This window comes from Canis lupus, chromosome 31, assembly GCF_011100685.1.
Source record: "Canis lupus familiaris isolate Mischka breed German Shepherd chromosome 31, alternate assembly UU_Cfam_GSD_1.0, whole genome shotgun sequence".
Taxonomy (NCBI): Eukaryota; Metazoa; Chordata; class Mammalia; order Carnivora; family Canidae; genus Canis; species Canis lupus.
In genome coordinates this window covers 5115415-5187503 of record NC_049252.1, presented here as the reverse complement: position 1 = coordinate 5187503, position 72089 = coordinate 5115415, and the positions used below count along the sequence as shown (strand labels likewise).

The following is a 72089-nucleotide window of genomic DNA, read 5'->3' as shown; positions in this document are numbered from 1 at the left end:
CTGGCAGGATATATTCAGGGTCCTAAATGAGAAGAACATGCAACCAAGAATACTTTATCCCGCAAGGCTCTCATTCAGAATGGAAGGAGAGATAAAGAGCTTCCAAGACAGGCAGGAACTGAAAGAATATGTGACCACCAAACCAGCTCTGCAAGAAATTTTAAGGGGGACTCTTAAAATCCCCTTTTAAGAAGAAGTTCAGTGGAACAATCCACAAAAACAAGGATTGAATAGATACCATGATGACACTAAACTCATATCTCTCAATAGTAACTCTGAACGTGAACGGGCTTAATGACCCCATCAAAAGGCGCAGGGTTTCAGACTGGATAAAAAAGCAGGACCCATCTATTTGCTGTCTACAAGAGACTCATTTTAGACATAAGGACACCTGCAACCTGAAAATAAAAGGTTGGAGAACCATTTACCATTCAAATGGTCCTCAAAAGAAAGCAGGGGTAGCCATCCTAATATCAGACAAACTAAAATTTACCCAAAAGACTGTAGTGAGAGATGAAGAAGGACACTCTATCATACTTAAAGGATCTATCCAACAAGAGGACTTAACAATCTTCAATATATATGCCCCGAATGTGGGAGCTGCCAAATATTTAAATCAATATATAACCAAAGTGAAGAAATACTTAGATAATAATACACTTATACTTGGTGACTTCAATCTAGCTCTTTCTACCTTAATAGGTCTTCTAAGCACAACATCTCCAAAGAAACGAGAGCTTTAAATGATACACTGGACCAGATGGATTTCACAGATATCTACAGAACTTTACATTCAAACTCAACTGAATACACATTCTTCTCAAGTGCACATGGAACTTTCTCCAGAATTGACCACATACTGGGTCACAAATCGGGTCTGAACTGATACCAAAAGATTGGGATCATCCCCTGCATACTCTCAGACCATAATGCCTTGAAATTAGAACTAAATCACAACAAGAAGTTTGGAAGGACCTCAAACACATGGAGGTTAAGGACCATCCTGCTAAAAGATGAAAGGGTCAACCAGGAAATTAGATAAGAATTAAAAAGATTCATGGAAACTAATGAGAATGAAGATACAACCGTTCAAAATCTTTGGGATGCAGCAAAAGCAGTCCTAAGGGGGAAATACAAGGCAATACAAGCATCCATTCAAAAACTGGAAAGAACTCAAATACAAAAGCTAACCTTACACATAAAGGAGCTAGAGAAAAAACAGCAGATAGATCCTACACCCAGCAGAAGAAGAGAGTTAATAAAGATTCAAGCAGAACTCAACGAAATCGAGACCAGAAGAACTGTGGAACAGATCAATAGAACCAGGAGTTGGTTCTTTGAAAGAATTAATAAGATAGATAAACCATTAGCCAGCCTTATTAAAAAGAAGAGAGAGAAGACTCAAATTAATAAAATCATGAATGAGAAAGGAGAGATCACTACCAACACCAAGGAAATACAAACGATTTTAAAAACATATTATGAACAGCTATACGCCAATAAATTAGGCAATCTAGAAGAAATGGACGCATTCCTGGAAAGCCACAAACTACCAAAACTGGAACAGGAAGAAATAGAAAACCTGAACAGGCCAATAACCAGGGAGGAACTTGAAGCAGTCATCAAAAACCTCTCAAGACACAAGAGTCCAGGACCAGATGGCTTCCCAGGGGAATTCTATCAAACGTTTAAAGAAGAAACCATACCTATTCTACTAAAGCTGTTTGGAAAGATAGAAAGAGATGGAGTACTTCCAAATTCGTTCTACGAGGCCAGCATCACCTTAATTCCAAAACCAGACAAAGACCCCACCATAAAGGATAATTACACCAATATCCCTGATGAACATGGATGCAAAAATTCTCAACAAGATACTAGCCAATCGGATCCAACAATACATTAAGAAAATTATTCACCATGACCAAGTAGGATTTATCCCCGGGACACAAGGCTGGTTCAACACTCGTAAAACAATCAATGTGATTCATCATATCAGCAAGAGAAAAACCAAGAACCATATGATCCTCTCATTAGATGCAGAGAAAGCATTTGACAAAATACAGCATCCATTCCTGATCAAAACTCTTCAGAGTGTAGGGATAGAGGGAACATTCCTCGACATCTTAAAAGCCATCTATGAAAAGCCCACAGCAAATGTCATTCTCAATGGGGAAGCACTGGGAGCCTTTCCCCTAAGATCAGGAACAAGACAGGGATGTCCACTCTCACCACTGCTATTCAACATAGTACTGGAAGTCCTGCCTCAGCAATCAGACAACAAAAAGACATTAAAGGCATTTAAACTGACAGAGGAAGGCAAACTCTCCCTCTTTGCCGATGATATGATAATGTACATAGAAAGCCCAAAAGACTTCACCCAAGATTGCTAGAACTCATACAGCAATTCGGTAGTGTGGCAGGATACAAAATCAATGCCCAGAAATCAGTGGCATTTCTATACACTAACAATGAGACTGAAGAAAGAGAAATCAAGGAGTCAATCCCATTTACAATTGCACCCAAAAGCATAAGAAACCTAGGAATAAACCTAACCAAAGGATCTATACCCTCAAAACTATAGAACACTTCTGAAAGAAATTGAGGAAGACACAAAGAAATGGAAAAATATTCCATGCTCATGGATTGGCAGAATTAATATTGTGAAAATGTCAATGTTACCCAGGGCAATATACACGTTTAATGCAATCCCTATCAAAATACCATGGACTTTCTTCAGAGAGTTAGAAGAAATTATTTTAAGATTTGTGTGGAATCAGGAAAGATCCCAAATAGGCAGGGGAATTTTAAAAAAGAAAACCATATCTGGGGGCATCACAATGCCAGATTTCAGGTTGTACTACAAAGCTGTGGTCATCAAGACAGTGTGGTACTGGCACAAAAACAGACACATAGATCAATGGAACAGAATAGAGAACCCAGAAGTGGACCCTGAACTTTATGGGCAACTAATATTCGATAAAGGAGGAAAGACTATCCACTGGAAAAAAGACAGTCTCTTCAATCAATGGTGTTGGGAAAATTGGACATCCACATGCAGAAGAATGAAACTAGACCACTCTCTTGCACCATACACAAAGATAAACTCAAAATGGATGAAAGATCTAAATGTGAGACAAGATTCCATCAAAATCCTAGAGAAGAACACAGGCAACACCCTTTTTGATCTCAGCCACAGTAACTTCTTGCAAGATACATCCACGAATCCACGAAGGCAAAAGAAACAAAAGCAAAAATGAAGTATTGGGACTTCATCAAGATAAGAAGCTTTTGCACAGCAAAGGATACAGTCAACAAAACTAAAAGACAACCTACAGAATGGGAGAAGATATTTGCAAATCACGTTATCAGATAAAGGGCTAGTTTCCAAGATCTATAAAGAACTTCTTAAACTCAACACCGAAGAAACATACAATCCAATCATGAAATGGGCAAAGACATGAAGAGAAATCTCACAGAGGAAGACATAGACATGGCCAACATGCACATGAGAAAATGCTCTGCATCACTTGCCATCAGAGAAATACAAATCCAAACCACAATGAGATACCACCTCACACCAGTGAGAATGGGGAAAATTAACAAGGCAGGAAACCACAAATGTTGGAGAGGATGCGGAGAAAGGGGAACCCTCTTGCACTGTTGGTGGGAAGGTGACCTGGTGCAGCCACTCTGGAAAACTGTGTGGAGGTTCCTCAAAGAGTTAAAAATAGACCTGCCCTATGACCCAGCAATTGCACTGTTGGGGGTTTACCCCAAAGATACAGATGCAATGAAACGCAGGGACACCTGCACCCCGATGTTTCTAGCAGCAATGTCCACGATAGCCAAACTGTGGAAGGAGCCTCGGTGTCCAACGAAAGATGAATGGATAAAGAAGATGTGGTGTATGTATACAATGGAATATTACTCAGCCATTAGAAACGACAAATACCCACCATTTGCTTCAATTTGGATGGAACTGGAGGGTATTATGCTGAGTGAAGTAAGTCAATCGGAGAAGGACAAACATTGTATGTTCTCATTCATTTGGAGAATATAAATAATAGTGAAAGGGAATATTATGGAAGGGAGAAGAAATGTGTGGGGAATATCAGAAAGGGAGACAGAACATAAAGACTCTTAACTCTGGGAAATGAACTAGGGGTGGTGGAAGGGGAGGAGGGCGGGGGGTAGGGGTTAATGGGTGATGGGCACTGAGGGGGGCACTTGACGGGATGAGCACTGGGTGTTATTCTGTATGTTGGTAAATTGAACACCAATAAAAAATAAATTTATTATAAAAAAATAAAAAATATATATAGCTATATATAAATTAAATGCATTAAATATAAGACAACAAGTCAGTATTCATGTTCAAATTTGTGTTTCTCATAATTTCTAATTTTTATCATTATAATTTATATGGTAATTAATGAATATAATGAATATTGTAACATAGGCATATCTTTATGCTGGAAACCTCTTTTTCCATTGCCTAATGTAGATTTTTCAGAGATTAACTTTCTTTCTTTCTTTCTTTCTTTCTTTCTTTCTTTCTTTCTTTCTTTCTTTCTTTCTTTCTTTCTTTTTTAATTTATTTATTCATGAGAGACACACAGAATGAGGCAGAAACAGGATCTTTGCAGGGAGCCGGATGCAGGACTCGATCCCAGATGCTGGGATCAGTCCTTGAGCCAAATGCAGGTGCTCAACCGCTGAGGCAACCAGGCATCCCAGAGGTTAACTTTCAATATGAAATATTTGAAATCATTTTAGGTGTTATACTTTCTACTACTGAGGATCACCAGAGTCCATGTAATTCTTTAACATTGACACAATACTAAGAATGTCTTTTATTGTTTATTACTGTAATGATATTGTTTGAGGTGATATTTGTAAACAAATCTATATGCATTCTATTCACAAGTAGGAAATGCATTGTAAAGTTATATTGGAAAACAATTAGTTTAAAGTATTTAGGGCTCATGATGGTAGAGAGCAGAATAACCAATCTGATTGTACAGAAATCACTTGGTAAATGGTACATTCACCAACCAGAAGTAAAGAAAGATTAAAGTTAATACAATCAATGTTTTAATTCACATAGATAATAATTACCACTATTATTGTATTAACTTTAATCTTTCTTTACTTCTGGTTGGTGAATTAATTATAATTATATGCTTATAATAATATAATAATAATTTGCTCCTGCAGCAAACCAAGGGAAAAGTAGCTGATTGCCACAAATGACCCCAATATGGCAGTAATGGTTAGATGGCTACTGTTCAAATTACCCTCAGCCAAAATTTATCAGAATAAGTCCGTCTCCTTGGGCAGACTTGTATATAGCTTAACTTACAAAAAACTATGTATAAAAATTAAAATCTGTTAAAATAATACATAAGAAGAAAAAACTGTTAAAAGACCAAAAATCTAATTAGTTCTTTATCAACAAACCAAATGAGAGGTTATATTAAAAACAAAGTTGAGGGATCCCTGGGTGGCGCAGCGGTTTAGCGCCTGCCTTTGGCCCAGGGCATGATCCTGGAGACCCGGGATCGAATCCCACGTTGGGCTCCTGGTGCATGGAGCCTGCTTCTCCCTCTGCCTGTGTCTCTGCCTCTCTCTCTCTCTCTGTGTGACTATCATAAATAAATAAAAATTAAAAAAAAAAAGATTTAAAAAAAGAAAAAAAAAAGTTGAGCAAAGAAATTGGATTATGGGAGTTGGTTTGTTCTTTATAGGCTTTGATGTACAGCAGTAGTTAAAACTACACCATTGTTCCTAAATATAAAATATAAAATATTAGGAAATATGAGGTGTAATTGTCAGGAGACAATTACCATTTTATTATGCCCAGTACCCATAAGGAGAGAGCATACCACACTATGTAGCACCAAGACAGGGTGTCTCAGACATATTGTGTTGTCCAGAATAAAAACATGTCCAACTTGTGCATGTTGAGTTTATCAAGTTTAAAGATGACATAAACATGGTTAATACAAATTGTACAGTTGGCATGAATTCATTACTCTTTGTTCGACATAGCAGACCCTGGTGAGGCACTGCTGAATGTCCCTATGACTCATTTTTTTTTTCTGTTTCTGTTTCTATTCCACCCCTTTGAAAAAGAAAGCTTTCTTTAAAAATGTTACCATGTTTAAAGTAGACTTAGTATCTTTTATTTGTTTTAAGGTCATCTCTGATTAATTACATTAATTTTCCAGTTTAGCTATCAAAAGATAACTCCGTAGCTTAAATAATTTGCCTAGAGTAAGTGGTAGTGATTCAAGGCCAGATACAATCAATCCCAAAGATTATGGTTTGCATTTCCTATACAAGTTTTCTTTTCTTGATTGCTTTCTTCTGGAAGTGAATCTTTTTTTATTCTGTTTTAATCAACTTGTCACATGTTCATAAATTCCACGCATGAGCAATATTGAATCTTTTTTATTCTTATTAAGAATTCCAATGATCCCCCCCTCTTGAGATTTATTTTAAATTATCAAAAAACCCAAAATCCTACGGTATACTAAATCCATAAAGGGGCATAATCATCTGGAGATGTGACACGTGAGGAGCATTAGTGTTTAGCTAGCTCACCATAGTGGCGTTTTTGTTTGTTTGTTCAATTTTTACTTTGTTTTGTTATATTTATTCTAAATTTTCTGGGTTTTGTTTGTTTTGTTTTGTTTTGTTTTGTTTTTTACTGCTACCACAGCATCACTATTGAGACTCAGGGCGCTGCATTATCATGAGTAATTCTCTAGAACAACCCTAGATCAGGCTATCCAACACCTGCAATGGATTCATAAACTAACTCAACTAACTACCTAAGATTTGCTCAGAGAACATGTATTCAAATATCTGGGTTCTGATGTGATTCATCCTTAGACACACACTCCTAGATCAAGCCTTCTCCCATAAAAACCATATTCTGGGCTTTTATTTTTTTTCTTGGAACACATTTCTTCTTCCTGTAAAGAAATTTTATGTTGGGTCATTCACTGGTATCTAGTAGTTCTTCTAAGCTACCCTGAACTGCCTGCCTAATTTTAGATCTCACTAGAAAATGGAATATTTGGCAGCTTGTTCTAAAGTTAGAGATATAATTACCATACAACCCCCCAAATTCCACTTAGTTATTTAACATAAAAATGAAAACTATAACTATAAAAAGTCGTACAAAAGAGCTTATAGCAGCTTTATTCATAAAGGTAAAAAAATAAAACTAATACAACTGTGCATTAACAAGTTAAATGAATTAAATAATGGAATCTAGTGGTAATTAACAATGAAAAAGAAACAAATTTACCAGAATATGTGACACCTTGAATTCATCTCAAGCATATTTTGCTGAGCAATAGAGACTACATTATAAAATTAAATTTATGTGAAATTCCAGAGCAGGTAAAAATAATACATAGTGAATAATAACAGGTCAATTTTTGCCTGGGCCTAAAAGAAGACATTAAAATTGCCTGAAAATAAGCATAGGACAATATTTTGGGGTGATAAAATGTTCTATTTTGACATTGGTAGTAGTTACATGGGAATATTAGCTAATTTGGGTGTTAAATGAATCGAAATTTTAATATATATGTTAAACTCCTTAATAGATTTTATAAACTGTTTATATTACTGGAAAATAATATTTAAAGGAGCTCTTCCTTGATAATTGAATATATAAAATAAACCTCAATTTCTATAGTCATATTGACCACTACTGAAATATCAGAGTTAAGTTTACATAAAATGGATTAAGTTGTGCAGTTCAAACACTTTTTAACAACCCCAATAGGCATGCCTGTGTGGCTCAGGGGTTGAGCTGTCTGCCTTTGACTCAGGTAGTGATACTGGGATCCAGGATTGAGTCTCACATTGGGCTCCCTTCAGGGAGCCTGCTTCTCCCTTTGCCTGTGTCTCTGCCTCTCTGTCTCTGTCTCTCATGAATGAATAGATAAAATCTTTAAAAAAATCCCCAGTACATTTGTATTCATTTTTCAACTACATTGCTAAAACAAATTAAATTTCAAAATTAACTAACTTTCACAGTTAAAGACTAAATCTAAACTATTTTATTTTCTAATTGATTGTCTTTACTATGGACATTTCTCAGCATTAGGTTTTTAGTTGAAAATGATGCTCTATGAATTCCAATTTATTTATCCAGAATTCATTTCTAAATATATGGTAATTAGGAGCTAAACTCTCAACAATTTAATTTTAAAAATAATTATAAAAAAACTCTTTCTCTTTCCTGCTCTATTTTTCAGCAAGATATATTCATAGCTCTTGGAAAATACTGTACTATGGATTAGCTTTTAGTGTATTTGGCAGAAGTAATTTAAAGATATCTAAGAATTTTCAAGGAACACATTCCTAAAGAAGTTTTTTAAAGATATATTTTTTAAAGATATATTTTCATTTTCTTCTCTAAATTTTGCTACAAAATAAAAATCTGATCCCAGTTTTATAGTTTCTTGATAGTAAAACCAAAATAATGATAATGGACATAAGCTTGAAACACTAAACTTGGGAAATAAAACATTTCACATAAAGTATATTCAAATTGTATTTATGCAGTTTACCATTAATATATTTTTGCATTCTAATTAAAACAAGGTTCAAATAGCAGTGGTGTTTTTCAAATAAATAATGCCTGTAAGATATAGTGGTGCTGTGTAACTGGCAGTTATATCTTGAAGACAAAGCAGTAAGTGGTACTCAATCGGAAGATCATCAGGCCAATAATTAAATCTCACAGCTAATTTAGGTTAATTGGGGTAAAAAATAAATTTGAAGTATGCAATATGTTAAAAGTAGGATTGTGTCTTTATTTCAAATAACAAGTGCAACAAATGGCTAACAGCTTCTTGACACAGTAGTCCACCAAATACCCAAATTTAGTGAACACTAATTATTTATGTAAAATAACACAAATGAACATCACTGAGAACTAGAAACTGTCTCTTTCCTAGTTTCTAGTTTCCTGTTTCTTCCTCTATATCACATACTTTGACTTTTTAAGCACACCTTACTTTTAACTACAATCTGTTTCTATATTTTCACAGATCTTTAATGTGTGGAATCCAAATCAATTAGAGATTTAACCTGGCCTTATGATTTCAGTTCAATGCAAATTTTAATGAAATCACTCCTCTCATCACATTATACAAATTTATCCAGAGTCTGATAGCTGAATGAAAATATATCCAAATAAATATTCAAGAAGATTAAATAATTCCTAATTTATAATTAGACTTGTGATTTTGAAGAAATAGTTTTGGCTATAAGGTTAAGTGTCCATTCAAACCAGTAAATATTTTCCTTCAGTTTTGGTAATTTAGAAATATATCTATGTCTGTGTAAGTCTATATCCATTCATGTAATCTATCCCAGATTATTATCTACTAGCTAGGATGTTTATTTATTATTTTTCTTAAGATTTTATTTATTTATTCATAAGAGACACAGAGGGGCAGAGGGAGAAGCAGGCTCCATGCAGGGAGCCCGACGTGGGACTCGATCCCGGGTCTCCAGGATCAGTCCCTGGGCTGAAGGCAGCGCTAAACCTCTGAGCCACCTGGTCTGCCCTTAGGATGATGTTTAAATTTCAGTATTTAGAGGGCAAATATGCTTGTAAGACGAATATAAATTATTAAAAAGGAGTTTATTGAGTCAAGCTAATATTTTTTAAAGATTTATATATTTATTTTAGACCGTGAGATGCAGGGAGGGCCAGCGGCAGAGGGAGAGAGAACATCTCAAGCCGACTCCTTGCTGATTGCGGGACCTGACGCCAGGCTTGATTCCACAATCCTGATCATGACCCGAGACAAAATCAAGAATTGGATGCTTAACCGATTGAACCACCCATGAATATATTATTTAAAAAGTATTCTGGGGGCACCTGGGTGGCTCAGTGGTTGAGCATCTACCATTTGCTCAGCATGATCCGGGGGTGCTGGGACTGAGTCCCACATCCGGCTCCCCTCAGAAATCCTGCTTCTCCCTCTGCCTATGTCTGTCTATGCCTCTCTCTCTCTCTCTCTCTCTATGTCTCTCATGAATGAATAAATAAAATCTTTTTTAAAAAGTATTCTGTATGAAGTATAATTCTTACTCATGTTACATCACCAATTTTAAGGTTAATGGACAATGGTGATACTTTTTTTTCTCTATTGAAAAATGAAAATAGGCAACATTAGGTCTGAAAAATTCCCTCCCTTCCCACACACACTACATTTCTTTCCTGTGGATCACTTCTAATTTTTCTGAATGTATTGATATTACGCTTATTCTGAGTGTTTTATATGTAGAAATGTGTGAGATGATATTCAGCTTGCCTCCTGAAGACAGGTATATTGCTAACACCTGTGAAGTCTTTCAGAGGGAGGAATATCTATAAAAACCTTTCTGTCTGAATCTGCAGTCTGCAGAATACCATCTCTCAGGACAATGATCATACTATATATCAGGAGAAACATATGGCTGGGTTCTTAGCAGCAGATATTTCTTCTAGATATTAGTTTACCTGTAGAATTTTTCCTCAGTGATAGGGAGCTAGTTATCCAATTATTTAGCTTTTGGACAAGGCATATTAAAAGACTAATATATCAGCCAGGGTTCAATCAGTAATTTAAATGAAGAACACTTAATATAAAGAATGATTAAGTCATGATAGAATAATTCTGAAGATGGAAAGGAATTCTCAAAAGTATACTAAGTCAAAAAAAAAAAAAAAAAAAAGCATCCTAAGTCTGAGGGAAGGGTTCCTAAAGAAGGAACTTGGAAGGGCTTTCAGACTTCATGCAGAAAGTTGTGATTGTAGCCCTCTGGATGATGCTGCTGTTTACTGGGGAACCGGTTCATAGTTACTCAACAGGCAAAGAACACCCCAGGGCTCAGGTGAGCCAAGGCTGTGGGTAGTATGCAGAAGGAGGGAAGTTGCCATGGCGTATTCCAGGCTCAGGACACAGGGTATTTGCATTAGGCAGACCCCAAGAAATAAAGCTCCAGGGCACAGACCTCTGAGATAGATGGACCTACACAGTGTGTTCAGGTGGTGCTGCAGGTACTATGGGAACTCAGAATTTGAAAGACCTTACTCTGCAGGAGCCTAGCACACTTCTATGTGAAGGTTTGGCTGTGGATGGTCCAGGACACTGTGTAGGACAAAGGTCAAGAGGAGGTCCTACTAAACGGCCAGTCCCTGTAGTGCCCCTGAAGTGCACACATGTGAGGCTGAGGGGTGCTGGAAGGAGCAGGAACCTGGTCTCCAATCTCTCTCAGTCTCTTCTTTTCCTTCCTCCTTTCTCCTCCTCCTCCTCCTCCTCCTCCTCCTCCTCCTCCTCCTCCTCCTCCTCCTCTTCCTCCTCCTCCTCCTCCTCCTCCTCCTCCTTCTCTTCTTCCTCCTCCTCCTCCCCTCTCTTCCTCTGTTAGCTATATATATATTTTTTTTCTCCCTTATCTTCCTCCATATCTTGTCTTCCTCTGATATCAACAGATATCATAACCGCTCAGCTCTCTTTCCAGGGCTAGACTAGAGCCTCCTGGATTTGTTTCTAGACTTTGATCCCACAGATAAGATTTCATTAGGCATCATGGACTTTACTGTTCTGAGACTGAGATGAAAGGAGGAAGCAAACTTCAGCGATAGGGGCTGTGTAGGACCTAGGTGCAGGTGTTTCTCTGCCCTACAAAAGTTAGGAAGTCCAATTGTGGCATGGAGGCAGAAATTCACCAGATTCCATGGAAAGCTGGGGCAATGAAATTGTCAGTAGTAACTTAGGTAAATGAAATATCAGACTTATCTACTTAATTTTCATGATATTAAATAAACCCAGGCATTCTGATATGGCCCCAGGAGAATGAAGATGGTCTCAATAATAACCAAGATAAAATATTTCAGAAACTTAGCAGAAAAATGGGTTTTTGAGTCAGAACTATTCTAACTGAGAAGAAATGAAGTTATAATCTTTGCATATATAAATTCTCTGGACTGATTCTTATACATTCTTTGTCTTTATAGACATCTGTACTCTGTGGTACATAAGATAGGAATTCCTAACACTTGTGAAGATACATATATTTATCCATGTATTTCCTGAGTTCCTTTTCTCGGGACATTATATATAAATGAGGAATAAAAATCCAAATAATATAAGGTTCTTAAGGTGATTACAATATAGAAAGGAATATATTGTCAGAAAAATTTAATATATATATGTGTGTATATACATTATATATGTTACACACATGCACACAAAACTCAGTGTCTCTGGGTCAAAGACAGAGTTTATTTTTCACAACAAAATTAGAGCAACATCTCGCTCAATCCCATGTCCCAATTCCCATAGGGGGATGCCATGAGGGTCTGTTGTTTTCTGTATGTACAGTGAGGTGCATCACATGAGGGATATCCAAGATTTTTGGAAACTGTCAGTTTTTGTAGGGCTACTGGTACATATATATTTATTGTCCTTTCTGCTGAGACAGTGAGAAGGCAAATCACCTTTGGGAGAGATGGGACCCCTCTATAGGCTTATTATCCTAGGATTTAAGTAAATGTCTTTGGAAAAGAAAATTTTTAGTGCCATGAGATATCTCTGAGTAGGTGCATCTCCACATCTCCCTGGAGGGATAACATTATCTCCAGCTTCCAAGGCAGTTTGCTATTTAAATGTATTATTTCCTCAGATGGCCTAAACCATTCAGAAATATGAGGAACCCATGGAAAACTGTGTCCAAACAGAAAATCAACAGGTAAACCTTTTTAGTAATGCAATCACAAAGATATTTACAAAGTTGGAGCTCTTAAGCCTCACGTGTGGATGACTGATGGGAAGGTGCAAAAATTACAGATTTAGTCAGAGGTATAGAGGTATAGTTATTCACAGTATTGAAAAACAACCAGGGATCACATGATAAGAGGTAAGGTGGGCACTGTTGATGTACACCAAATTCTGTAGGCCCTTGTAGGCACTCACAAGATTTTGGAATTATTATTTAGAAAGAGGGCAATAATTAAATGATTTTTTAAATAATGCTATCTTGACCAGGTAAGTTATAAAAAGAGTACCTTACATATAATGAATAATTAATTATCTGTTGATTTGATCAAAAATGAGTATGAGAAAGCCAATTAAATCTAATTAGGAGTCTATTAGCATATTCTTGGTCAAGGTAGCAATTGCTTTGCCTGATGACACTGGAGATGGATTGTTTATCTCAATTGTTAATGATGTTAATTTCCCCATACATATGTTAACATTCCTGGAAAATGTATTTTTTCTCTTATAGTGTGAGATATATGTACTACCAAAACCTCAACTGTAGATAATGGATGTATTGTGGGGGAGGGGAGAGTCAAGGCAGAGGCCATAAAGCACTGGTGAGAAAAGCCAAGTGGGGTTTAAATAATGATCCCATGCAACTGAGTGGTTTCACTCTGTACCCAGGAAACCATTTATATCTAGCATGGCTGATGTGCTGGATAAGATAAACCATCGTCATTTAGTGATCAAGGAGTTAGGAAATGGGTGGGAAAGTTCTGGTTCTGTTAGATTTGTTTAGTTTGAAGCAGGGAGTCCATGAACTTCTGCAGAAACAATCAAGTCCTTCAGAAAGAATGGTTAAGGGACGCCAGGGTGGTTCAATGGTTGAGAGTCTGCCTTTGGCTCAAGGGGTGATTCTGAGGTCTGCGGATTGAACCCTGCATCAGGCTCCCTGCATGGAGCCTACTTCTCCCTCTGCCTGTGTCTCTGCCTCTCTGTGTCTCTCATGAATAAATAAATAGTCTTAAAAAAAAAGAATGGTTAAAAGGATGATATAGGGTTTGATATAGCCATACCAAGTGCTAGGACTTAATATAGGGTTGTTGTGGGGCTTTTCTCTTCAGGTTTTTTTTTTTTTTTTTTTTGGGGGGGGGTGCATTGATAGAGTAAGAATACACTCTTGGAACCAGAGGGAAAAACTAGCCATAGGGTAAAGCTACTATGTCATAGATTTCCCCAAAATACTGCAAAATTAGGTATTATTGAAAAATTATTTATGTTCTCAAAGGAGGTTTTTATGTTCAGAATATTATTTAAGTTTACATTGGTTTTGAAACTAATATTCAATTTATTAAAGCTACAAACCCCAAAACTAGCTCTTAAGCTTTTAAGCTGTATATGAATGTTGTATTGCTAAGTCTAGTAAAATTTCACTACTTATAATAATGGGCCTTTAAGAGTGTTTGGTCACATTTACAAACTCAGTTAATTAAACACCTTCAACATTCTAAACTATATTTATAAATTTAATATATTCAATTTCTTTTTAAGTATTCCAATTGTCTAATTAACAAATAAAACCTTCCTGAGTACTTAAATAACTTCTATAAATTTAACATAGTAAGTTAAACCATAAGTTCCCTTAAATGTGTACTGAATATTAAATTAGTAAATCTATGTTAACTTTTTCAATTATGCTTATTAAAATTGAAATTATAAGAATCAGTTTGAATGCTAAAATGTCAAAAATTTTACAATAAACTGTAAATGCTCAAGTAGCAAATGTACATAGTTTCTGAGCTTAATACAAAAATACTAACACTACAGATTTGTTTTAATTCATTTCCATACTAAATTCTAAATCTCACAGGAGTTACTAATAATAATGACTCATTAATAAAAATTATCTTAAAAAATGTTGACCTCCTCATGCAAAATTGGGGGGCTCTCTGAGATTATTTCTTAGAGATTCAATCTGGCCCATAATTTACAATTATGAACATCAATACATTTTTATTCATTTCCCTAACTACCATGCTGAGCCACTTATAGTCATCATATCATAGACTAATAAACATAAAGAAATGGGTGGTCCCATCACCATATTTGAGTCATCATGACCTAATATTCAAATCAAATAAGGGTCTATAAATGCAACCCTACTGCCTCTAATGCCTAGTTGATATAAATAATCTATTTATGCTTCTTACATTATTTTGTCATTTTACCCATGAATGTCAAAATGGTATCCAGTTGAACTCTGTATGTGTCCCAAAGCTTTGTAGTTATAACTCCTTGGGTTATTCTGAGAGAAAACCTACTCGGAGCCTTTGCTACACACTAATCATCTATGATCTGGGCAACATCTTGAAATCCAAAGCCTCTCAGTTACTGGGGATGCTACATATTAACACTTCTGTAGTACTGCTGTAGAGACTTAGATGATTACAAATGTAGGCTGAAGATGTCTAAACTTTCAGTGCCTCATCCTGACCAAAAAGGAAACTGGCAACATCTGTCACTCAGAAATGTGTTACTAAATGTTAAAATAGTCTAGACTTTGATTTCCAGAAATCAAAAGGAAAAAAAAAAAAAAAAAGCTTTGAGATAAACATTAAACGTTTTTGGTCAGGAGAGAGAGTAGTGGTCAAAGTTTTTTTTTTTTTTTTTTTTTTTTACTTATTTATTATAGTCACAGAGAGAGAGAGAGAGAGGCAGAGACATAGGCAGAGGGAGAAGCAGGCTCCATGCACCAGGAGCCCGATGTGGGATTCGATCCCGGGTCTCCAGGATCGCGCCCTGGGCCAAAGGCAGGCGCTAAACCGCTGAGCCACCCAGGGATCCCAGTGGTCAAAGTTCTGTAATCAGGTTCCCTAGGTTCAAATCCTACCACTGATGCTTACTAGTTCTGTAATGAAGGATAGTTCTATAATAAACTAGATGATCTGGGGCACCCTATTACCTCATTCTGTTTCAATTTTTGCACCTTGAAAATGGACTATCATAGTGTCTCCTGTATAGAATATAATAAGGATTAATTTAAATGACAACACATTAGAATCAACAGAATTGGTTTTAAAAGCAATCACAGCCTCCAGCCTCATTCCACAACTAGATTAGAATCTTTAAAGATAAGGGGTCTAGATAATGCTAATTAAGAAATGAGAATAGTAACTGGTAAGAGCTTATAATATTTGATTATTATGTGTAGAACCCTAGACCAAATTTATCCCTGAACTTCAGTTTTATTGTCAATGGTACATGCAAGTGGAAATAACTACAACTAACAGTTATTTCTTTCAGATTTTACCAAATAGGTCTTGGAGAACTTAAAGTTATACTCTAAATTTGTCTGCAATCCTCTCCCGCCACCACCCCCCCACCCAGTCCCCTGCCCACTCCCTGGATTATTCCCTACATTTTGTATGTGGCCTTTATAACTAAATATGACAGAATAAGCATTCATATGCTGCCTCCCATGGGGATATTTAAAATCTTTGAGTATCTCTAGAGTGGACACAGAAACTTCCCATGAGTATTTGGATTACTACACATAAAAATCAGAATAAGAGTACTACATATGCCATTCACTAGGTGTGTTATGGGTACAAGAAGATGTCCTAGAACACTCAGCATAGAGTTATCACCTGTGATAATAGTGGATTCTGTTTATCCTTGTTCTTGCTCTTTGATTTCTAATGTCATCATTTCCATTTGTTTTGGAATATTCATTGCAATTTTCATGACACTGTTCTCCTTGCAGAGGTTCTGAACTAGCCAATTCTGATACCTCTAGATTAAGGAATTTAGGAGGGAACTCTGCCTCCCAGTGCCAAGATAGTGCCCCAAACACCTCAATGTCCATGTTGCTGGTGTCTCCTTCAAATTCCTTTCCCTTTCTCCATATGAGGGAGAGACTTCTCCCTGAACTGTTAAAGGATTCTCTGATAATCAAATCATTCCCTATTGTACCTGTGTGGGTCCCCCCATCTCCTGTCAGTTCCTCAGTGGGTAAGTCCCACTGACTTTTATACATCTTAAAACCAGGTTCCTATAATCAGTTCACAACTTTTGGTATCTTATTAGACATATACTGTGTGGTAAATTGTTGTAATAATCCATGTCTTTGGATAGTTCTCACCCATATTTATTCTTGGCCTGCCCATTTGCTTAGTTTATGATCAACAGAAGAGTAGCAACCTTGATGGAAGCAAAGAATTATCATCAGGGCCTTAGCTTTGAAGTTTTCTTTTGCTCTGGAACACGAATAAACCCAGGTTAATTTGTGGAAGGTTAAGAGCCTGCATCCCAGTAAAACAAGTCATCCCAGCCAACTATCAGACATGGAGTGAGGCCATTGATCCTCAGTTGCCAACAGACACATGAATGAGATCAGCAGAATTGTCTAGCTGGCCCCAGAAAAAACTGCAAATTCACAGAATCACAATCAAAATTCATGATTGGAATTTTGAAACCACTAGTTTTTGATGGTATAGCTATTGATAGGTTCAAGTATGTTACAATACTTTTATCACCTTCTGATGTAGGTATTTAATTGTAGGTAATTTAATTTAAATCCCTAATTTAGTTGTGTGTAAGGTGAGACACTCTCCGTCTGCTCTCTTGTTTCCCACCCCCAAATTACATCAAGGTCAGCTGATATTCCCTTTTGGTCATTAATAATTAGGAAGTAAAACCATGGTATCCTTAGCAACATCTTATGCCTAGCCAGTAAGCCCACATTACAGCTCCACTGCCTTTTGGATTAAGAGCCCAACCATGGTTCATGAATATTAAATCTCTCAGGTTTGAGCTCTGTCCTTGGGCCCTTAAACTGTTGTTTGACTCTACCATATAATGCATGGTTGGCATTTTTTTCTGTAAAGGAATAGATAGTAAATATTTTAGGATTTGGAGATTCATGCAATCTCTGTCACAGCTATTCACCCTGGGCATTGTAGCAAAAATTCATCCATAGACAATACATAATAAACAAGCATGGCTAGGTTCCACTATATTTTTTCAAAGACTTTTATTTGACAAAGAGAGAGAGAGAGAGAACAGCAGAGGGAGTGGCAGGCAGAGGGAGAGGGAGAAGCAGACTTCCTACTGAGCAGGGAGTCCAAGGCAGTGCTCTATCCCAGGATCCTAGGATCATAACCTGAGCCAAAGGCAGATGCTTAACTGACTGAGCCAACCAGGTACCCCCTATGTTCCCTATGTTTTTATTTCAAAAATGGGTAATGGAGCAGAATTACTCCACAAGACATAATCTGCCAAACTCTGATTTAAATCATGAATATTCCCATATCTTTCTAATAGCCTTTGTTCATTGTAACATGATTGTTATTCTGAAAGAGAAATGCATTTGAGAGTATTTATGGGGAAGTCAGGAATAGGATTGGGGGTCTTAGGCCTCTAACAGTATTTTAGTCAGCCCTAGCACAGATGGCTTCCAGTAGTACTTGTTTGATATTCTTCCAAACCTTCTCTAACAATTCTGTACTATCCGTAATAAAGATCCCCTGTCTTATGCCCAAAGTAGAAGTATCATCCTTCCCTAGGTTACTCAGAAATGGATTGTTTCCTTAGTGTTTCCACCCTGCTGGAAGTGCCAGGAACCATCAGGCCCAGACAAACTTCCTTCCTTGTGTTTGGCTTCATGCAGGCTCTCAAAGATGGGCCCTACAAATGCTCTAAAGCCCACTTGCATTTATCTGATAATTTAACTCCCATAACTAATGTCTCTAGCATGTTCAATCCTATGCATCTAGTGGTAATGCCCAGCATAGGCTCCATTGTTTGACCTGTACTTACGTCAGACCATGAAGGTTGCAGAGTAAATGGGGCTGAAAATTGCACTGCCTGAGCTCTCCCATCTATTCCATATATATCTTATTGGACTTCCTTTCTTTTATAAAAGCAATCTAACTCTCTTTAGTAATTCCACAAAATGCATATAGTTATATACAACACTCTCTTTTGTCACAAGTGTGAAGGCTATCAGGAAAGCATAGTTCCAGGCTTCTGATGAAAGATTCTTCTCGAACTTTATACTCTCTCAATATCTCCAGCATTATCTATCTTCTAATAGGTGAATTCTACATTATGATTTATGCTGTTGACTAATTCTGTTATACTTTTCTGCTAAGCCTACATGGTATAGTAGAGCAATGGCTCTATTTCTGGCTCATTTTCATTCAAGCCTACTCATTAACCTTATGGGATGAAATTATATTCTCTCTCTACTTATGTGTTCTTATGACCTACATCATCTTGAAGACATACAGTCATTTACCATAAATTCCACTTCTAATTTGTTGCTAAAAATGAATAAACTTGATGAGTGCATGTTACAGAGCATGTACTTTTTTCCATTAAGTAGAATTTCAGTATATAGGGACTTTGGAAATTTGTTCTAGAACAGAAGGATAAGGGAATATCTGTTCTAGTGCTCCTATCTTTCCTTATGTTTTGCCTCCCTTTGAGTTGGAAGCTCCATTTTTCTATGATTCTTTATGTTTCTGTCAAGGAATTCTGGAAACTCAGTTATCCAGTCTCCCCTTTGAAGATGGGTCTTAGAAAGACAGCTTTCCAGTTTGTATAATCCCCTAAGGCATAGTACATAAATTTTCTTAAGTACTTCAGAACAGGAGGTTGCTAAGATAACATTAGTATTGATAAACATTTTGCCTAACAGAAAGATATCTTCTTATCAGATTTTATGCCATGCCCTTTAAGCAGTTCTTCCTAGAAAAGAAAATAAAGGTGAAATGAGAACTCAGTTTTCTAAAATGTGCTCTTATAATTACAAATTTACTTATTTTCTATTTTCTAACTTCTCTCTTCTCTGAGTATCAAAATCAGCAGGAATTTCCAGAGCTTAATAAAATATCTATTGATTGGAGATCCTTTTCTTATGTGTGTAAAAAGTTCAAATAGACTATGCTTTAACGAAATGTTAAACTCTTGACCTAATTGCTTTTGATATTTCTAAAATAAATGTTGAACTGCCTGAGATTCTTTGAGTTATCAGTCTGAATCAGACCTTGTAATATAGCCGCCACTGCTGACTATGTTTGCACCAAATGAACTGAGCTGTCGTATCTACAGTTGAATAAGATGTCAAGAAAATTCATCGAATTATTTTTATCAATTTCATAGCTATTTCTTTCCTTACCCTATGATCCATATCTCCAAAGTATATATTGCCCAGGAATACTTTAGTAAAGAGTATGTGTCCAAATGTTAAAATGTATTTGCCTCTCAGTTAAAATATCCTCAAAATAAGTAGAGGAAAACAAGACAAAAAAAAAAAAAGTTTTGTTTTATTGCAACAATATTAAGTGAAATTTAATGATAGAATACATTTGTAAAGATTTATCTCACCAGATATGTTTTTCCTCCTTTCGCTCTGTCTAAACAATATATAATGCTATTTAGGTATGAGGAAAGATATGTTTGTTTTTTTCTATTAGATATTTAAACTACTCTGTCTTTATATTGTTCATGAGAGAAAGAAATTTGTATGATGACAGGTAAAAATGCACTCACAATTAATTTGATCTATAAAATCCCAATGATGTTATGCATTAAAGTTTGTAATCTTATAGCACATATTCAACATTAAATCTAACATATGTTATTTGCTTTTAGCAATAACCACAACTTGGATACTATTATCTGGGATTTAATGGGTTGCCCTCCAAAATAAAAAATCTTACTAATATAGCATAAGCTATTTAAAATAAATAACTGAGCACCTACTATGTGCTTGAACATTCACTTATCAGTTACTTGAAAACATTCTTATACGGAGATTATACAAATGTGTTTTTATGAAAAGTGAGTGGGAATGCTAAATTTTCTGTGCAACAGACATAATAAATACTCTCCATTGGGGTCTTTTATATAATATACTGAATTGTAAAACGTGGATGTCAGAGTCTAAAATATAATTATTCTAAAAATATGAAGCTACTTTCTTTTTAATCCCTGGCATTTGGTTCCTGCTGATGTTCTATCTGGTATTCCAATCATTATATCTTAATGGTCTGCATCTGATTTGCTAAATTTAAGAAAAAAATCTATTTGTAAATGAAAATAGCAGGTGTTATTTAGATTATATATGAGTACAGCCTTTATTCAGATGTTTATGTTTCCACTTATTTTATATGTAATGAGAAAATCTCTTATCATATTAAAAACTTCCATCATTTCACTTTAATCTCTTATTTCTGGAACATCTTTTCTTACTCTGCTTTAACTGTTCTTCTTCTTTCTCCTTATCATTGACCCATTCATTCATTCATTCATTCATTTGTTGGTTTATTTTTATTTTTTAGGCTAACAATCCTACATAATCATGGAAAGTTTTTAATTAAAAACTATTATTTCTTTCCAATTTTTATTTAAATTCTACTTAGCTAGACACAGTACAATATTGGTTTTAGGAGTAGAATTTTGTCATTCATCACTTACATATAACATCTAGTGCTCAACACAAAAAGTGTTTTCAATATCCATAACCCATTTAGGCCACCCCCTGATGACTTCCCTCTATCAACCCTCAGTTAGATCTCTATGGTTAAAAGTCTCTCATGGCTTGCTCTCCTGCCTTTTTTTTTTTCCTCCACCTCTTCTTTATCTATTCATCAGTCAATGGATGTTAGGACTCTGTCCATAAGTTGGCTATTGTTAATCATGCTGCTGTAAACATCAGGATGCATGTGCCCCTTCAAATCAGTATTTTTGGATACTTTGTGTAAAGACCTAGTAGTGCAATTGCCATGTCATAGGGTAGCTCTATTCTCAACTTTTTGAATAACCTCCATACTGTTTTCCAGAGTGGCTGTACCACTTTGCATTCCCACCAACAGAGTAAGGGGGTCCCCTTTATCCAAATCCTTGCCAACATCTGTTGTTTCCTGTGCTATTGATTAGCTATTCTGACAGATGTGAGATGGTATCTCATGGTGGTTCTGATTTATATTACTTTGATGATGAGTATTTATATCTTCTGCCCGTATCTTAAGTAGATTATTTGGTTTTCTGAGGGTTGAGTTTGAGAAGTTCTTTATAGGGTTTGGATACTAACCTTTTATCAGATATGTCATGTGCAAATATCTTCTTGCATTCTGTAGGTTGCAACCTACAGAATGCCTTTTAGTTTTGCTGATTGTTTCCTGCACAGCAAAGGAAACAATTTCCTTTCCTTTTATCTTGCTGAAATCCCAAGAGAACATTTTTGGTTTTGTTTTCCTGGCCTCAGGAGACATGTCTACTAAAAAGTTCTTACAGCTGAGGTCAAAGAAGTTGCTGCCTGTGTTCTCCTCTAGAATTTTTATGGTTTCTTGTCTCACACTTAGGTCGTTCACCCTTTTGGTTTTTTGTTTGTTAGTTTTTTAGTATTTTATTTATTTATTCATGAGAGACACAGAGAGACAGAGAGACAGGCAGAGACACAGGCAGAGGGAGAAGCAGGTTCCATGCAGGGAGCCCAATGTGGGACTCAATCCCGGGTTTCCAGAATCAGGCCCTGGGCTGAAGGTGGCGCTAAACCTCTGAGCCCCACGGCTGCCCTCGTTCACTCTTTTGAATTCATTTTTGTGTATGGTAAGAAAGTGGTCCAGTTTCATTCTCTATTTTGCTGTCCAGTTTTCCCGACACCACTTGTTGAAGAGACTATCTTTTTTCCATTGGATATTGTTTCCTGCTTTGTTAAAGATTAGTTGGCCATATAGTTGTGGGTCAATTTATGGGTTTTCTATTCTGTTCCATTGATCTATGTATCTGCATTTATATCTGTAGCATACTGTCTCACAGACTTCAGTTTTGTAATATAGCTGGAGTCCAGAATTCTGATACCTCTAGCTCTGCTTCTCTTTTTCAAGATTATTCTGACTATTTGGGGTCTTCTGTGGTTCCATACAGATTTTAGGATTGTTTGTTTTCACTCTGTGAAAAATGCTGGTCGTATTTTGATGAGGATTGTGTTAAATGTATAGATTGCTTTGGGTAGTAGAGACATTTGAATATCTGTTCTTCCCATCCATGAGCATGGAATGTTTTTCCATTTCTTTGTGTCATCTTCAATTTCTTTCATCAGTGTTTTATAGTTTCCAGAGTACAGATCTTTTACCTCATTTGTTAGATTTATTCGCAGGTACCTTAAAGGGTTTTGGTGTAATTGCAAATGGGATTGATTCCTTGATTTCTCTTTCTGCTGCTTCATTATTGGTGTATAGAAATGTAACAGACTTCTGTATGTTGATTTTATATCCTGTGACTTTGCTGAATTTGTGTGTCAGTGTTAGCAATTTTTTCGTGGAATCTTTCAGGTTTTCCACTGGAGTATCATGCTGTCTGTGAAGAAAGAAAGTTTGACTTCTTGCTGATTGGGGTGCCTTTTATCTCTTTTTGTTGTCTAATTGCTGAAGCTAGGATTTCCAGTATAATGTCAAATAACAGTGGTGACAGCAGACATCCTTGTGTTGTTCCTGAGGAAGAGTTCCTGAGGAAAAGCTCTGTTTTTCCTTATTGAGGATGATATTTGCTGTAGGTCTTTCATATGTGGCCTTTATGATGTTGATTTATGTTCCCTCTCTCCCTGATTTGTTGAGGGTTTTTTTTTTTTTTCATAAATGAATGCTTTGTCAAATGCTTTTTCTGCATCTATTGAAAGAAGCATATGGTTCCTAGCCTTTCTTTTATTAATGTGGTGTATCATGTTGACTAATTTGTGAATATTCAATCACCCTTCAGCCCAGGAATAAATCCCACTTGATCATGGTGAATGATCCTTTTAATATACTGTTGGATTTGATTTGCTAGTATCTTGTTGAGAATTTTTACATCCATGTCCATCTGGGATATTGGCCTGTAATTCTCTTTTTTAGTGGGGTCTTTGTCTGGTTTTGGAATCAAGATAATTCTGGCCTCATAGAATGACTTTGGAAGTTTTCCTTCCATTTCTATTTTTTGGAACAGCTTCAGAAAAATAAGTATTAACTCTCCTTTGTTTGGTAGAATACCCCTGGGATGCCATCTGGTCCTGGAATTATTTTGTGGGAGATTTTTGATTACTGATTCAATTTCTTTGCTGGTTATCAGTCCCCTTAAGTTTTCTCTTTCTTCCTGTTTCAGCTTTGGTAGTTTATAAGTTTCTAGGAATTTATCCATTTTTTCCAGATTGCCTAAATCATTGTCATTTAATTTTTCATAATATTCTCTTATAATTTTTTTATTTCTAAAAAATTATTTTTACTTCTCTGGTAGTATTTTTGATGTTTCCTTTCTGATTCATGGTTTTATTTTGTTTTTTCTCTTTTGTTTTTGAGAAGTCTGGCTAAGGCTTTATCATTTTTATTAATTCTTTCAAAAAACCAGCTCATGGTTTTATTGATCTGTTCTACTGTTTTGTTTTGTGGGGTTTGTTTTTTTCTGTATCATTATTTCTGCTCTAATCTTTATTATTTTCCTTCTTCTACTGGCTTTAGGCTTTATTTACTATTCCTTGTTTAGCCCTTTTATTTGTAAGATTAGGTTGTGTATTTGAGACTTTTCTTGCTCCTGAGGAAGGCCTGTATGCCTATGCACTTTCCTCTTATGACTGCCTTTGCTGTATCCCAAAGATTTTGGTCTGTTTTGTTTTCATTTTCATATGCTTCCTTGTGTTTTTGTTTTTCTTCCTTTAATCCTGGTTTACCCATTCATTCCTTAGTACTTTAATAGGATGTTCTTTTATCTGTGTGTATTTGTCTAAAAAAAAAAAAAGCATATTCTGCTGCTTTAGGATGAAATGTTCTAAATATGTCTCTTAACTGCATCTAGTCCAGTGTGTTACTCAAAATCATTGTTTCCTTGGTAACTTTCAGCTTGGATGATCTGTCCATTGCTGTAAGTGTGGTGTTAAGGTCCCCTACTATTATTGCATTGCTATCAGTGAGTTTCTTCATGTTCATTATTAATCAGTTTACATATTTGGCTCCTCCCAAGTTGGGAGCATAAATATTTACAATTGTTAGATCTCCTTTTTGGATAGACTCTTTTATTTTGATATGGTGCCCTTCTTCATCTCTTATTTCAGTCTTTGGCTTAAAATCTAGTATGGCTACTCCAGGTTTCTTTTGATGTCCATTAGTACGATAGATGGTTTTCCATCCCCTCACTTTCAATCTGGAAGTGCTTTAGGTTTAAAATGAGTCTCTTATAAGCAGTTTATATATGAGTCTTTTTCTTTTAATCTATTCTGACACTCTGTATCTTTTGACTGGAGTATTTAGTTCATTTGCTTTCTTAGTGATTGCTAGATATGAATTTAGTTCTATCGTATTACCTGTAAAGTTGATGGTTCTGGAGATTTTCTCAATTCCTTTCTAGTCTTTATTGCTTTTTGCCTTTCTTTCCCAATCAAAGAATCCACTTTAATATTTAGTGCTGGTTATTAAACCAGTTACAAACTTTAGTTTTTATTTGTCTGGGAAACTTTTTATCTCTCCTCCTATTCTGAATGACAGCCTTGCTGAATAACATATTCTTAGCTGCATATTTTTTCTCATTCTGCACATTGAATATATCATGCCATGCTTTTCTGGCCTGCCAGGTTTCTGTGGAGAGATCTGCTGCCAACCTGATTTGTCCATCCTTGTAGGTTAGGGATTACTTTTCTCTTACTACTTTCAAGATTATTTCCTTATCTGTGTTTTACAAATTTTACTATGACATGTCCTGGTGTTGGCTGGCTATGATTTTGATGGGAGTTATCTGTGCCTCCTGGATTTGGATGTCTGCTTCCTTCCCCAGATTAGGGAAGTTTTCAGCTATAATTTCCTCAAATATGCCATCTATCTGTTTCCCTCTCTTCTTCTGAAACTCCTATGATATGAATGTTGTTTTGCTTTATGGAACATTTGAGTTCCCTAAGTCTACCTTCATGATGTGATAGTTCCTTTCCCTCTTCAGCATTATTATTTTTCATAATTTTATGTTCTATATCATTTATTCATTCTGCTTCTTCTTCCACTCTTTCGTCATTACATCCAGTCAGTTTTGCATCTTGAGTATAGCCCTTTTATTTCAGCCTGATTAGTTTTTAGGTCTTCTATGTCTGTGCTACGGGTCTCTCTAGTCTCTTCTATGCTTTTCTCAAGCCCTGCTAAGTATCCTTAGGATTGTTGTTTTGAATTCTTGTTTGGGTATATTACTTATAACTATCTTGCTTAACTCCCTGGCTTTGATTTCTTCTTGTTCTTCTGTCAGATTCCTGCCTTCATCCTGTGTTCAAGCTGTCTGCAGGTCCAGGTGTGCAGTGCTTCTGTGTTTCATTATAGGCACATGGCTGGGTTTCAAAACTCCAAGTTTTAGGGACATAACACGGTGCAAACCCATGCAGATCTCTTGAAGGAGGGTCTCACCATGCCGTAGCTGGTACTGCTTTGTCCCAGAAAAATAATTGCATGTCCACACTGGGACTTGGATTTTATGGTAAAGCACAGCAAAAGACGACATCCAAGTTAGCTGCCCTTAGCAGGTGTCTCTCCTCATAAGCTAACGAATGGGGTAGCTTAACATTGCCTGCTAGCTCTTTTGTCCCTTGAGAGGCAGTGTCACCTCTCCCAAATGCACTCTAAGAAGGGGAACTGTTTCTCCCAGTAGGACCCAGGGATCCTCAGAGCATGCTGTCCACTCCCAGGCCTCCACCCTCCTTCTCCATAGGAGCACCACTACACTTACCAGCCTTGACCCTGGCAATGGCAAGGAGATCTAGAACTTCAGACTTTGAGTCATCTGTTGCTTATAATAATCAGCCCTTATTTTCCCAGTCAATTGTTTGGGGAGATGTTTTTCTTGTGCAATCCCCTGCACGTTCCTTTATTTGTCTCTCTTTCTCTCCTCTCTTCATGACCAGAGCTCCCTTCTGTCCACAATACCCATGATTCTTTTGCCCCCAAATCATACACCTCCTACCTTCCTTGATGTGGCCTCTTTTCTCTCAATCCTCAGATTGATTTCCTGGGTGTTCAGAATGATTCGGTATTTATCTAGCTGTGTTTGAGGAATGAGACAAACATAAGGTCCTCCTACCACTCCACCATCTTAATTCTCCCTTATTTAAAAAAAAAAAAGTTTATTGAATCATAATATTAAAAAACTTGGATAAATTTGTTTGTAAACATGTACACATACAAATGTATACATCTTGATGAGTTTTTCTTTTTCTCCTTTAAACAGTTGTATAAATGGCTGTTCATCTATAAATAGTTTTCTGAATCATTCTTCATGGAGATAATTAGCTGTTCCATTCTTTGTATTTTAATAGAATTAAATATATTCATTTTAGCATTTTCCCTTATTCTTATCATTTTTACCTCATTCAGTACATTCCATGAGATAAGGGCACTACTGCCTGGATCTGCAAGGTACTATACATTTTTTTTTCCTGCTAAATAAATGATATGAATTATTTATATGAATCTTCTTAAAACATATTTACTGGATTACAAAGTATTTGAATAAACCAAGCACACTGAGACTCTGTTCCTTAATATTACTGGAGGGGCTAGCATCTTATCTATTAAATAATAATAAAAATTTAAATATTTTTTCATCACAAATTTGTAGAAAATTTGGAAACAATTTAGAATATGGGAAAAAAATTTAGTCTCTTCAGTAGTGATTACCAGCAGGAAGCAGATATGTTTGCATACTAAACACAGTTAAGACAATATGGCTAAACCATTTTATAGTCTTATTTTTTAGCAAAAATTACAATTTTGCATAATAAAATCAATAATATAATTTGAAGTGGCTATGTCATAGTTCATATGGTATGATTTTTATAACCCATGATTCAAATAGACATGGGTTTGGAAAAGGAGGTGATAGCAGATATTGAAGACTTTGGATTTAAAATAGCCTCAGTTCTACACTCTACTGATTTTCAAATTACACACATATGTGTGTGTATATATATATATATATATATAGAGAGAGAGAGAGAGAGAGAGAGGAGAGAAAGAGAGACAGAGAGAGAGACTGAGAGACAGAGAGAAAGAGACAGAGAGACAGAGACAGAGAGAAATATATCCTTGTTTGTCTTGAATTGTCTATAGAATTATCTTAACCTTAAAATATACTAATATAGTCTGGGGCTGACAACTTTTAACCAAATACAAACAGAATTTGGGTGCCATGTTTGTTTCTTTGTTCATAGTCATGTTTGTTCTTAATGATTTTTTAATGGCAAAATGTTACTAAGGAAACAGCCAAGATTGGCTTGAAAAACTTAATACCCAAATAATAAATTATATCATTGCATCCTTTAAGATAAAAGAAATAGGTTATATTTTAGTTCAAGGAAAGTGACCTATGCATCTCTCTTTTTAATATTTAGACTTTAGGAACTGGTCTATTACCCATGTAGTTCATTCACTGCCAACAGAGCCCCCTCCTTAACTGTCCTAACATTTTTCTAAAATTAAACAAATACAAAACATTCTGAGGATTTCATTGTCAGTATTTTGGAAAGATAAACAAAACCAAAAAAGATTCCCCTCCTAGTCACTCCATGAACTATTTTCTATTTTCTTTTAACTGTATGTGGGGGATGAGAAAGAAGAAACAAGTTAACACAAGAATTAAAATGCACTTTATTAGAAGAGTATTTCCAGGCCTGCTGGCATAGATCAGGGTCTGTATTATTTTGGACTTTTCATGAAGCAGACACCAAGACAAAATTAGATGTGCAAGATAAATATTAGATATCACAGAGAGAGAGAGAGAGCCAAGGGAGCCTATGAAAGCCTTTAGACTGTGACTTAGGCCTGACCTTGTATGAAAAAGAGGAAGGAAGGAAGGAAGGAAGGAAGGAAGGAAGGAAGGAAGGAAGGAAGGAAGGAAGGAAGGAAGGATTGTCAATACCTTAGAATGCACTGCAGGTATAAAAGAATTTGGAAGAACCATTAAAGAGTTCTGGAGTCAACACTGATCATCAGAGAAATCTTTTATTTCTTAGGAATGGCCCTGCCTTAGCATCTCTTATGTGCTTAATCATTGGCTGAGAGCAGCCCAATGGGATACATATCTTCACTGTGAACATGGTGATAATATCATAGTGCATTAGCTAGAGTTATCACTTAATTGCACATACTGCAGTTAGAAATCTGCATTATTATGGCCTCCACAAGGACTTTTGAGGAAAGAACAGTATAGGTGTTGCAAATTAGGAATGTAAAGAAGACTAGGAATGCTTGTAGAGAGATTACTAATGGACTTGGGTAAGAGAAAGTAGTGAAAGGGAGGCAGCAATAGAGAAGAATAATGTCTAAAATGTGTTATTTCCATATTTCCTTTCGATATGCTTTCTTCAATATAATAAAGTGTTCTCTATATATTTTATGTCTGTAGTAACAGGAATAAGGATCATTTCCAGACTCCAGATTGCAGAAACATAGGGACAAAAATGGAAATCCCCTCATAGTAACTATTGGGAAGCTCTCATGGCCTCCCAGTTGAGATGTCTCTCTTTCAGAGAGGGATCATAAAGACTCACAGTACTAGGTTGCATATAATAGGTAAACTATTTTTATTTTTCATAGTAAATTTTAATAATGAACTACAGAACTCTCCCTTTCTTCCCTCTCTTCATTTCCTGATGACTATCATTAAGCAAAAAATTCTCCTAATATTTGCTAGATCAGTATATGTGAGTATTTAAAAAAAATTGTGGGGATGGGGCAGCCCCGGTGGCACAGCGGTTTAGCACCGCCTGAAGCCTAGGGTGTGATTCTGGAGACCCGGGATCCAGTCCCATGTCAGGCTTCCTGCATGGAGCCTGATTTTCCCTCTGCCTGTGTCTCTGCCTTTCTCTCTCTCTCTCTCTCTCTCTCTCTCTCTCATAAATAAATAAAATCTTTAAATAATAAAACATTTAAAAATCTTGGCATAAAATTTTAATATCTAAAGAACTTCCAGTAACATTAATAATTTGACCCCTCATACATATAAAACTTAACAAACTGGAAAGCAGTCAGAAGAAGAATAGAATTAGAGTTTATACTTTAAAATATTGCAACTAGAAGATGTGAGAATTGCAAATCTGTGAATTTCTGGCCTGAATGCTCCTCCCAAACCCCAAGGCTGTTGCAAAATAAGTAGAGGAAACTTCATCTTTATCAACTGGAGATGATGGCAAATAGGGTTTAGTATTAAAAGAGTAACTGAAACGTTAAAGGACAAAGTGTGGTATTTAGAAAATGACAGAAAGTGTAAGATACAAACCTGGTGCATAAAATTGCCCATATTCCTGGCTGTCATCTACACTACAGATTCATGAATAAGAGAGAAGAATGCACGGCAAAAATTTAGACAAAAGAAAATGAGGACTTTACTTTTTAAAGATAGAGCTGTACTGAGTGAGATCTGAGATTTTATTGCTTTGTTTAATTTTTTAATTCTGTGCAATTCCCAACTATGCCACCACCAAGGCAAAAGACAGTAGAAGCTTTACAAGCTTGAGATGGCAGCAGGCAGATCCCGAGACTGATAGAATATCTGAGAATCAGCAGTAAATCTCTTAAGAGCAAGAACACCACAGAAATCATAAAACAGGATCTAATGCCACAGCAATCGTGATCTGTAATGCCCATTTTTCAACAAATAGCTACATCAAAGAAGAGGGAAAGTGTCACTCATAACAGGGAAGAAAGATGACCAACAGAAACTGAGTAGAACCAGATTGAATTCATCAGATAAAAATTTTAGAGCAACTATTACATAAATATGTTTGAAGAATTGTGGGAACATATGTATAAAGTTAATGGAAACTGATTTTAATGTGGGAATAGTTGGAGAATCTCAACATACAAATGAGAACTACTCAGTAAATCAAGTGCTGAAAAGTACAGTAACTTTAAATGAAAAAGTAACAACATTGGCTTAATATCAGATTTCAGTTAATAGAATAAATAAGCAAACCTAAAAACAGGTCAAAATATTACACAATCTAAAGAATATAGAAAAAAATTAAAGATAAAATGGACAGAGCTTCAAAGACACTTATAAAGAAATGTCAAAGACACTTGTGAAGAAATGTCAAGTAAGTAATACATGCAATTGAAGTCCTAGAAAGAGAAGAGCAAAATAAAGGGGTAGAGAAAAGTAATATAAAGAACCAAAGATTTCACAAATTTTTCAGAGCACATGAATTTACAAGAAGCTCAACAATAACAAGCAAGATGAAAACACAAAATGATAATAAATGTGCTAAAACTAAAAAATGATAAAAATGTACAAAAATGATAATAAATGTACTAAAAGTCTAAGAAATTTTTAAACAATTACAGAAAAACAAACAGTATATTTCTCTATGTATGTTGGGAAACATTATAATTAATGATTCAATTTTTATCAGAAATTATTCATATCAGAAGGTGTAAAAATGACATGTTCAATGTGCTAAAAATAACAATATTTTTATATATTTTATATAGGGACATCAGGGTGTCTCAGTCAGTTAAACATCCAAATTTTGGCTTAAGTCATGATTTCAGAGTCCTGAGATTGAACCCTGTGTTGGGCTCTGCACTGAACATGGAGCCTGCCTATGGTTCTCTCTCTTCCTCTCCTTCTGCCCCTCTCACCACTGTCTCTCTTTCTAGGAAAAAACAAAAAAACAAAAATATGTATATATATATGTGTGTGTGTGTGTCTGTGTATATTTATACATATGTATAACATACATAATAATATTGTTATTTTCAGCACACTATTGTTATTACTGCCAACCAAAATTTCTATATCTAGTGAATTAATCCATTAAAATAAAAGCAAAATGATGCAGTTTTTACATAAAGAAAAATTTAGAGAATTTATTGCCAGCACACCTGCATGCACTATAAGAAATTCCAGTTTTCTCCCGCTGAAGGGATATGACATGGTATTGATTGTGTAACACATAAATGTGTGAAGAGCTCTGGTTGTAGATTTATTGGTAAATATACACAATTGGAAATAGAAATTAAAGACAATTTGATTTGTTGTAATATCAAAAATAGAACAAACTTTGCAATAATTGAGAAAAATAAATGTATATTTCCTCCATATTTAAAACCAGGAAACATTATTAAGAAAAAATAAAGAACTTAGTAAATGGAAAACTATATCACCTTCATAAAATGGAATACTAAATAGTATTAAAATGTCAGCTCTCTCTAGTTAGATCTATAGATTCAATACAATCTAATTAAAATTCTAGCATTTATATGCAAGTGCAATCAAACTAGAATAATAAACAATTTTGCAAAAAAGTGATAGTTGTAGAAAAGCATAAAATTTGGTTTTAAATTTTACTCTAAATTTTAAGTAATACAGTGCTTCATCAGCAATAGTATATCTATATAGTCCAGTGGAATAAAATTGAGAGTATTGGAATGTATATATTGGAGATTATTGGAATAAATATATATATATATATAATTCATTCATCCAATTCATTCATCCAATTCATTATTGGAATGAATATATATATATATATATTCATTGAATATATAGGTATATATATATATATATATATTCTACTGATTTTCAACAAATGGTACTGGAACAACTGTATAGTTGCCAAATCTTTTAAGAGTAACTGTAACTTTTTACATTTCTATCAGAAATGTATGAATAATCCACTTTTTCCATAGCCTCATCAATATTTGGTGTTGTCACTCTTTTACATTTGAGCCATTCTGGTAACCATGCAGTTATAATTCACTGTGGTTTACATTTTCATTTCCCCAGTGGTGTATGTTGTTGAACGTGTTTTCATGTGCTTGTTTTTCTATCTGTATGTCTTCTGGAAGAGCGCCACTGTATTTTTACTCATTTTCTAACTGCATTATTTGTTTTATTTTTACCATTGACTGATAGTTCTTGCTCTACTCAAGATACTTGTACGTTGTCAAATTTGTAGTTTCCAAATATTCTCTTTTATCATATAGCTTATATTTTCATCCTAATATGTCCTACATAGAGCAGAATTTTGTTGAAATTTTGAAAGCCCAAATTATCAAATTTTCCATTTGTAAATCATGTTTTTTTTTTTGTTCATTTGTAATAATTCTTTGCATAGCCCTAATTATGGAAAGTTTTCTCCTGTATATTTTCTCAAAGTTTTGGTTTCATATTTTGTTTAACTACATGACTGTCTCCATTTGTTCAGGCTGCTATAACAGAAATACCAAAGACTAGGTGGCTTAAAAGCAACAGAAATTATTTCTTTCAGTTATGGTACCTGGAATTCCAATATCAGGAATCAGCAGTTCTATTGAAGACTCTTTCTGGTTGCAAGCTGCTCACTTCTCATTGTATCCTAGTTAGGCAGACAGCAGAGAATAGCAAGCATTCTTATATTTTTTGTAATAAGGGCACTAATCCATTCATGAGAGATCTGCCTTCGTGAGCTCATCTGATTCTAATTACTTCCTCATGGTACCACTTCTTAATACCATTGCATTGTGGGTTAATATTTCAAAATGTTTTTTTTTTTTTTTTTGGAGGTACAGAAACATTTGGCCTATAATAATGATTTTTTTAATATTTTATTTATTTATTCATGACAGACACACAGAGAGAAGTAGAGACATAGACAGAGGGAGAAGCAGCTCCTTATGGGGAGCGGGACCCTGGGATCATGATCTGAGCCAAAGGCTGATGCTTAACCACTGAGCCACCCAGGCATTCCAACAATTATTTATTTTTATGTAAAATAGGAGATTTAAGTTCATGTATACTATTTTAAAAATGTTCAATTGCTCCAGTACCATTTCTTTACTCCCTTGAATTGGCTTGGCACTTTTGTCCTAAGTAGAAAGTAATATCAGCAAAATGATGAAAGAGGAAGACCTAGATCTCATTCCCCAACAGAGACAATGACTTAAAAATATATGGCCCAAAAGGCCATTATAAGAACTCCAAAAACCATTTAAGAAGCCACAGTGACTCTAGCAAGTTCAAAGTCAAAAACAGCCACAATGAAATAGGTAAAAAAAAAAAAAAAAAAAAAAAAAAAAAAGTTGTTTTATTTCAACCATGTCAGCCCTTCCCTAACACTGGCACAGTTCAGAGCAATCAGAAAGTACCCAGCTTGTGACTTCTCCTTTGGAAGACAAAGAGAAAGGTGAAATATACATGCATGTATGCAATATTCAAGCTTTTCAGGAAACTTCCAGAAGGACTGATTTATGTCTTGCCCAACTCAGAGCACTGAGAATAAATCAGCATACTTTGGATGCCTTGCCTTCTGAGAACAAAAGAGAACTCACTGGCTTATTGCAGCCCAAAGGACTTACAGTACTATACATTAGAAAGAGCAAAAGAGCACAAGCTCCAGAAAAGAAACTGGAACACATAAACCTAGAGAAGATGCATCTTAATAAAAGGCTTGAGAAGCTGCCAGAGTCTCTTCCCAAGATCATTGGTGAAGGTCTTTTCTCTAAAGTTAGTCTATAAAGAGTGGGAGATGGCTGGGTTTTTTTTCAAATGCAAAAATTACCATACATATAGCAAGAGAGAAACAGGAAAGCATGGCCTAGTCAAAAGACAAAAATAAATCTCCATAAAACAAACCCTAAGGAAAGGTACATCTATGAATTAGTTGACAAAAAATCCAAAATAACCACCTTAAAAGGCTCAATGCACCAGAGAATTCAGACGCACAAGTAAGTGAAATCAGGAAAAGTAGGCATAGGCAAAATGAGATTAATAAGGAGCTAGAAACTATATAAAAATAAGCAAAGAAAAATTTTGGAACTGAAAAATGCAATGACTATAATGAAAAATTCACTAGAGTTTCAACAGCAGACTTGATCAAGCAGAAGAAAAAATATGGTGCACTCAAAAGAGTGTATTTGAAATTATAGAATCGGAGAAATAAACAGGAAAAGAATCAAGAAAATTGGAAAAGCTCAAAGAATTTATGGGACCCCAACATGCAGATAAATTTATGCATTATGGAAATGAATGGATAAGGGAGAGAGAATTTGAAGTGATATCAGCCAAAAACTTACCAAATATAAGAATGGAAATAAACATTCAAATTCAAGAATTAAAAAGTTTCTAACTAGCATAAACCCAAGAGACACATGATCAAGCTGTCAAAAATCAATCACATAAAACTTTTGGAAGCTGAAAGGAAAAAAAAAATTGTCATGTAAATGGGAACTCTCATGAAATTATCCACAGGTACCTCAGCAGAAACATTACAAAGAAGGAAGTGAGGTGATACATTAAAAGCAACTATAAAAAATGTACCAAAAAAGAATATTATATCTGGCAAAACTATCCTTCAAAAAGGAAGAAGAAATAAAGACCTTCCCAGATCAACAGAAGCTGCCTACTAGACCTGCCTTTAAGGATTGCTAAAGGGAGTACCCCACATTAAAACCAAAGGACAGGGGGAGGCAGGGCAAGATGGCAGAAGAGGAGGGTCCCCAAGTCGCCTGTCCCCACCAAAGTACCTAGATAACCTTCAAATCATCCTGAAAACCTACGAATTCGGCCTGAGATTTAAAGAGAGGACAGCTGGAATGCTACAGTGAGAAGAGTTCATGCTTCTAAGGTAGGAAGACGGGGGAAAAGAAATAAAGAAACAAAAGGCCTCCAAGGGGGAGGGGCCCCACGAGGAGCTGGGCTGAGGCTGCAGTTGAAAGCCCCCAGGACAGGAGAGCCCCGTCCCGGAGAAACAGGAGCTGCACCAACCTTTCTGGTCAGAAAGACACTCCACAGGGAGCTCGGGCAGGATCCCAGGAGGGGTGGGGATGCCCTCAGGCTCCCAGGGACACTAACAGAGGAACTGCACCCCGGGGGGAAGCGCCCCACACCCCGTGGGCGAGCTCCCCAAAGGGCTGCAGCTTGGAGCGGCTCGGGTAGAGGCTCGGCGCAGAGGGAGCTGCCCGGCAGGGAGCCAGATTCCAGCAGCGCAGGCCCGGGAGCACAGGGCGCTTCCCCCGGGCCAGGCAGAGGCCGGGAGGGCCCAGGACAGCAGGGACGCTCCTGCCGCTGGGCAGCCCCGAGCTGAGCAGATCAGCGGCCCCGCCCGCAGAGCATCCAGGCCCCTGCAGACTGAGAGCTCTGGTAGTTACTGCAGGAGCTGACTCCAGGGCTGGAGAGCTGGCCACCCCCACTGTTGTTGTTCCTCCTGGGGCCTCACGGGTAAACAACCCCCACTGAGCCTCACAGTGGCCTCACAGGATAAACAGGTTAAACAACTTTCTCTGAGTCCTGCACCAGGCAGGCGGATGAACAGCTCCCCCAGGTGCTCACACCTAAGAATCAGCACAGCAGGCCCCTCCCTCAGAAGACAAGCTAGACCTACACGGGAAAAACAAATTATTGACCAAGGAGCCCTGGAAAGTTCCAGGAGAAGTCGAGGGATTTACAGTATACAGAATCAGAGGATACTCCCCTTGTTTTTTGTTTGGTTTGCTTACCTCCCCCTTTTTTTCTTTTCTTCTCTTCTTTTTTCTTCTTTTTTTCTTTTTCTTTTCTTCTTTCTCTCCTCTCTTTATCTCCTTTTCCCAATACAACTTGTTTTTGGCCACTCTGCACTGAGCAAAATGACTAGAAGGAAAAACTCACCTCAAAAGAAAGAATCATAAATAGTCCTCTCTCCCACAAAGTTAAAAACTTTGGATTACAATTCAATGTCAGAAAGCCAATTCAGAAGCACTATTATAAAGCTACTGGTGGCTCTAGAAAAAAAGCATAAAGCACTCAAGAGACTTCATAACTGCAGAATTTAGATCTAATCAGGCAGAAATTAAAAATCAATTAAATGAGATGAAATCCAAACTAGAGGTCCTAACGACGAGGGTTAAGGAGGTGGAAGAACGAGTGAGTGACATAGAAGACAAGTTGATAGCAAAGAGGGAAACTGAGGAAAAAAGAGAAAAAAAAATTAAAAAATCATGAGGATAGATAGAGGGAATTAAATGACAACCTCAAAAAGAAAAATCTACATTTAATTGGGGTTCCAGAGCGCCGAAAGGGACAGAGGTCCAGAATATGTATTTGAACAAATCATAGCTGAAAACTTTCCTAATCTGGGAAGGGAAACAGGCATTTAGATCCAGGAAATAGAGAGATCCCCCCCTAAAATCAATAAAAACCGTTCAACACCTCGACATTTAATAGTGAAGCTTGCAAACTCCAAAGACAAAAAGAAGATTCTTAAAGCAGCAAGAGACAAGAAATCCCTGACTTTTATGGGGAGGAATATTGGGTAACAGCAGACCTCTCCACAGAGACCTGGCAGGCCAGAAAGGGCTGGCAGGATATATTCAGGGTCCTAAATGAGAAGAACATGCAACCAAGACTACTTTATCCAGCAAGGCTCTCATTCAGAATAGAAGGAGAGATAAAGAGCTTCCAAGACAGGCAGGAACTGAAAGAATATGTGACCTCCAAACTAGCTCTGCAAGAAATTTTAAGGGGGACTCTGTAAAAGAAAGAGGAAGTCCAAGAAAAGAATCCACAAAAACAGGGACTGAATAGATACCATGATGACACTAAACTCATATCTTTCAATAAAAACTCTGAACGAGAATAGGATTAATGACCCCCATCAAAAGGCGCAGGGTTTCAGACTGGATAAAAAAAAAGCAGGACCCATCTATTTGCTGTTTACAAGAGACTCATTTTAGACATAAGGACACCTACGCCTGAAAATGAAAGGTTGGAGAACCATTTGCCATTCGAATGGTCCTCAAAAGAAAGCAGGGGTAGCCATCCTTATATCAGATAAACTAAAGTTTATCCCGAAGACTGTAGTGAGAGATGAAGAAGGACACTCTATCATACTTAAAGGATCTATCCAACAAGAGGACTTAACAATCCTCAATATATATGCCCCCAATGTGGGAGCTGCCAAATATGTCAATCAATTAATAACTAAAGTTAAGACATACTTAGATAATAATACACTTATACTTGGTGACTTCAATCTAGCTCTTTCTACACTCGATAGGTCTTCTAAGTGCACATTTCCAAAGAAACAAGACCTTTAAATGATACCCTGGACAAGATGGATTTCACAGATATCTACAGAACTTTACATCCAAACACAACTGAATACACATTCTTCTCAAGTGCACATGGAATTTTCTCCAGAATAGACCACATACTGGGTCACAAATCAGGTGTGAACTGATACCAAAAGATTGGGACCGTCCACTGAATATTTTCAGACCATAATGCTTTGAAATTAGAACTAAATCACAAGAAGATTGGAAGGATTTCAAACACATGGAGGTTAAGGACCATCCTGCTAAAAGATGAAAGGGTCATCCAGGAAATTAGAGAAGAATTTAAAAGATTCATGGAAACTAATGAGACTGATGATACAACAATTCAAAATCTTTGGGATACAGCAAAAGCAGTCCTGAGGGGGAAATACATCGGAATACAAGCATCCATCCAAGAACTGGAAAGAACTCAAATACAAAAGCTAACCTTGCAACTAAAGGAGCTGGAGAAAAAACAGCAAATAGATCCTTCCAGCAGAAGAAGAGAGTCAATAAAGATTCGAGCAGAACTCAATGAAATCCATTGAGAAAAACCAAGAACCATATGATCCTCTCATTAGATGCAGAGAAAGCATTTGACAAAATACAGCATCCATTCCTGATCCAAACTCTTCAGAGTGTAGGGATAGAGGGAACATTCCTCGACATCTTAAAAGCCATCTACGAAAAGCCCACAGCAAATATCATTCTCAATGGGGAAGCACTGGGAGCCTTTCCCCTAAGATCAGGAACATGACAGGGATGTCCACTCTCTCCACTGATATTCAACATAGTACTAGAATCCTAGACTCAGCAATCAGACAACAAAAAGAAATAAAAGGCATTCAAATTGGCAAAGAAGAAGTCAAACTCTCTCTCTTTGCTGATGACATGATACTTTACATAGAAAGCCCGAAAGCCTCCACCCCAAGATTGCTAGAACTCATACAGCAATTTGGCAGTGTGGCAGGATACAAAATCAATGCCCAGAAGTCAGTGGCATTTCTATACACAAACAATGAGGTTGAAGAAAGAGAAATTAAAGAGTCAATCCCATTTATAATTGCACCCAAAAGCATAAGATACCTAGGAATAAACCTAACCAAAGAGGTATACAGGATCTATACCCTAAAAACTACAGAACACTTCTGAAAGAAATTGAGGAAGACACAAAGAGATGAAAAAATATTCCATGCTCATGAATTGGAAGAATTAATATAGTTAAAATGTCAATGTTACCCAGGGCAATGTACACGTTTAATGCAATCCCTATCAAAATACCATGGACTTTCTTCAGAGAGTTAGAACAAATTATTTTAAGATTTGTGTGGAATCAGAAAGACCCCGAATAGCCAGGGGAATTTTAAAAAGGAAAACCATAGCTGGGGGCATCACAATGCCGGATTTCAGATTGTACTACAAAGCTGTGGTCATCAAGACAGTGTGGTACTGGCACAAAAACAGACACATAGATCAGTGGAACAGAATAGAGAACCCAGAAGTGGACCCTGAACTTTATGGTCAACTAATATTCCATAAAGGAGGAAAGACTATCCATTGGAAGAAAGACAGTCTCTTCAATCAATGGTGCTGGGAAAACTGGACATCCACATGCAGAAGAATGAAACTAGACCACTTTCTTGCACCAGACACAAAGATAAACTCAAAATGGATGAAAGATCTAAATGTGAGACAAGATTCCATCAAAATCCTAGAGAAGAACACAGGCAACACCCTTTTTGAACTTGGCCACAGTAACTTCTTGCAAGATTCATCCATGAAGGCAAGAGAAACAAAAGCAAAAATGAACTATTGGGACTTCATCAAGATAAGAAGCTTTTGCACAGCAAAGGATACAGTCAACAAAACTAAAAGACAACCTACAGAATGGGAGAAGATATTTGCAAATGACCTATGAGATAAAGGGCTGGTATCCAAGATCTATAAAGAACTTATTAAACTTAACAGCAAAGAAACAAACAATCCAATCATGAAATGGGCAAAAGACATGAACAGAAATCTCACAGAGGAAGACATACACATGGCCAACAAGCACATGATAAAATGCTCTGCATTCAGGGAAAAATGAATCAAAACCACAATGAGATACCACCTCACACCAGTGAGAATGGGGAAAATTAACAAGACGGGAAACAACAAATGTTCAAGAGAATGTGGAGAAAGGGGACCCCCCTTGCTGTTGGTGGGAATGTGAACTTGTGCAGCCACTCTGGAAAACTGTGTGGAGGTTCCTCAAAGAGTTAAAAATAAATTTGCCCTACGACCCTGCAATTGCCCTGCTGGGGATTTACCCCAAAGATACAGATGCAATGAAACGCCAGGACATCTGGCCTTAAACCAATGTTTATAACACCAATGTCCACAATAGCCAAACTCTGGAAGGAGCCTCGGTGTCCATGGAAAAGATGAGTGGATAAAGAAGATGTGGTTTATGTATACACTGGAATATTACTCAGCCATTAGAAACGACAAATACCCACCATTTGCTTCAATGTGGATGGAACCGGAGGGTATTATGCTAAGTGAAATAAGTCAATCAGAGAAGGACAAACATCATATGGTCTCATTCATTTGGGGAATATTAAAAAATAGTGAAAGAGAACAAAGGGGAAAGGAGAAAAAATGAGTGGGAGATATCAGAAAGGGAGACAGACCATGAGAGACTCCTAACTCTAGGAAACAAACTAGGGGTGGTAGAAAGGGGGTTGGCGGGGGGTGGGGGTGACTGGGTGATGGGCACTGAGGGGCCACTTGATGGGATGAGCACTGAGTGTTATTATATATGTTGGCAAATTGAGCACCAATAAAAAATAAATTTATAAAAAAATAAAAAATAAAACCAAAGGACAGTTAAAAACAACACAGAAGCATGCAAAAATATAAATCTCTCTGATAAAGACATGAACATATACAAAATCTGTAATATTATAATGGTGGTGCTCAAATCACATTTTTAAAAGAGTTACTTATTTATTTGAGAGAGAGATAGAGAGAGAGAGACTGCACTGGGCATGAATGGGGGCAGCAGCAGAGAATTCTAAGCAGACTCCCCACTGAGCATGGAGCCTGACACAGTCCTTGATCTCAAAACCTGAGATCATGACCTGGGTCTAAATCAAGAGTTGGTCACTTATCCAACTGCCACTCAGTTTCTCCTAACAGCTCATTTTAAATTCAGTTATAGAATTTAAAAGTTCAAAGCACACAGTCAACTGTTAATTAATATAAAATATAAAAAGAGGTGATATGTGGCATCAATGAAAATGTAGGGGGAGATATAAAGGGTAGAATATTTTTTACTGTGATTGAATGCAAAAATTTACAATAATTAGTATGTTACTGAAAAAATATTTTAGTTAATCCCCATGGTAACCACAGAGAAAATATCTATTGAAGATTTACAAAAGAAAAGGAGAAAAAATAATCAAAGGATGTAAACACACAAAATGTCAGTGAAACACAAGGCATCAAGAAAGGAAAATGACTAAATCAGTAGAAGACATATAGGACATAATTAACAAAATGTCAATAGTAATTGCTTCCCTATTAGTAATTACCTTAAATATAGAAGGATTAAATCTCCCATTAAGAAGATATATATTATGAATGGATTTTAAAAAATGATATCTGGGACACCTGGGTGGATCAGCATTTGAGCATCTGCCTTCAGCTCAGGTCATAATTCTGGGGTCCTGGGATTGAGTCCCACATTAGGTTCCCTGCATGGAGCCTGCTTCTCCATCTGTCATGTGTCTCTGCGTCTCTCTCTGTCTCCCATGAGTAAATAAATAAAATAATTTTATAAATAAAATAATTTTAAAAAATGAGATCCAACTCTACAGTATCTACCAAAGACTTATTTTAAATATAAGGATATACATACACTGATAGTAAAGGGATGGAAAAATAAACTCCATGCAAGTGATGACCAAAAGAGAATAGAGGAAGGGGGAAAGAGAATAGGGGTGGCTATAGTTATATCAGACCAGATACACTTTTATACTTTATACTTTTATACTTTAAATCAAATACTGTCACAGGAGACAAGAATACTATATAATGATAAAAACATCAACTCACTAGGAAGCTATAATAATTTTATAAATACATAAATACATAAATACATAAATTCATGTATATTCATATATATATATAGCAAACTTGATAGGATAGAAGGAAGAAATCATAATATAAAAGTAGTAGGAGATTTCAATGCTGCACTTTCAGTGATGGATAGTTAATCCAGACAGATGATCAAAAGAACTCAAACACTCTAGACCAATACATACATACAGATTCTACCCAGCAGCAGTAGAATGCACATTCTTCTCAGGAGTATATAGAACATTCTCCAGGATAATTATATGTTAGGCTATAAAATAAGTCTTTACAAATTTAGGAAGATTTAAATCATACCAAGCATCCTTTTTGACCACAATGAAATGGAGCTAAAAATCAATAGCAAAATGGACACTGGAAAAATCACAAATATGTGGAAATTAAACAGTACATGCTTAAACAAACAGCAGATCACAGAGGAAGTCACAAGGGAAAGTAGAAAATACCTTGAGACAAATGAAAATGAAAATACAACATCAAAACTTATGTGGTACAACAAAAACCATAAGAAGAGGGAAATTCACAGTTGCAAATGCCTACATTATTAAAGACAAAAATTTCAACTCAACAGCCTTGACTTTACACCATAAGAAGCTAGACGAATAAAATAAACTCAAAGTTAACAGACAAAAGAAAATAATAAAAATTGGAGCAGAACTTGAGATACAAAAACAGAAAAACAAAAACAAAAACAAAATAATACCCGACAAAAGTGGTTTATTCTTTGAAAAATATAATAAAGATGAGAAATCCTTAACTAGACAAAGAATAAAGATAAAAGACAGGTCTCCTTGGTGACTTAGTTAAGCATCTGTCTTCAGCTCAGGTTATAATCTGGGTTCTGGGATCAAGCTTAGAATCGGTCTCTCTGCTTAGTGAGGAGGCCCTTTGCCACTCCCCACTGCTTTTGCTCTCTCAAATAAAATCCTTAAGAAAAGAGAGAGAGAAAGGACTCAATAAAAAATAGAAATGGAAGCATAGAAGAGGAGAAATTATAATAGATATCATAGAAATTAAAAAGAATAATAGATAAATGTGAACAATTACACACCAACAAATTAGATAACATACCAAAAAACGAATAAATTTCTAGAAGCACAAAACCTACTAATACTGCATCTTGAAGAAATAAAAAATCTAAGCCGACTCACAACTATAAAGACTGAATTTGTAATCAAAAATAAAAATTCTCCCCCAAAAACCCTTGGGCCAGGCATCTTAACTGAAAGAATTCTACCAAACATTTAAAGAATTAACACCAATCTTCTTCAGATTCCTCCCCTCAAAATTTAAGAATAATGAATACTTCTAAAAACCTTTTTTATTGGGTTAGCATTACCTTGATGCCAAAACCTGACAGATGTTACAAGTAAACCAAAGACTGATATCCCTGATGAATTCTCAAACAAAATTCTCAACAAAATATAAGCAAACCAAATTTAATAACACTTAAAAGGATTATATATATGTATCTTGACCTAAAGGAGTTTATTGCTTGGAATGCAAGGATATTTTAACATATGAAAACCAATCAATATAATGCACACATTAACAGAATGAAGAATAAAAAACACACGATTATCTCAATGAACAGAAATAACATTTGAAAAAAAATCAATCTTTCATTTAAAAAAACCCTCTAATAAAGAAGGAAATTCATTAAACATAATATTGATCATCTACAAAAAGCCCACAACTAACATCACGTTGAATGGTAAAAAACTGAAAACTTTCTCTGTGAGATCAAGTACAAGATAAGGATGCCCATCGCTACTTGACTTTCAGCACTTCTCGACATAGTATTGGAAGTCCTAGATGGAGCAGTTAAAGAAAAAGAAATGAAAAACATTCAAATTAATAGAGGTAATGACATTCTCTATCCATAAATGATATGATCTAGAAAACCCTAAAGGTTGCACCAACAATTATTAGAACCTCTAAGCAAATTCAGAGAAGTCGTAAGATATAAAATCACACACAAGTCAGTCGCATTTCTATATACTAACAACGAATAATTTTTAAAAAGCAATTAAAACAATCCAATTGACAATAGGATCAAAAAGAATAAAATGCATAGGAATAAACTTAACCAAGGAGGATTTCTTGGTTATGACACCAAAAGCACATTCAATAAGAGCAGACAGACAAATGAGACTGAATCAAATTTTAAAACCTCCATGCTACAAAGGAACCAATCAACAGAATGAAAAGATAACCTATGAAATGGAAAAGAAAAATATTTGCAAACTACAAATGTAAAGGGACTTATTTCCAAAATATATAAACATCTCTCAAACTTAACAGCAAAAACAAAAACTATCCAATTAAAAATTAGCAAAACCTTGAATAGAAATTTTGCCAGAGATACACAAAGCATATGAAAACTTGCTCAACATCATTAGTCATCAGGGAAATGCAAATAAAAGCCAAAATGAGATACTATCTTATTGCTAAAATATTTTTTGTAGCTACAAAGAGCAAACCTTTGTTGTGGCTTTTTTGGTCTGTGCTTATTGGCGTATCTAGATTGCTGGCTTCTTCAGCCCCCATTCTGGGAGACACGAAGCAAAAATAAAATGTTGGAAACTCAAAAAAAAAAAAAAAAAAAAAACAGAAAACAGAAAACCCTACTGTTCTTTGTGTTCTGGAATAGGTGCAATTTGCAGAGTTTTTAGTTTATTTAGTGTGAGAAATAAAAAAAAATAGTCTAAACTGGCTTCTCAGAAGTGGAAGTCCATTCTTATATCATTTTATACTACTTCCTTACACTTGCCAGAATAATCCTTCCTAGAATAATATCTCCATGACCTAGTCATCTTTCTGTCTCAGGTACCTTGTGCTTACTTTTCAGTAAGTATCAATAAAGGGTATGTTTCTTTAATGAATTTGTAATATGAGTTTCTATCTTGGTTCTATAACTGACCAGCTGTGATTTTGCATAAATAATTTCTTTTCTTATTCTCAGATTTTTATATCTGTAGACTGTCTTTCCAACTCTAGCACCTTGAAAGAGCAACTTTAAAAGTATATTAATTCTAAATACATCATGCTACAATAGCTAATGCCATTCCTTTAAAATTTCTTTGCTTAAAATTCTAAACATCATATAGATTTGTGTTATTACTAAATTGTATTATAAAATGCTATGCACATATCCTCTTTGATAAACATTAGTTTCTTAAACACTTTCTTTTTTTCTTCTTTAGGTTTTATTTATTTATTCATGAGAGACACAGACACAGAGAGAGGCAGACACAGGCAGAGGGAGAAGCAGGCTCCATGCAGGGAGCTGGATGCAGGATTTGATCCTGGGTCTCCAGGATCACACCCTGGGCTGAAGGTGGCGTTAAACCGCCGAGCCACTGGGGCTGCCCCTCTTAAACGCTTCTTAAACACGGAATTAATGATACCTAAGCAGGCATATTATATGATAACTATGCAAAAAGGTTTCTGCCTTGGAATTTTTTTAATGCTTCAATGTTGTATTAGTGACATTATTATTATCACATGTTCCTTCTTATTAATTTTGAGAACATCAATGTTTCTTGAGATTTTTACTATGGATTTAATGAATATATATCTCTTTAAGCTTTTTTATGGTGTCATTTTTTAACATCATTTCCAAAAGGAATAATGGATAAATATTATCCTTGGCCTCCATTTATGAATAGGAATCACATGAATTGCTTCCTAGGATATGTTTCATTATTTGCATCTACTTATTTGTATTTCACTTCATCTGCTCTATAGACATCTGAATGGCTTAATTAACCATCTTCACCCTTGACATTCGAAGAGAGCACGGCCCATTGTTCATATTATTCCTTGTTATCAAAATACCAGGGTCTTGAATGTTTAATACCAGCTGTCATGAATGCTGAATAAGTCTAACAGGTGTAACTAATTTTCTTAAGTTATGAATAATATCCTTTACTTTCTCAATCACTTCACTTTTCTAGAACATTGTCTACTGTGACCTCAAATAAGAGAAACTTAAATATGAAATTGATCACTGTTTTTTAAAACACTGAGAAATATATTAAGACTTTTTAAAAAAGACATTAATTTTTATTAGAATCAGAATCAGTGATGATAAATATTATATCAAATGTTTCTAAATATTTTGTATTATCCATGTGAAAGGAACTGTAAGTTAAAGACTAATTCCATAAGTCTCCCAAATAACAGTCGTATCTTAAAATAACAAAGTCTTGCACGATTTTATAAGTGGATTGCATATAGTGAAAAAACTTTATAAAATGTAGGTTATAACCAATCAAATGTATAATATCACATATTAGTTCCTTTTTTAAGATTTTATTAATTTATTTGAGAAAGAGAACAAGAGTGAGAAGGAGAAGCAGAGGGAGAAGGAGATACAGACTCTCCGCCAAGAAAGGCTCTTGATGTAAGCCTCAATCCCAAGACCCCAAGAACATGGCCTGAGCTGAAGGCAGATGCTTAACTGACTGAGCCACCCAGGCTCTCTTATGACATATTATTTCTATAGAATGTTAATGACCCACATTTAGCTACATGCTTTTTATTTTTGCTTATAATAAGTAATATGCTATTTTGGCCATATTTCTTGATTCAAATTTATTTATTAACATGGCAGAAAAAGTCTAAGGAACAATGCATATATTTCTAATTCTGTCTCTATCATCTATATCCATATTTATATAAACCTGCAATTATAAATGATTAATAAAGAGGCATTAAATTTGTTTCCAAAAAATTGTTTTGATCAATTTGTTGTAGGTGTGGTGGTCAGATATAAATCATTTTGTTACCTTCTTGCAGCAGAGAAATTTTGTTGGAATGTAAAGGTAATAGGGTTGAGGATATAATGCAGATGTGGACTCAGTCCATTAGTATTATTTAGACTTTTTAATTCTTCTAGCAATAACCTAGCAATAACTTAGTATAGAAATAAATCTTTCACATCACATATTATGGGTGCATTTGCTATGACAATATTGTATCAGTTGTTTATTAAGAACTGTCACGTGAAACATAACATATTAGTAGAAGAGTAATTACGCATTTTGAGAGCACCTTGTCTTCCATTTTTATTGTTCCTTGTAAGACTTACTTGAAGCACTATCTTGTTACTTCTGGGAATATTTTAAGGTATAGAGAAAATGTTTATTTTTGCAGTTCATTTATGCCTACAATCATTTTAAAAAGATGTAATACCAAAATGCATCTAGACACAATTAACTATCTAAGTATTGTTTTGTAAAATCCATTATGTGAAAATAGTCTGACAGTTGTCTTCATTTATCCTCCGAAGATATCACCTATGGCAAAATCATGTTTTGAACAACAACAACAAAAATATCCTTAATTGAAATACAATTATTTTGTTCTAATTACACATCAAAGAGTATTCTAAAACAATTTATCCAAATAATATTGCTGATTTTCATTTCCACAGATTATTGATCTAAATGTGGACTATATGAATGTTTTGGGCTATTTTCAGGCCTCATAAGAAAGTTTGTTATTACACTTACCAAAGTTACAGAAATGCTTTGTAAAAGATAACTCTTTTTTCCTAAACATCAATTATTCTGATAGGATGTAATGACTAATGGAATGATCAGAAAAGCATGCATTAAAGCAACAAAAAGCCTGAAAATCCCAGTCATGAATAATCATATACAAAAGAGACTGAAAGAGAATAATTTATATACCATTTCATAAAGGGTTACATAAAATAGAAAGTCTGAAAATTTATATTTATGATATGCTTTCTTGTTAACAATGGCCCTATCCTACCATTTGCTTCTTTCTAATAATATAATCCTATTGAGCACTATTTGTCAGGATCTTCATCTTACAGACAGCTGAGATTTGGAAATGTAAGATGACCATCTTACAGGCAACTTTTGAAAAAGGGAAGTACTGTTTACCTAAATCTTCTTTGAATCTCTTCTTCCTTCAATTTTGTACCTATATTTTACTACATGAATGCATGCAGTTTGAATTCAGATCTCACCATAATTCTGAATATTTTATTTAAAAGACTTCTGAATATAGGGATAAATGAAGTTGTAAATTTTTTACTTTATGAAATTTTGCTAAATAATATATTATCCAGTGTCCTGAAATATTTTTTTAAATATAAATGTTCCGTGGTTATGTTATTTTAGAAGTATTTTGGCAAACAAGGGATTTTATTACAGCAGCTGCAGATTGAAAAATATGGCTTTATTACACATAGTACATTTACATGCATATATGGTGAAAAAAATTGTTTGATTTACTTACTGAGATTTTATCTACAAATACTTCCAGACAAATGGTTTGTGTTTGGGACTTTTTTGGTTGTTGTTAAGATAAAGTGTTCAGAATTTTCCATCTTTATTTTTTTAGGATTTTTTTAAAGATTCTTTTTTCCATAGTATTTCAATTTGCCAAGGCTCCCTACTGAGAGAATAACTCCCAATTGTTCGTGATACCCTCTGTTCATAGAAACAAGCCCCTTGCTGTTCAAGTCTAATCTTTGAACAGTGGGGAAAAATAAGTTAACTGTAATTGATTTGTGGTCATCAGCTAGAGCCTTTCAACCAGAAAAATCAACTGAAATTGCTAGTAGCTTTGAAGATTGTCATATCTGTGTTCCTAGTAACCCCATTAAATCCCAAGTTTTTTGCCTATTCTTTCTCAAGTGTTCACTCTTCAAATTTGAATGGCCCAGTGTTCCTGTCTAGAATTGCATGCTGGGTAATTGGTCACCAAATTAAATAAAAGAAGAATTTCTGCCTTTTTTTTCTAAATTTATAGATGTACACTATTAGGCAGGCTTTAAGTATTTCCTCCCTGATTTTATCCCTATTGACATTTCTTAAGTAACCAGAGTAAGATTTACACTATCTTTTCCTTCTGAGAGGATGATTAATTTGAGGCATTTAAATTGCATTTCTGAACAAAATTCTAACTTACCTATAATGTGGTTAGTTCAGTATTTCACTACTTATATTTTGCATTTACTATATAAACTTTTAGGATTTTTTTTTGAAATATTTAATCTCTTTTATAGATGAAAAGCTTTAAAATTGGTGAAAAATCAAGGCTTCAGTAAGTTAAAATAGTTGCCGAAAGTTACAGTGCTAACAAGTGACAGAGATAAGATACAAACCTTATGACAGAGAATCTGCTATTCCTCTCAGTATCCCATACTGCCTTTCTGTATAAATTATGTAGACAATGGATTTTAAGCTCTGTTTAGAATACTACATGAGTCAGAATGTTCCTGAAGAGAATCTTTTTTTTTTTTTTTTGACTAAAGTGAAACTCAATAATTGATTCATTACTGATAGGAAATAACTCAAATTTTGTTTTAAGGCCTAGAATGGGACAAACTTGTAAAAATGCCATACATCAAAATGTTTGAAACTCAGTACAAAACAGGAAAAATAAAGACAACTTAGAATCTTAAAATTCTAAGATTCTAGTAGATCATTGCAGAAAAATAAAAGAAATAACTTTTTGAAGTCTTGGAAACTTAAAAATCCATATGATTGTAGATTTTTTTAAATGAATACTAATTATTCAGTAAATCTCTTTAACAAGGTTAATAAATGTAATACTTCTCAGTAATATTTCTGGTTTATCTATTGTTTTTGTTATAGTTATTTCACTCACATTTAAATATGCATTTCCACTATTAATTTCCTTAAGCCCTTTCTAGAAGTAGGTGTAGTGTAAACAGATGACTGAACCTAAATTTGTTAGACTCCCAAAGCCTGGTCTAAGTGCCTCCAGGACCTAAAATGTGGGCTGGCACAATAATAATGCTTAATAATATTTTTGGAAAGAAGAAAGTAAGTAATGAAGTAAGAAATGGAAGTACAAAGAAAAGAAAATTGAGAAGCAGTATAACAGTTTATAGTAGGGTTTTTTTTTAAGATTTTATTTATTTATTTGACAGAGAAAGAGACAGCATGAGCAGGGAGAGGGGCAGAGCGAGAGAGAAACAGGAATGCGGGACTTGATCCTGGGACCCAATCATCATGACCTGAGTCGAAGACAGATGTTCAACTGACTAAGCCCCCCAGGTGTTCCTATAATAGTTTTCTATCCTTCACAACAAATTACCACAACATTAGTTGTTTAAAATAACATATTTATTATTTCACAATCCTTGAGTAAGGTCTCTGAGCACCTAATAGCTGAACCATTTGCTCAGAATCTCATGAAGATGCAGTAAAAGATGTTGGCCACACTGCATTCCTATCTGGAGGCTAAACTTTGGAAGAATCCACCTGCAAATTCATTCAGGCTATTGACAGAATAACCTTCCTGGCTCTCAACTTGAAGCTGCTCTCACATCTTGCTGGTTGTACACAGTGCCTTCCATGTTTTTAACTTACATCATTATTACTCACAAACTCATTTCAAGATGAAAATGGAGCCCAGCTGATACATTGTTTATAGCCTCATGAGATCTCAGGAAAATACTAAGGTTAGCCGTGCCCAGACTCCTGATTCACAGCTACTGGAAACAAAAAATATGAATGAAGAAGCTTTGAAAGCTGGAGAAGTGTCATATCAATATGTTGTTATAGATCATGATGAAGAGCGCGGATTTTATTCTAGGTGTTATTCTTAATCGAAGGCAAGAGACATCTCTTCTCTGTTCCTTCAGTCTCCCTCCAGCTATGCTCTGATAAAGGAAGAAGATTAGGTAGGAACAAAGATGTGGACCTCTATATGTCTTTCCCTTCTTACCCCAGATGCTTTAGGTGCCTGAGACTCAAGAATTTTCTGCCCAAGTAGCTCTACGTTGGTTTTAAAGGCCTACTCAGTTTCATTCTCCAGAAGGCATACTGCATAAACAATGCATTCACTTGAGTCTCAAAGTGTGGCTATTTTCAAGGGGTATAGACATAGCTAGAATGTAAAAGTTGGAATGACCAAATTCATGCAGGGGCTATACCTTGAGATCTTAGGCAAGGTAATGGAATGTGGGAGAAGCAGGGCAGAATTTCAGTGAGACTCTTTGTGCCTGGGGGCCCCATGTGGGACCATATATAGTATAGAATTCTGAGGAAGGTACAAGTTCCAAATTCAAAGCTGTATGATGACATATTGTCAAGGCAGGCAGACAACATATTTTATTTAACATTTTATTATTATTGCATATAACTTAAAATATTCAAACAAATTTCAATATATGGTATATATGCTACCATATCTAATCTTATCTTGGACCCTATCAGTATTCATGACGGTCTTGGTAACACTTATGAGTAGGGAGTGACAATATCTGATTTCTTTAAGAACACACAGGCTGCCATGTGGTGAATGAATTTTAGGGAATTATAAGTAGGAGTAGAGTTACCCATTAGAGGCTATAATAGCAGTTCAAGGGGAGCTGGTAATAGCTCGAAGTAGGTAGGGAAGAGGGAAGCTGAGAAGGGGGCACCTTTGTTACTGCTTTGAAAGGAGACATAATCAAATTTGTTGATGAATTAGATAAGGATGGCTAGGGAAAGTGAGATATAAAACATGATTAGTAGTTCTATGGGTTGAACAGTTCATTTAATCATAATGAGTTTAGTCTCATCTGCTACCTCTTGGAGCTTGTGTAAGAGAAAACTTTGAGGTCGCCTGGAGAAAGGGATATTACTCAGTAATATCTAACTTTTTTACAAATCCAATCATTTAATCTCTACATATCACCTTTTCTAAACATCAGTTTATGTCACGTGTCCTCTTACCCTTGATTGATATATTTAAAATTTTTTTTGTGTCCATTTATTTGAGAAATGCATAGTGTCCTATTATCAAATGCTGAAAGCCAGGGAGAAGCATTTATTTCCACACATTTGAATTGTATTTGGTTTAAAGATATGTAAGTAGATTTATATAACACCTGTGAGGATTTGATACTGTCTGCAGAAATGAAAGACCCACAATAAGAAATGTCAGACTTGTCAAAAAAAATAGGCCTCTCCAGGCATAGAAAAGCAATATTTTTGCAACAGTTCACGTATGTTAAATAACTGATTGCCCTAACCATTAGGCCAATTTGACATATTTCTTAATTCACTGTATTTTACATGAGAAGGTAAAAATGTGTATCAATATCAAAATAACGTGAATAGATTTTGTGCTAGAGAATTGTTTTACTTTACATACAATCTATGCATTTCTATCTTATAAATACAATACTAAAAGCCAGGTTTTATAGTACATTGAATTTTAGTTTCCTTTGTATCTTTTGTCAGTTATATGTAATACCAAATATACAGATGAATATAAAAATAATTGAGAGTTGTACAACTATTATAAGAGTGTTTCAAGATTTCTGGATGATAAATAATATGTTATAATAAATATGCATGTGATAATATTATCTTAATTTGCATGTAGATGTTTTGACATATTGGTAGTTTTGCAGGTTGGGACTAGATGATAATAAAATTTTAAAAGTCAGGGAGAAAGAAGAAGCTTTAGAATTGTCAGGACAAATTATTAAATTAAATCTTGGATGGAAATTGAGTCTCCTTTTGGCCATTAAGTTGATCTATTTAGAGAAAAGACCTATAAATACATACACAGGAGTCGCAGTGAGATACTCTACACTGACCATAAAGAATTAGTAGTTATTACATAAACAATTAATTGCACACTTACTTGGAATATTACTCAGCTGAAGGTATCAGGATTCAGTAGAGAACAGTGGGGAAAACCAACCACTTAACATTTGGCATTAAAGAATGTAGTACATGAAGGAGACTTGGCAGGAACTTCAGACTGAGAACAAAATGAGATAGTACAGAAATAGCAGAGGTTCCTTCTCCCCTACCCCCACCCCTTAAAGAGGGAGTATCCAACAGTATTAAAATTTAAAAATGAGATCAAGTAACTTAAAAGTAATATATATATATATATATATATTTCAATTTGTCAGATGGATATCAGTGTCTGAGCAGCTAGATGATATTGGTGCTAATAGTTTCTGAAGAGTGATTGGGTAAATCCAGCTCACAGTGGTTTAAAGTGAAGATAAGTGGTTGAGAAAGGATGACATCAAATGGAGACCAATATTTCAGGTATTTATCAATGAGACCCAGAAAAGAGTGAGAGTAGTGATAGCTCTCAGCCTGATTTGTGTGCAAATTGCTTTACCTCATCTGTTGTGTCCCTTACTGACTGAATAATTAGCTAAACAATCTTTACTCATCTGCAAAATGGTCCTAATAATATAATCTGAGAGGATGTTTATGTTTACTAGTAGGCAATTTGATGGTGAACATTAGATGAAATGTGCCGATTGAAAACAACTTACGTTGAACTAGTCAATTTGACATTTATTACTGTAACTTAATACTTAATACTTAAAAAATATTTAAGATAGAATGGGCATCACAATTTTCCATTAAATGTATTATTATTTACATATAGTATATGTAATATAGTGATGTATAGTGATGGTATAATAATTTCCACTGATTTTATAGAATTTTGCATTTTTAAAAAAATCTCATGAATTAACTCCTTAATACATCTTTAATAAACTGTATATGAACAAAGGAATACCCTTTAATGAGCAGAGGGTTGATTAGAGTGTCTCTTTCTTTCTTTCTTTCTTTCTTTCTTTCTTTCTTTCTTCTCTTTCTTTCTTCTTTCTTTCTTTCTTTCTTCTTTCTTTCTTTCTTTCTCTTTCTTTCTTTCTTTCTTTCTTTCTTTCTTTCTTTCTTTCTTTCTTTCTTCTCTTTCTTTTCTTTCTTTCTTTCTTTCTTTCTTTCTTTCTTTCTTTCTTTCTTTCTTTCTCTTTCTTTCTTTTCTTTCCCTTTTTTCCCTTTCTTGCATTTTTTCTTTCTCTGTAGATATTCTAAGTCTACTTTTTTTAAGATACATGAAAAAGAGTAACATTTCACAGAGACAAAGAAAATCTTTAAAAATGGTGGCATATATAACCAAATGATATGTCCCATGGTTAATATGCAAATTTAATCTTAATTGCTCTAATATATTAGATTAGACTGTCGTAGAAAAATGAGGTTAAGAGATAAATTTAAATAAATGTACCCAGGGATGCCTGGGTGGCACAGCGGTCGAGCATCTGCCTTTGGCTCCCCAGATCCTGGGATCAGGTCCCACATCAGGCTGTTCGTGGGGAACCTGCTTCTCTTTCTGCCTGTGTCTCTGCCTCTCTCTTTCGGTGTCTCTCATGAATAAATAAATAAATAGAATCTTTAAAAAAAATAAGCGTATTCAAGCAGACCAAAGGTATTACATTTTTTCCAGCATGTTTCTGCTCTTCTAGGTATGCTTCTCTTAGAATTGTAGCTTACTGAATTACTCTCACAACATTTTTAGTTCTCCACTAAGGAATAGAGATTTTGACCCTTTTTTTTTTTTAATGTTTTATTTACTTATTCATGATAGACAGAGAGAGAGAGAGAGGCAGAGACACAGGCGGAGGGAGAAGCAGGCTCCATGCAGGGAGCCCGACGTGGGACTCCATCCCAGGTCTCCAGGATCACGCCCTGGGCTGAAGGCGACGCTAAACTGCTGAGCCACCCAGGGATACCCGCGATTTAGATCCTATTACTAATTGATTATACATTTCTGGGATGCCTGGGTGGCTCAGCAGTTAAGCATCTGTCTGCCTTTGGCTCAGGGTGTGATCCTGGGGTCCTGGTGGGATTGAATCCCACATTGGGTTCCCTGCATGGATCCTGCTTCTCCCTCTGCCTGTGTCTCTGCCTCTCTCTCTTTCTCTGTGTTTGTGTCTTTCATGAATAAATAAATAAAATCTTAAAAAAAAATAAATCCACACATTTCAAGCTAGAAAGCAAGTCTACTGCATGCTTAGAACATCATGTTAGTGAAAGTGTAATTACCTTGGATATCATGAAGTAATTTGGTCACATTGTTGGGCATACTTGAGAATTCATTAATAAATTCCTACAATAGTTTCTGTGTGTCATGATTTAAACAATCAATTGCATGTCACATTTGCTGTTCTATTAAAGTTAAACAAAAAGAGTATCAGAGTATATTTACTAGATTCTAGACATCTTATTATACAACTGTTAGTTATAAACATATATGCTTGGCTTATAATATTGATTTTTATAAAATTGTGTTTAATCACTTTGGATCTATTTTTTCATTTAATTTTTGTAAGATTTATAGAATAATTTATACATGTGTAAGTAAATTTACATAAAATTTTCATCTGTGAAAATATTCCATAAATTCTTAGTTTGCCTAAAAGAATTGCTTAGTTTTATTGAGTAGACAGACATTTACACAGTTGTTTTGAAATGCATTATACTAATGGATATAATGCTCATTTCCATGATGGGGGAATCAAAGAAACAAACAAAAAGTAGAATGACAGATACAGTTGACATTATTAATAATGACATTGCTCCAAGCAAAATCATTTTGAAATGCTACAAAATGAACTTTAGGACTACAATAAAAAGGGCATCAATATTTAGAAAATGGTTGATTTAGACTAACACCCTTTAAACTTAAAAAAAAAAAAAAACTTAAAAGAACACTGGCCAATGTCTTTGGATTAAATTATACTCATCTTCAGAAATAGAAGCTTAACTTTATAAAAGACAAGATATGATGAAATGTAATAGATATAAGACTGCACTACCTCCTCAAATTTTATGTTTTTCAAGGTTTTTCAGATTTTTAAAATATTTTTAAATATTTTATTTATTCATCTGGTAAAGAGATAAAGCAAGAGAGAGAGAGCACAAGCAGTGAACAGGGGCAGAGGCAGAAGGAGAAACAGACTCCCCACTGAGCAAGGAGCCCAATGCGGGGCTAAATCCCCGGACTCTGGGATCATGATCTGAGCTTGAAGTCAGATGCTTAGCTGACTGAGCCACCCAGGTGTCATTCAAATTTTTATTTTAACACCAGTTAACATATAGTGTATAATTAGTTTTGGGAGTGGAATTTAGTGATTCATCACTTATATCCAACACTCAGTGCTCATCACAAGTGCCCTCCATATTACTCATTATCTATTTATCCCTTGTTCCCACCCACTTTTCCTCCAGCAATTGTTTGTTCTCTGTGGTTAAGAATATCTTTTTATGGTTTATATTCCTCTCCCTCTTTTGTTTTCTTTCCCTTATTCCATCTGTTTTGTTTCTTAAATTCCACATGAGAGAAATTCATGGTAATATGGCATTTGTCTTTTTCTGACTGACTTATTTCAATTAGCATAATACATTCTAGCTCCATCCACATAATTGTAAATAGCAAAATATTATTATTTTTATGGCTGAGTAATATTCCATCACATGTGTATATCACCTCTTCTTTATTCATCATCTAATGGACATTTGGGCTCTCTCCATCATTTGGCTATTGTTGATAATGCATAAACATCAGAATGCATGCATGCGTCCCTTCAAATCAATATTTTTGTATCCTATGGGTTAATACCTAGTAGTGCAATTGTTGAGTCTAGGGTAGTTCTAATTTCAACTTTTTGAGGAATCTCCATACTTTATGTCACAGTGGTTGTACCCATTTACATTCCTATCAACAGTGTAAAACGGCATACATATTTAGAGACTAATACATCATCTGTGAAAATTTACTCTGATTTGTTTTCTAATATTTTGTTGTTGCTATTGCTCTATTCCTTTCAAATCAAATCCACTCCTTTTGATAGTTTTTTCCCAGCATTATGTAATTTTATATTAATATTTAGAATTTTATGAATTTTGTTTTATAATGATAATAGTTCCTTAAAACCTTTAAAGGTGATATTGCGTGTATTTATGTTTTACTTAAAATTAAACCAAACCACACTTAACTTTCTTATTAGGATCTATATTTGAACATCACAAGTTGTCATCTAGCATCTAACAAAAATGGTAAAGTTTAGATGCTAATAATACAAACATTTCGGCTTCCTTTAATTTTGATCAACACCAGATAATTAGTTTAGTGACTGTAATGTGTGAGTATTGGCGACATTTAAATCAATGAATCATTGATTACTATACTGAATATTAGAAATGAATACTCATTGAAATTGAATATTCATAATATGTGGATTGACTGAATGTTTAAGAAAGTGTTCAAATTTGCATGAATGTGAAATCAAAGTCTAGCCAAGACTATACCCTGTGCCTTTAGGAATGATAACTAAACCTTACTTCCTAAAATACCCTGTGTCAAGTCTAGGCTTTTGTTTGAAAGACTTCTTCTCAGTGTTACCTATAAGATCAATAGTCCCCTGTCTCTGACCTATTAGTGCATTTTTTTTTTGCATACCCTTCATGAAAGGTGTGTTTGAAACTCCTGAAAGGGAGGAGGAGAAGGAGGAAAGGAGGAGAGGAGAAGGGAGGAAGGAAGAAAAGAAGGAAGGAAGGAAAGAAGGAAGGTACTGCATTGTACTTACAGAATATAATGTGTGAATTATTTTGTACCTTCCTTAAAAAAAACAGCTATTTCTTTGTTAAATATTCTTATAAGATGGTAGCAGATTTGGCTGAGTAATGTTCTGTTGAATAGATAGTAAAATTTCTAGGTGATAAACTTAGATGTCTAGCTGAGCAGACTTCTAAGCAAGTGTTAAAAGCTGAAGCCTGATTTATCTTTTCTGCTTGTATTAAAATGACAGAGGACAGAAATAATGTGAAGAAGAAATTGTTAAGCAAAAAGAAACTAGAACTAGAAATTTGAAAATTTACAGCCTAACTATATTGGAAAAAAAAAATAGCAGAGTATGCTTCAAGGAGAATGCCAAGGGTGGTGAGACAAAAGTTTGCTAAAGAGATTTGGTTTGTGACTTGTGGATTGAATTGACTATTTTAGTTGAAATGCTGCCAGCTTGGATTGAAGGGGAGACCAAGATGGGATAAAATGAAGGAAGACAGTGGCAGGTACTACTTTGACATCTGGGGAATAGGGCAATGATAGTCCAGTTGCTGAGAACTATAATTCTCCTCTCAGCTACCTAGAGCAACACAACCATTTTCCCTTGCATGGCTTAGACAAAGTTTAAGAGAAAATTAATCAACTTACATAAAGTTAGAAGAAATTATGCAGAACTTAACAAAGAGGAAGGTAAAAATGAGAAACATAAAAGAGTAATTAAGAGATGGGAAGGAGAAAACTGTATGTTTTGTTCAAAACATTTTGGGAGTTCAGAAAATTAAGAGAGATAGAAAAGACAGGAAGAGTCAAATACAGAGACTGTAACACAGGAAATATTAGAAGCTATAATGACTGTTAATAAATATCCCCTAGAAACAGTAAATATATGGCTTAACATCAACAGACATTGACACTTAAAAACAATTTTAATGATATTTTTACATCCTTAAAATTATATACAGGATATGTGCATGTGTAGGAAATGGGAAAATAGAATTAAATTACTCTAAGTATTTTATTTTTTAAGAAAAATGAAAATGTAAATTTTAAAATTTGATTTTTTATATATATATATATATATGATTTTATTTATTCATGAGAGACACAGAGAGGGAGAGAGAGAGAGAGGCAGAGACACAGGCAGAGGGAGAAGCAGGCTCCATGCATGGAGCCCAACGTGGGACTCGATCTCAGGACTCCAGGATCCCGCCCTGGGCCGAAGGCGGTGCTAAACCACTGAGCCACCGGGGCTCCCCGGATTAAATATATATCTAAAATGATTAGCAAAAGTAAAAATGGCAAGAATAATTTCAATCTAATGAGACATTGTTCTATCAGTTACTATTTTGTATAGTATTAACTCAAAATTAGATAACTTAAAAACAGTAATTATTAGTTCTCATAATATCTGTGGCTAAAGAATTGAAGTGGCTTAGTTGGGCCATTCTGACTCAGGGTCTGTCATGAGGTTGCAGCACAATAATAATATGGTGCTTGAATTATCTCAAAGATTTTTACATTTGGTAATTGGGATGGGAATACAGAATGAACAGCTCAGAGCTGGAACATCTGTAGCTCTTCAGGAATCTCCTTTTTTCCTTGTTATCTAGCCAGGATGGATAAAGTGGCCAGAACTCTCACTTTTAAAACATGTGTTCTTCTATGGTCAACTAATCTTCAATAAAGCAGGAAAGAATACCCACTGGAAAAAAAGAGTCTCTTCAACAAATGGTGTTGGGAAAACTGGACAACAACATGCAGAAGAATAAAACTGGACCGCTTAAATCATACAGAAAAATAAATTAAAAATGGATGAAAGACCTAAATGTAAGACATGAACCCATAAAAATCCTTGAAGAGAACACAGGGAATCATATCTTTGACATTGGCTCTAGCAACATTTTTCTAGATATGTCTCCTGAGGCAAGGGAAACAAAAGCAAAAATAAACTATTGGGACTTCATCAAGATAAAAAGCTTTTGCACAGCAAAGGAAATAATCAACAAAACAAAAAGACAACCTAAGGAATGGGAGAAGATATTTGCAAATGACATATCAGATAAAGGCCTAGTATCCAAAATCTATAAAGAACTTACCGAACTCAACAACCAAAAAACATAAAATCAAATCAAGAAAAGGGGAGAAGACATGAACAGACATTTCTCAAAGAATAATACAAATGGCCAACAGATACATGAAAAATGCCCAACATCACTCATCATCAGGGAAATAAAAATCAAAACCACAATGAGATTTTATTTATTAAATATATCTCACACCAGTCAGAATAGCTAAAATTAATGACTCAGGAAACAACAGATGTTGGTGAAGCTGTGGAGAAATGGGAACCCTCTTACACTCTTGATGGGAATGTAAACTGGTGCAGCCACTATAGAAAACAATATGCAATTTCCTCAGAAAGTTAAAAAAGAACTACCTTATGACCCAGCAATTGCACCTATTTATCAAAAGGATAAAAAATACTGATTTGAAGGGGCACATGCATCCTAATATTTATAACAGCAATATTCACAACTGCCAAAATGTGGAAAGAGGAAAAAAAATATGGAAAGAGTCCAGATGTTCAATGATGGTTGAATGGATAAAGAAGATGATTGAAAGGAATATTACTCAGCCATGAAAGAATGAAATATTGTCATTTGCAACAATGTGGATAGAACTAAAGTGTATTATGCAGAGTGAAATAAGTCAATCAGAGAAAGACAAATACCATAAGATTTCACTCATATGTAGAATTTAAGAAACAAAACCAATGAACATATGGGAAGGGAAGGAAAAATAAAGTAAAATAAAAACAGAGAGAGAGAGAGAGATAAGCCATAAGACACCCTTAACTCTAGGGAACAAAAGTTTGCAGAATAGGTTTCCTAGGTCTAAGAGTTGCAAGAAAAAGATGTTGGTGAAAGGATTCAAACTTCCAATTATAAACAAATAAGTTCTGGGGATCTAACATACAGCATGGTAATTATGGTTAATAATACTATATTATGTACCCCAGAGTTGTTAAGAGAGTAGATCTTAAATGTTCTCAGAAAAATCAAATGGTAATTATGTGATGCGATGATGAAGGTATTAACTAATGTTATGGTGGTAGTCACTTTTTAACATATGTGTATTAAATAAATGCTTTGTACACCTTAAAAATATATATAAAATAAAACGTGTTCTGAGAGAAATCTAGGTGAAATTCATATTTCTATCACATCACCTTCCACCACATTCTGTTGATTAAACACACACATTCCACTGAAGTTGAAGGGGAAGGAATATCACTTTCAAAGGAGGGTGTCCCAATTTTTAAAATACTCCTTTGATATTTATTTTCTCTATGCTGGTGCCTTCAAAAGTTGGCTGGTACCTTCCCTAAAAAATATTCTACTTTTTAAGGAAGTTTAGAATCACAGCAACCATTGTTGAGCAGAAGGTACAGAGATTTCCCATATGCCTCTGATTTCCCTCACATCAATATCTCTACCACAGTGGCACATTTGTTATAATTGATGAACCTATTTTGACACATTATTATCACTTAAAGTCTGTAGCTTACATTAGGGTTCACTCTAGGTATTGTTCATTCTATGGATTTGCACAAATGTGTAATGGCATGTATCCACTATTATAGTATCATACAGAGTAGTTTTGCTACCCTAAAAATCTATGCTCTTCCAGTTCATTTCCCCCCTCCTGTAACTCCTGAAAAAAATATAAGTAATAATATTACTTATTGTAAGCAATAAGGTAATATTACCTCCGTAGTTTTGAATTTTCAGAATGCTATATAGTTGGAATCATATATTATGTAGTCTTTTCATATTTCATTCTTTAACTTAGCAATTGCATTTAAGGTTCTTCCTTGCCTTTTCATGGTTTAATAGCTCATTTCTTTTTAGTGTTGAGTAATATGTCACTGGCTGGATGTACCACAGTTTATTTGTCCGTTCACCTATTGAAGGGCATCTTGATTGCCTCACGTTGTAGCAAATAAGAATAAAGCTGCAATAGATCTCTATGGGCAGGTTTTTTTGTGTAGACATATATTTTCAAGTCCTTTGGGAAAATACTAAAGAGCAAGATTTCTGGATTGTATGATAAAAATATATTTAAATTTGTATGAAACCACCAAACTATCTTCTAAAATGGCTATCCCATTTTGTATTCCCACTGGAAATGAATGAGAGTTCCTGTTATAACACGTCCTCACCAGCATTCAATATTGTCAGGGTCCTGGATTTTTGTTCTTCTAATAGGCACATAGTAGTAGTTCATTGTTGTAACTTGCATTTCTCTGATGACATATGGATGTGGATCATCTTTTCACATATTTATTTTCCATGTGTAAATCATCATTGGTGAAATGTCTATTAAGGTCTTTAGTCCATTTTTAATCTGATTGTTTTATTTTGAGGTTTAAAGAGGTTTTTAAAATATTTTCGATAAAAATCTCCAGTTAGGTATGCCTTTTGTGAACATTTTTTCATTCTCTTGACAGTGTCTTTTATAGAGGAGAAATTTTTAATGTTAATAAAGTCTAACTTATCTTTCTTTTTTTTTTTTTTTTTCCTTCATGGATCATGCCTTTGGTATTATATCCAAAAAGTCACCATAACACCCAAGGACATTTAGATTTTCTCCTATGTTACCTTTTAGGAGTTTTATAGTCATCAATTTTACACTTAGGTTTTTTTTTTAAGATTTTATTTATTTATTTATAAGAGACACAGAAAGAGAGGCAGAGATGAAGGCAGAGGGAGAAGCAGGCTCCATGCAGGGAGCCAAGTACTCAGCCTTAGTTATTTTGTACATATATATAATATATATGTACATATATATAATCCAGATACAATTGAAATCTCAAAAATGTCACTAGTATATATTAGGTATGTTTTAATTTCAGTAATTTTGTTTGAAGAGTATTTTTTAAGTTTAAATGTTTATATATATATATATTATAAATTTATTTTTTATTGGTGTTCAATTTGTCAACATATAGAATAACACCCAGTGCTCATCCCGTCAAGTGCCCCCCTCAGTGCCCCTCACCCAGTCACCCCCACCCCCCGCCCTCCTCCCCTTCCACCACCTCTAGTTCGTTTCCCAGAGTTAGGAGGAGTCTTTATGTTCTGTCTCCCTTTCTGATATTTCCTACCCATTTCTTCTCCCTTCCCTTCTATTCCCTTTCACTATTATTTATATTCCCCAAATGAATGAGAACATATAATGTTTGTCCTTCTCCGACTGACTTACTTCACTCAGCATAATACCCTCCAGTCACCTCGGGTCTATAACACCAGTCCATAATACCCTCCCTCACGTCGAAGCAAATGGTGGGTATTTGTCGTTTCTAATGGCTGAGTAACATTCCATTGTATACATAAACCCGCACATCTTCTTTATCTATTCATCTTTCGATATTTATTTATTTATTCACGAGAGACACAGAGAGAGAAGCAGAGACATTAGGCAGAGGGAGAAGCAGGCTCCTCGCAGGAAGCCTGAGGTAGGACTGGATCCCAGATCCCAGGATCAGGCACTGAGCCGAAGGCAGACACTCAACCACTGAACCACTCAGGCTTCCCATCGAAGAGTTTTCACAATTAAAAAAAAAAAGCTTTTTTTCCTCTGTCCTTCAAAAATATATTTTTAATCCTCTAGGTTTTAAAATATTGTATCTCCTATGAGCCTTTCATGAGCTATGCCACATCACAGATTAATCAATACCTGTTTTATTTTTTACACCAATCACATTTTTCATTATTGGAAAATTTCTCAAAAATATATTTGAGTTTCTACAGGGAGGGGACATGTATAAAATTATATATATATATATATATAATTTTAGTCTATATATAGACTATATAATATATATATAGTTGAGATTATATATTGAGATTATATATTTGAGATATATATATAGATATATATATCTCAATCATATAGATAGATAGATAGATAGATAGATATATGATCCTGTAAGTAGAGGATTTTTTGACTCAGATTTTTAAATAACTTTTTGATTGCTTAGTGATCCATAGGAAATAAGAATATCAGCATCTCTGGGTGGCTCACCGGTTTGGTGCCTGCCTCCGGCCCAGGGCTTGATCCTGAAGTCCTGGGATCGAGTCCCACATCGGGCTTCCTACATGGAGCCTCCTCCTCCTCTGCCTGTGTCTCTGCCTCTGTCTCTCTGTGTGTCTCTCATGAATAAATAAATAAAATCTTAAAAAAAAAAGAAAATAAGAATATCACTATTAGGACATTTTTAGGTTATTCTATTGCATCATAATAAAGCATCTTTAGAAGATTTATTAAAGAAGTTGAAATCTTACATAGAAAAAGGAATAAAGGTATGCCTGGGTGGCTCAGTGGTTGAGCATCCACCTTCAGACAGGGCGTGATCCAGGAGTTCTGGGATCGAGTTCCCACATCACGCTCCTTGTAGGGAGACTGCTTATGTCTCTGCCTCTTTCTCTCTGTGTCTAATGAGTGAATTAAAAAAAAAGAAGAAGGGGAAAAAATGTTAGAGGTAACATTTTTATTGGAAGATTTTTCAACTTTAAGGGACAATAAATATTACTTCTAATAGTCTTCTCATTCGTTTTTCATGTTCTTGGCCTTTAGCTTTCTGTCCCCTAAATTAAGTTGTATTTTTTTTCATTCTCTTCAATACTTTTCCCCTAGATAGATGGTTAAGCCTGAATCTCTTGAACCATGAGTTTTTTTTTGGTTTCTATACATTTCTCCTCTTCTAGAGTTTATGCCATCTTCTCTTCCCAAGAGAATAGCTAAGGGTCATAACTGACATAGGTATATGTTATTTTAAAACAATCACAATAAGACAGACCCTGAATGAATAGAGAAAGTGTATGTTTTCTTCAAGGTCCTTTATATAATTTCAAGGAGAAAACAGTTCAAAATTACATAGGAAGGAAAATAGGAAAGGAAATTTATGAGCTAAATTAGCATGAGACCAATTAGATTATTCAATATGCCTGGAACTTCCACAGAGAATTTGAGATTTGAGATTAAATCATCCATGGAGCCAATGACTCTTTAGAAATAAGCCAATTACATTATTCACTGAATGTGTTGATGACCTAAGAATTTTTTATGCTCTTACACTAATGAAATTGCAGTACTATGTTATATTCTGAAGCTAGCTTCATTTAAAAAATATTCAGAATTTGAGTGTAGAATTAGAAAATAAATCAGGTACATAATAAAACAATCTAAAATATAGCTTTATTTTCTAATAATGATGACTTTACAGATTATTTAGGAGCCAAATGTATAGAAGTTTTAAATATTACTTTAACGTTGTTCATAGATTGCAGAAATATTACCCCAGTCTTCAATAATTAGGGAGCTAAATTAACCTAAACAAAGAGTATTTAGTCAAAGGGGGAAAAAAGAAGTATGTTGATTAACAGTAAATAGAATCACTAAACAATGTTTGTCTGTAGAAGTAGAATTAGTCAAATAGATAAACTAGAAATTAGAAACTTATTTAGATGATTAGCAAATTCTTGTTGAATGTTGAAGGACTCTAGCACCTGCATTTTTTCAACTGTAGTTATTTTTATGACAAAAATTATTTTGACTTGAATAAAAATTACTTCAGCCATAATCCTCAATGACCACACATTCATTCAAAGTCAATATTTCAAGTATGTTTCCTTTGTTGTCATTTTTCTTTTCATGCTTCATATCTTTTTTCCTCTTTGAAAGTTATTTAATCATTCTGAGAAATATATATTTTCACAAATCTCTGTATTTATATCCCAATTTCTCTCTAGAAAATAGATATTCAATGAATATATCTGGTACTAATAGATGGATGAATATATAAATTATGGCTGGGAGGAAAATGCTATAAATATTTTTTGTTCTGGGAAATAAAAAAATGTTAGAACATTCATGGTTGAATTCAATTCTACATATATTTATCAAGGCCCTAGTATATTCTTGTCAATAATAACTATTATAGGCACTCATCATGAAACTAACTTGTCATAAATATAATTTAACAAAATTAAACAGATGGAGATTTAAAAACAGCAGCATGCATTCCACATAGTAATGATAAAACTATTTTTGGAAATTTCAAGGTATTTATCTCTGTGAAATAAATATATTGAAATATTTTGAATGAATTATTGGTAACATAGAAAACTATTAAACAGTATTTAAGTTACACATCACACATCTAGTATTTTTTCTATATTGGTATTTAATAAATTACCTATTTAATAAATTATCTATAGTGATACCTCTATACAATAATTTAGTCTATCAAGGCACTATATTTCTACGAATATACTTTTTCCATAATCTTTTTGAAAAATAACCATTGGTACACTTTCTTCAGGCTTACTATATCTGCATTTAAAGTGAAAATTTAACAAATTATAATCAATGAAGGATTTGACAAAGTGCAATAACTGGAAATTGCCAATAATCTATTTCTAATTTGTATTAAAAAGAAAAATGAGCTGAGTCATTGAATGCATTTATTTTTTTTTTTAATTTTTATTTATTTATGATAGTCACAGAGAGAGAGAGAGAGGGGCAGAGACATAGGCAGAGGGAGAAGCAGGCTCCATGCACCGGGAGCCCGATGTGGGATTTGATCCCGGGTCTCCAGGATCGCGCCCTGGGCCAAAGGCAGGCGCCAAACCGCTGTGCCACCCAGGGACCCCCTATCGAATGCATTTAAAAAGAAAATTGCAGTTAGTGTATATTGTGGCTAACAAGCTTTCAGGCACTGAATCATACAAAGGTTAATAATACATGCTTAAGAAGTTGAAGAAAACCTTTATTAATTTTATAGGAAGATTTTCAAATACCGGTGATAATGAAACATATTGTTTCAGACAACTTATCATATTTGGATATGAGATAGAAAAAGATGATACTATTTACCAGAGTTTTCATATTACTTTATCTCAGCACTACCATAGCAGTCTTGCAAATGTTATGAAGAAAGAGAAAAGCTTTGTTTTCTCATATTTGTATAGAAAATTGCCGTAAACATTAGAAAAATTATGGCTATGTAACACACAGTGGAAATATTTAGCAGTTGTTTTCTTGAACCATTCATTACTTAAAAGTAATTGATTTGTTCAAATTACAGTTTGAAGAAACTAGTTGTTTAGCATAATATGTTATTTTTGACATAATAACTTACATGATATTTCTTCTTACTAAATAAATGATCTTGGATTCCCACTTAACATCTTGTTAAAGGCATTATCATATCCCTAAACACACAAAAAAAACAAACAAACAAGCTTATGGGCATTATTTTCTGTCCCCCTCAATTACAGTGAGTCTTTCAGGGTGTAATATTTTTCTCTAATATGTGACATTAAAGTTTATATAAAAGAAGTAAAAAGAAAGAGAGTGAGAAAGAAAAGAACTAAAAGATCTCTCATGTATGTTTCACTTCTATATATTATGCAAAATTCTTAATATCAAATATTTTAAACTATAATTAAGGACTTAGTATAGCAAATTAATTTACATGACTATTAAACATACTCAAGAAAATTCATTTTTTATTCCAATAAAAAAGGTTCCCTGAAGCTAAAAAATATTTCCTTGCAACAAGACAAAAAAAAAAAAAAAAAAAAAAGATACAGTATTCCTAATTGCTGAGCTCTGAATTTGTTGTAGTATTGATGAGCAATGAAAGTTCTCACAGCCTCCAGTCCCATCTAAATGGATTTACTCATGTTTAGCATCACACAGCTACACCTATCCATTGTTTTTTTTAAATATATATAAAACTATATAAATTAAAACATATATAAAACATATATATAACCATTGTATATTTATATAAACTTAATGAAGCAGTAACTAGAAAGGCAGGCTATGTTTAATGGGGAATTATAAGTAACAACAAAAAGAGTAATTTTGACTACTTTTGATTTGAATTTAGTTTTTGCATATATTTTCAGTCTCATCTACACTTCACACTGTGCTTGAGATAACCAACAATTCTGTTACTATCTGCCCTGTCCCACTCTTCCTTCTACCTTCAAATACACATGAATACATTTAATCCGTATAAGTCCTTCTCTCTCTCTCTTTTTTTTTAAGATTTTATTTATTTATTCATGAGAGACATAGAGATTGAGAGACAGAGAGGCAGAGACACAGGCAGAGGGAGAAGCATCCACATGCGGGGGAGCCCATGTGGGACTCAATCCCAGGTCTCTAGGATCATGCCCTGGGCTGAAAGTGGCACTAAACCACTGAGCAACGCAGGCTGCCCTGTATAGGTTCTTCTCAATCTTCACACAACAAATAATATAAACCTCCCCACCACGCTATCCTCATTGAAAAACTTTCTTCCATTTTGTCGTATTTTCCCTTGTATCAATCATGTCACAATATCAGTTAAACATATTAACATGCAAATATCTATTAATAATTTACCTTTTGTCTATATAGAGATAAAGATAGGTGTGTGATTATGTTTCCAAATAATTATGTAAGTAAGATATCTGTGTTTTTATATATTGAAACATGACATGAATCTAATATTCTAACATCCAATCCTAATCATATCCTCAGTGCTTAATACAGTGCCTTGACCAGAAGTATGCTCAATAAATAATTGTTTCATGAATGAATGTGATTACAAATGTAACTTTTGAAACTAGTTCCCCTACTTATTGGCTGAAATACTTAGAATGAGTTCATTTTTTTCTCATTGTACTAATTAATTATATAAGAACAATAGAAGTACCAATTAACATGGCTTTTAGGGAGATTAAATAAGAAGACTACAGAATTGCACAGTCCTAAAGGTACCATTTACATGTGTCTGTGTTCCCTGGAGTTTTAAAATATGGTGATCCTGAGATTAAAATGAGTTTCATATAAAGTATTTAAAACAGCACCTAGCACAGAGTAAATTTTCAATTATTCAGTCATAATGGTACTCATACTTAATTTAAAGACATTTGTCATATTCAACTGGATTATGCATATAATCAAATAGTATATTATTGATTCTATTGTTCATTTTCTATTTATATAATTTCAGAATAACTAGTAACCTACTCAATAAGATTTTTAATAAGATTCTTAGAGTTGAAACAGATATTAAGAGTATTCATAAAAAAATTAAAAAAAGAGTATTCATATCCTACTTCCATGAAAAGCAAGAATCTACTTGAACAGTACTGTACCTAGAAAGTCTTGGTCTTGATTTTCAGTAATTAAGAGAGCTTGCTAGAAAGAATGCTGATGGTAATTTTAAATGTGGAGGAAGCAGAAATAGGAAGCAGAAAAGATACATGTATTATTTTTCAGTGTAGTTAAGATGTACTAAATTACACCATTTCCACTTGCACATACTTGTATTTCTTTAGTATATACAGTGATATTATTAGACTTGTGGCAAATATGTCATTGCCACTATTAGAGCTGATTGTAGAAAGATTACAGGTGGAATGGAGAGACATTCCAATTTCTCTGACCAGCTTCAATGTATGCTTGTTTCAAGAATAAATTTCCAATTGCATTTCCATTTATTCTCGTAAGTATCCCATCTTAGATGGTAAATTATTTGGTTACTTCAATTAAAAAGGAGTTTTCACACTTTGTATGGCCACTTGATTAAGAAGGGTTTTGGCTCTATATCACATAAAAACAACCGGAATTAACTTAGAAAAAAGAAAATGTCTTGCCTCCCATCTGAATGACAATTAACTAAGGAGTGCAGCTGGTTCCAAGGACTAATTCATATTGTTTTTTAAATTTATGTGTTCCAAGTAGAAACTGAAATTGTTATTTTTTTAAACTTTTGTCAGAGCTCTTACAAATCGCACAGCATTTTTTACTCACATAAGTGTTAGTAAATATGTGTAAGTATACTCACATATTTTAAAAAACAATTCAGTAGATTAATTCATTAAATAACATTGACATCTAGACTTGTCTAGAAAGCAAAAGCCATGTAACACAGTAGTCATTCATATATACAATTTTACCTGATAGTTGGATTATGATGACAATCTCTCCCAATCTCTCTTCCTCCTGTTTATGTAATTGTACATTTATGTATGTATGTATACACATACATGAAGAATGATTAAGCATGCACAGATAATAACAAAATTTAACCATATGCTGATAGGAAAAGCTAGTCTTGATACATATAAGAGCATTAAATTGCATACTATAATTAAGCCTGAAACAACAAAAAAAACAAATATAATTTGAAAATCCCCATATATTTTGGTTTAAGCAGCTATTTTCTAAATAGCTTGACCATGGTTAAAAAAAGAATCCCAGTGAAAATTTTATAGTAAATTATAATGAAAAATGACACATCATCAATGTGAAGAGTTCTGCTTCTGGTTTATATACAAAAAACGTTATATTGTGTTTATTTTAACAATGAGAAAAAATCCAAATAATCTAAAAACTCGTAACTTACTTGAACCCATTAGAGAGTTAATGCCACCACGCAACTATGAAAATTGAATTGCAAAGAATGTTCAACTATAAGGAGAAACAGAACACAAAAACTGTTCCTACTTTAGAGGAGCATGGGAGAAAGAGGCAGTTGACATAAAGGCATATATATATTTATCTTGACTACTGTGTGTTTTCCCTGTAAACAGTAATAGGTATGTATAAACATTTCTAAGCTAAACTAAGGGGGAAAGAAAGATAGCATGATAATGTATAATCCTTAACATCTTTTGATACAGTCTACTAAAACTTTTGTACTGGAATTTTTAGTAGGATAAAATACTATGTCCTTAAGCTTAGTAAGCATTGCCATAAATAATTTCAGTTTTCCTGATGTAAATCAGGAAAGAGATAAACATCTTCAAAATAATAATTATTATTATTTTAACAAAAATAATTAGGGACACTTTTGCCCCAAGTATGTAGAAATGTCAAGCAGAATAAAGAACACCAGGACAGAAAATGTCAAACTGGCTTTTCACAGGAAATACTATTATCTTGTAAACCAAATATATTCAATTGGAATATAAAACATTCAGTAAATTCACTAGACATAAAATGACCAAAAGATCCTGTGGTTTTCCTGTATATACTGGTAGGAAAAAAATGTAACTTCTCTTTTTTAATTGGTTAAAAAGATAATAAAAGGTCTTATTCATTATGAAAATAAATTATGGAACAAAATTAAAGCATCCATAGAATGCTTATTAACATTTCTTGAGAAACAAAATAATATGAATATTTGTATACTCAATCTTGTAGGGATGTCAGTTTTCCATAAATTAGTTAACTATTTAAAGACATTTCAATAAAATTCTCTAATATGCATTATTATTATAATACATATTATTCTAAGGTTTATTTGAACATATGAAATATGAGAACTGAAATGATGTTGGGTAAAAGAAAAAAATAATGTGATAATTATAATACTAGATATTAAGAGAAATGGAGGGCGCCTGGGAGGCTCAGTCCATTAAGCATCTGCCTTTGGCTCAGGTCATGATCCCAGGGTCCTGGGATCCAGCCCCACAACAGGCTCTCTGCTCAGTGAGGAACGTGCTTCTCCCTCACTCCCTTGCTCATGCTCTTTCTCACTATCTCTCTTTCAAATAAATAAAACCTTTAAAAAAATTAAAAATAAAAATAAATAAAATGGGAAAACTAACACACAGTCTGGCAGTACTGGAATGAGGTTTGAGACTAATCAAAGGTTCAAGAAAAACGAGGCAGAAATAAAACCCTTAAACACATATGCTTAAATACAAGTAACTGTGCCAGAACTTTCCTACCCTTCATCAATAGGAGATTTGGATCATCCCTGCTGGCTTTTCCACCCATGAAGTCTAAAAATGCACTCCAATTGCTCTCACCATATTGCATATTCAGTCACTGCCTTTTGATCAAAATTGGCACTCAAGATATTGCTTATTATAGCATTACCTGTCTTTATTTAATAAATATAGTGATTTAATGAAATAAATGTCCTAAATGAAGACTAAATTAAGACTCCTGGAAAATAATTATTTAGGGAAAAATATAATTCTGTCATTTTATGTTTTAACAAGAGTGTCAATATAGTTAATATAGGTAAAGTTTACAGTTTAACATAAGAGAAAATCTATTGGTGACTGTGAAACCGAAATCTATATAGAAACACCAAAAATGTAAACTTAGGATAACAAAAACCTCTTTTTTATCTAAATATTTGTAGTGATTATCTGCATTCAGTAATATCCTAAAATTGTAACACAAATATTGAGGTAACATAACTGTAAAATAGTAAGAGTGAGAAATGGTTGTCGACCTAAAATAGAGCTTTAATGAATTAATGGGACTCAAAAATTTTTTAAAGGCAAATTATATGAGTGAATTAATCACAAAAGACAAAATGTGATTAGGACATAAAAAATATCTCTACTGAAAATCCTAGAATGAAATTGAAAGATACATTAATTATATTTATAATAACTGAAATAAAATAAAAAATGATACAAATTTTCTTAAAAGCAGTTTATTATTGCATTCCACGAATTATATAATTTCTGTATGTTTTTAGACTCCTATAAGAGAGCATTGTAAAATATACATTAAAATATGCATAATATATGTTCATATGTCTATATATAAGTATATTTAGAAACATACACACAAAATAAAAAATTAAAACACACACACACATGTGGCAAGTGACAAAAATGAGAGAAGTCAAATTTGGAGT

The 72089-nt window shown here is 34.6% G+C and overlaps 1 long non-coding RNA gene across 2 annotated transcripts; it reads right to left on the bottom strand.

The window, feature by feature from the left end:
• Positions 1–17925: 17925 nt before the first annotated feature.
• LOC111093510 lies at positions 17926–49190 on the bottom strand. Of its 2 annotated transcripts, XR_005381949.1 has the most exons (4): positions 49119–49158; positions 33064–33141; positions 26751–26889; positions 17926–19532 (listed from the first exon to the last, which is right to left on the bottom strand). It is a non-coding gene; the product is annotated as an uncharacterized LOC111093510 (long non-coding RNA). The 2 variants fall into 2 exon arrangements; XR_005381948.1 differs by lacking the exon at positions 33064–33141 and having other exon boundaries at positions 49119–49190.
• Between the last annotated feature and the right edge of the window lie 22899 nt (positions 49191–72089).